We start from the raw sequence: 53,945 nt of genomic DNA, 5'->3' as shown, positions 1-53,945 counted from the left end.
ACTCTGAAAATTTAGAATAGAAGCAAACAAAACAATATTTTAACCAATCATGTTTATTGTGCGATAAAGATATAATAAAAATATAACTTATTAAATGCCTTAACAAAATTAAATAAAATTCATGCCAAAAACTAACAATTCTTGGATTATACTTATGCATGGCTTGTGGTGTTGGTTCTATAGTAACTTCTTGACGTCGAATGGTATTGCTGTTGGTTCTGCAACTGGCTCTGGCGACGTGGATGTTCTGGGCTACCAGGCCTACAGGTGTTGGTTAGTTGCAGCCTAGATGAAATTCATTGCAGTCTGGATGATTTTGTCCTCGTTGTTGTATCGCCGGCGATTGAGGATTGTTGAAGCTCCCGGAGGGAGGACGGTGATCTTTATCCCAAAAACCCAAGAGATCGTCTGTTCGGAATAAAATAAAATATTTCCAAGCTCCCTTGGCTTTTATGAGTTTACCACCACCATTTTGAGAATTGAAATGACAGCGTGAACTGTGGAAAGGTAGGCATGTTCCGTATTAAGACAGATACTTACAGAGTAAGAATATATGGAGTACGTTCAGTATGACGATTTAGATGTTAGATGAAAAGAGATTTTCGTATAGAACGGGCGCCAAACAGGTTTTTAACGGAAAAACAAGTTAAAACGAATACAGAAGATAATTATTAATGAAATATTAATGAAAATAAAGTAAAATAATTATTTAAAAATAACATACCAAAGATGTGACCTTTATACCGTTACATTGTTACACATTTTGCGTTGTTTTTAGGTAAATTTCAAAAGGCAATCATGAACAGTGGTAATTCTGAGTGCTTATGGGCATACAATAGAAATGCAAGGCGAATAGCGTATGCAACTGGTGCAAATCTTTTAGTTGCTGCGTCCAACTCTGAAGAGCTTGTAGCTGGTTTAAAGAATGTTGACTATCGAGATCTATAATTAAAGTCGTCTATTGTATCAGCTGCGGTAAGTAATATTAAAAATATTGTTTTTGTATACTTCACTTTGTCTTTGTCACTATGTCCGGGAAACCTTGTAATCCATTATAAACATAGCGAATATAGCTCAGTGGTAGAGCATTCGACTACAGATCGAAGGTAAAATGAATAACAAGAAGAAAAGTTTCAAAGCGCAGGTATTGTTTTGTGCCAAAAAAAAACAGATCCCAAATTACGTTGCCACATTTTTCTAAAAAATTTAAGCTTCAGCACAGTATAAAGAGGGACAGTAGAACTACTCTCCGAAAAATTGGAAGTAAAATCTTTCAACGCGCATGGCGACCGCGCAAGGTTCCCAGTCGCTAGACCACCACTCTTGCATTGCTAGTCGTGTAGAAAAGTACGGATTTTAACAGGGAAAACTCGCATTCACCACTGGTGAATTACCAATTGCGTACTGCCGGTATTACTTCTTGAGATCAAAGTGCCGACATAGAAGAGGTTTTACTGTCCCTCTTTATACTGTGGCTTGAGTTTAACCTTCCGATGACCAACTTTTTTTTGTTACACGGATGACCCAGGGGGTGAAAAATGACCCCAGGTCAAAAATGTCAAAAATGACAATTAACAAAAAAATGAAGTTTTTTTTATGGCATGGACTTTATGTCATTTAGCCAGTCACAACATGAGTATTAGTGTCATGTGTAGTGTGTATGTTGAGTAAGTGTCTTGTTACTTTACAAAGTCGACGTCATTAACGTAAAACTACTTGGAGTTACACATAATAGACGGTATTTTACTAAACATCAACTTGAGAATATATTTTTTATTCGTAAAATATAGGGATTTTTTTTTTATTTCAAAATATGAGGATATCTAGAATGATATTAAAGTCAAATAGAAAAATAATGAGTTAAAAATTGAAAATACTTTTGAATTTATTAAAGAAAAACCTACGCTGGGGTCACAATTTCCCCCGCTTGTTCATCCGAAGGTTAATGAAAGTAAATCTTTCAGAAAGATGAGCTAAAATGTCACATCTTCCTCATGATATTGAAGATTTTCAAATGCAATATACTCACGAACCTACTGTACGATAAAGTTTGTACATATGTGAAATTATCAATAGAATTTCGAGGGGTTTGCGGACTGTATGAGGATATTTTTAGGTGAAGTTTACTGGTCCAAGTGGGAATATATAAGGTTTATCAACAGGCAATATTAACAATCAAGTATATAAAAAGTCTTACCAAAATCCTTAATTTGCGTTTGACACACATATGCACCAGTTCGCAGTGTTCGCACGCGCTTTGACGAACCACGTGTCTCGCGTTTTGATTACCGGGATCTCCTAGACGCCGTAACACTTGCAGATTAAAGTGTTCTTGCAATAGTTTTAATTGTTCTTGACGTTTAACGGTTATTTTATATCGAGTATACTGTCTTATTTTGTGGAGATGTGCTCGCGACTTGGCGGTCGTAGGAGAAGAAGTTCATGTACCTAAAACGCTTGGTGGATGGCACGAGATTAAACAAGCTGACTCTTTGACGGGCTGTAGTGGAAGAGAATATGTACCCTCAATGCTAAGTTGAGTGGTACAGATATAGAAGAAGACCCTTCAGCGGGCAGGAGTAAAAGAGAGTTTTTTCCTTTCACTCCACTGTCCAAGCGTAGTTGTCTGTATGGATAGGAGTGAGGGTAAGAAATAGGAGGGATGAAATGGTACTATTAAATAGGGTTGGCTTTGTACTTAGTTAAAATTAAGGGTTTACTCTGGGCTAATTAGCAAAATTCATGGAAAAGTTATTTACCAGCAATTTTATTGCTGGAATCGAACTATAAGATCCTATATATTAATAATATAGGTATGCAAAGTCCGCAGATAGTGTGCTACTTTTTTATAAACAAAATGGCGCCGACAAATCGTATTTTTTTCAATTATTGCTCTATAACTCCGAAGATTTTAACTTTACGATAAAAACACTCAAATAAAAATTCACCGCAATTAAATTCTGCATAGAGATATGTTTCTCACGATTTGCTCCGACGAAAATTTTCCACGGAAAATGCGGGTTTTCCTAACAAAAACTCTAATTTTCAAATAAAGTTTTAGGTAAGTAATTATTAATCAATAATTAAATAACTTGGTGACATCAAAGCTTTCTTGGTATAGATTATAATTCCAGAAGCCGGTGAAAATTAAGCGAATATTTTAGCAACAATTCAATTGTTAATTAACAATTTACGATCGCAATAATAACCAAAATAATCATGATACATTGATCAAACTTATAAAGATTATAAAGATGAGATGCTTATTTAATATTTTATCGACAAATATAAATTTTTCTTTTTTTTGCATAATCTTTAAATTTTGAAAAAAAAAAATAGTTATAATACGCTGGTCTAATTAGTAAAGTACAAAGAAAGGTTATTTATTAGCAATTTTATTGCTGAAATCGAATTATAAGATCCTATATATTATTAATATAGGTATGCAAAGTCCGCAGATAGTGTACTACTTTTTTTATAAACAAAATGGCGCCGAAAAATTGTATTTTTTTCAATTATTGCTCTATAACTCCGAAGATTTTAACTTAACACCAAAAACACTCAAATAAAAATTCACCCCAATTTAATTCAACATAGAAGCATGTCTTTTCCGATTGGCTCCGACGAAAATTTTCCTCGGAAAATGTGGGTTTTCCCAACAAAATCTCGAATTTTCAAATAAATTTTTTGGTCCAGTAATTATTTATTAATAATTATATAGCTTGGTGAAATAAAAGCTTTCTTGGTATAGATTATAAATTCAGAAGCCGGTGAAAATGAAACGAATAGTTTAGCAACAATTCAATTGTTAATTAACAATTAACATTCGCAATAACAACCAAAATCATCATGAGACATTGATCAAACTTAAAAAGATTATAAAGGTGTGATGCTTATTTAATATTTTGTCGACAGAATATAAATTTTTAATTTTTTTGCATAATCTTTAAATGTTTAAAAAAAATTGTTATAAAAAAATTAACATTTCTCAGAAATTGTTTATTATATTCTAATTTTATAAAATACTTAAAATGCGTATTTCATAGGTCTTGAAAATGAATGCATTAAAAAATTTTTCTAACCATTTGCAAACAAGTTATGAAACAGCAAAATAAATATACGAAATCTCCGTTGTTTATAATTTGTTTTAATTGTTTCAAAGCTTAAAAGTGAGTCTATGGTACAATCTAATTACTCATAAAGTATGTCAAAAATTAGTGCAATGGTTATATTTTAATCAAAGATTAAAAATACTTTTTTTGTAATTTTTAGCGCAAAAGTAGGCCTGATACAGAGTCGTAGCTAAAATGTTCACTCGAAGCGACTGACACGCAGCATACATTATTTATAAAAGTGTACGTCTCGCGCGGCCGGTCGTCGCTCCGAGTGAAAATTTTAGCTACAGTACTGTATTATTCTACTTTCGCGCGTGTAAATTACAAAAAAATATATTTATAATCTTTAATTAAGATATAACCATTAAACTGATAATCGATATTTTTTTGTAAATAATTAGCTTGTACTTTAAACTCACTTCTACGCTTTGAAAGAATTAAAAAAATTATAAACACCATAGTAATTGTATGTTTATTTTGCTGTTTCATAACATTTTTGCAAATGGTTGCAAAAAGTTTTAAAGCATAAATTTTCAAGATATTTGAAATGCGCATTTTAGCTGTTTTTTAAAATTACAATATAATAAAAACTTTCTGAGAAACGTTAATTTGTTTATAACTATTTTTTTAACATTTAAAGATTATGCAAAAAAATAAAAAAAATTATATTTTGTCGACAACATGTTAACTAGGCATCTCATCTTTATAAGATTTCAAAGTTTGATCAGTGTATCATAATTATTTTGGTTATTATTGCGACCGTAAATTATTAATTAACAAATAAATTGTTGCTAAAATATTCGTTTAATTTCCTTCAGCTTCTGGAATTACAATATATACCAAGAAAGCTTTGATGTCACCAAGTTAATAATTGATTAATAATTACTTACCTAAAACTTTATTTGAAAATTAGAGTTTTTGTTAGGAAAACCCGCATTTTCCGTGGAAAATTTTCGTCGGAGCAAATTGTGAAAAACATATCTCTATGCAGAATTTAATTGTGGTGAATTTTTATTTGGGTGTTTTTGTTGTAAAATTAAAATCTTCGGAGTTATAGAGCAATAATTGAAAAAAACACGATTTTCGGGCGCCATTTTGTTTATAAAAAAAAGTAGCACACTATCTGAGGATCTTTGCATACCTATATTATTAATATATAGGATCTTATAATTCGATTCCAGCAATTTTATTGCTGGTAAATAACTGTTCCCAAAAATGGCCTATTCTTCGATAATCAGCCCAGACTAGTTGTAATTGAAGATTAAACACAGTAAAAAATATATTATTTTCTACATGTGAAAAATTGAACACCTACTAGAACAGAGCTGCAAAGCTCTAGAAAACGTGGATGTTGTGCAATATGTCCAGGCTTAAAGAATTCCAGCACATCAGTTATATATGGGCTATGTAGAATATTTGTATGCAAAATGTATTCAGAAATCGCAATTACCTGCGTAAGATGTCAGGACAACGATCGGCAGCAATCAGAAGAAATCGAGTGAAGTTATCCGTAGATATGGTTATATTAGCACGACTTATGCATTTTTATGTTTATTATTTTATGCAGCTATAAATTATTGTTGTAAATCGGCGTTGTAATTTTGTAAAAACGCACTAAATCTGGTAAAATCAACTAAAATGTGTTTTGTGTACAAAATATGTCTTTTGTATACAATTTATAAGTACGTTTATTTTGTAGATTGTTGCAGAAAACATATTGATTGGTGTTCAATTTGGACCAGTCCCAGAAGTTCCCAATGAAAATGCTTTTTTCACAGGAGAAGCGGATAGACAATTTAGTACCGGAAATTTCAATCAAGTTCCAATATTAATCGGGACGACAGACAATGAATTAGGAGCATTCCAAAACCCTGAGAATTATGGTAACTATATATTTGGTTAAATACTTTTTCTTCTTCTTCTTCTTAGCCTTCTATATTGAATGTTTAGAAATAGGTATCTCACAACTCCTTTCATCATCCTGAGTAACATATTTCCCATTTGTTCTGGCTATTCTTTTAACATCATCAACCCATCTCATGTGTGGTCTTTCTCTTGGTCGTTTACTTTCGTAAGGTTTCCAATGTTGTAATGTTACGTTCCAACGTTGGTCTTTTTGTCTAGCAGTTTGACCTGCGAAGCTCCATTTACGTTTGGCAATTTTTGGTTGTTATGTCCCCGACTTTTGTTATTGATCTTACCCAGTCGTATACATAGCATTTCTCTTTCCATTGCTCTTTCTGTTGTGGCTAGTTTATTCATATTTGCCTTGATTAGGGTCCAGGTTTGACCCATGTGTCATAATAGCAAGGATACACTGGTTCAACACTTTGCTTTAATGGTGTGTTTTACTTCACTTTCTGTTATTTCTGGTTCAGTATCTTCGACGAAATATTCGTTATCTATTATGTCCCGTTTGTCGCTTAACTATAGAAACGTAAACAGTGACATTCGGTACGTAATACCGCAAGAAAACTTTACGTCAATGTAGATCAAAGACCAAACTATACTAATAGTCTGGGCTGATTATCGGAGAATAGGCCATTTTTGGGAAAAGTTATTTACCAGCAATTTTATTTCTGGAATCGAATCTTATTATTGTATGTATTAATAATATAGGTATACAAAGTCCGCAGATAGTGTGCTACTTTTTTTATAAACAAAATGGCGCCCGAAAATCGTGTTTTTTTCAATTTTTTCTCTATAACTCCAAAGATTTTAACTTTACACCAAAAACATTCAAATAAAAATTCACCGCAATTAAATTTTGCATAGAGACGGGTTTTTTTCGATTTACTTTGACGAAAACTTTCCCCGGAAAAAGCGGGTTTTTCCAACAAAATCTTTAATTTTCAACTAAACTTTTAGATAAGTAATTGTTAATCAATAATTAAATAACTTGGCAATGTAAAAGCCCTTTTCGTATAGATTTTAATTCCAGAAGCCGATGGAAATTGAATGAACGGCTTAGCAACAATTGAATTGTCAATTGAAAATTTACGGTCGCTATAATAACGATAATAATCACGATGCGTAAGAATAACTATGATTTTTTCATAAAAAGACATCATACCTATCTAATGTATCTTACAGAATTGAAATTGGACTATTTAAGCGGCCTAGGGAATATTTTAAAATTATAGAGAATTTTTTTACTTAAAAACAAATAGAATATCTCGGGAAATTTTAAACTACATTAAATTGTAAAAACGGTATTCGAAAACCAGTGGCAGGACGCTCCTTCTAAAAGAAAAAACATTTAATTATGATGAGTAGTTCCTGAGATACAACTGGTCAAATTTGACCGGAGTTTGCGGCAAAGATATAAACAATAGGATCATAATTTTTAAACCATCACCTTTTTATTTTTGTCCTCTTTCTCCACACCAATTTTCATATCCTTAAAGTACTTATAACAAATATTATTATAATAAAAACTATCGATAATACGTGTGAAAATTGCCAAAAATAGCAAAATTCCAATCAAAAATTAGGTTGGAGAAAATGTAACCCTAAAAGTTCAAAATCGGTATACGTTAAAAAAATGCATTTTCTCGGCTTTCCATGGAGCAATTTCCTTCATTCTTTTTTTGTTCCCAAGGAGCTCGAGTAGAGCCATCGAACTAACGCATTATTAAATGTCAAACTTGTTTTTGTTTTGTTATAATAAATTAATTTATTTATTATAACACAAAATTTTAATTTGTTTAAATAAAAATTGTTTAAATAATTATACAGCTTTCAAATGAAAACATTTATGTTTTTAACTTTAAAAGGTACACTTGTAGTAAGTCTATCTAAAAAAAGCCTACAAATGGAAAGAATATGTAGTATTCTGTTCTTATAAATAAATTAATCTATTATAACAAAACAAAAGCAAGTTTGACATTTAATAATGCGTTAGTTCGATGGCTCTGCTCGAGTTATTAGGGAATAAAAAAAGAATGAAGAAAATTGCTCCATGGGAAGCCGAGAAAATCCATTTTTTTTAACGTATACCGATTTTGAATATTGAGGGTTACATTTTCTCCAACCTAATTTTTGATTGGAATTTTGCTATTTTTGGCAATTTTCACACGTATTATCGATAGTTTTTATTATAATAATATATGTTATGAGCATTTTAAAGATATGAAAATTGGTGAGGAGAAAGAGGACAAAAATAAAAAGGTGACGGTTTGAAAATTATGATCCTTTTGTTTATATCTTTGCCGTAAATTCCGGTCAACTTTGACCGGCTGTATCTCAGGAACCACTCAACATAATTAAACGTTTTTTCTTTTACAAGAAGCGTCCTGCCACTCTTTTTCGAATACCGTTTTCATGATTTAATTTAGTTTAATATTTCCCGAGATATTCTATTTGTTTTTAAGCCAAAAAATTGTTTATAATTTTAAAATATTCCTGAGGCCGCTTAAATACTCCAATTTCAATTCTGTAAAGTAGATTAGATAGGTATAATGTCGTTTTATGAAAAAATCATAGTTATTATTATGCACCATAATTATTGTCGTTATTATAGCGACCGTAAATTTTTAATTAACAATTCAATTGTTGCTAAAGTGTTCATTCAATTTACATCGGCTTCTGGAATTGTAATCTATACGAAAAGGGCTTTTACATTACCAAGTTATTTAATTATTTATTAAAAATTACTTATCTAAAATTTTAGTTGAAAATTAAAAGATTAAAATTGAACCACCGTACCAGAAAAGAGAGATACCACAATGTTCTAGATGTCAACGATACGGACATACCAAATCATACTGCCACCTTAGACCACGATGTGTAAAGTGCACAGGGGATCATGCAACAGAGCAATGCACTAATAAAGAAAGAAGTGCCAACGTCAAGTGTGTACTCTGCGAGGGAGACCACCCAGCAAACTACAAAGGTTGCAGGGTATACAAGGAGCTACAAACGAAAAAATTCCCAACGATTAGACCCAGGCCTAGCATGCCAATTAATCATGCACAACATGTCCAAGCAGGAGTTACCTACGCCCAAATCGTTAATAACTCACAACAAATTACGAATAGTAATACAAACCAAACAGAAGTAATTACTACCAATACTCCCGCCTCAAATGACATGGCTGAACTAAAGAATATGTTAAAAGTCCTGATGGAACAAATGGGTACACTGTTAAACCTTCTCACCACCGTCGTCACTAAATTAACAAAATGATCAAATTCTTGAAAATAGCTATTTGGAATGCCAACGGGCTAACAAATCATGCTCAAGAAGTTAAAGCTTTTATACTAATACACAACATCGACATAATGTTAATATCTGAAACACACTTTACAAATAGAAGCTATCTGAGAATTCCCAACTATGCAATATATAACACCAAACATCCAGATGGCACTGCACATGGAGGAACTGCAATCATAATTAAGTCATCTATAAAACACCACGAGTTAAATAAGTTTAAAAGAGACTATATACAAGCAACAAGTATTAGCATAGAAGACTGGAACGGTCCTTTAACAGTAACTGCAATATATAGTCCACCACGACATACTATAGCCAAAAATCAATACCAAGAATTCTTCAACACACTTGGAAACAGGTTTCTAGCAGGCGGCGATTATAACGCAAAACACACTCACTGGGGATCCAGGCTAATAACTCCGAAAGGTAGGCAATTATACATGGCAATGGAAACCAACAACCTTAAATACATATCTACTGGCGAACCCACATACTGGCCCACAGACACAAACAAAATTCCAGATTTGGTTGATTTCTGTGTGACTAAAGGAATACCACTTGAATCCCAGACAGCACAATCTTGTTTCGATCTTTCATCCGACCACTCTCCTGTCTTGGTCATGATATCTACGAATATCCTCGAAACACAACCTCCACCATATCTAAGTAGTAAATATACCAATTGGATTAAATTCCGGGCTATCCTTGATGAGAGACTGGACCTAAACATCCCACTAAAATCGGATGGCGAAATTGACGAAGCAGTAAATCAATTAAGTAGGATAATTCAGGAAGCTGGCTGGCAGTCAACACCTAAACAACCAAGAACAATCATACACAAAGATTTACCCAACGAAATAAAAGAAAAAATCGCAGAAAAAAGAAGACTAAGGAAAGTATGGCAAAGAACCCGTGCACCCCAGGATAAAAATAGATTAAACCAAGCTACAGCGCGACTAAAAACTTTGTTAAACAACAATAAAAACAACGACATAAAACGATATCTACAAAATCTATCTGCTACGGAAACCTCCGAATACTCGCTATGGAAGGCAACACGAAAGATTAACAGACCACAACTCTCTAATCCGCCTATCCGGGCCAGTAACGGACGATGGGCTAAAAGTAACAACGAAAAAGCTACAGTCTTTGCCAAATACCTGGAGGAAGTGTTCCAACCACATGCCCAAAACAACAACTCTGATGCAGAAGATAATATTCAATTGTATTTAGAATATCCATACCAACTAGAAGCACCGTTGGAGAAATTCACAGCCAAACAAGTTTTCAACAAAATCCAAACAGATATGAATCCGAAAAAGTCCCCAGGGTTCGACTTAATCACTGCAAGAATTTTAAAAGAACTTCCCAAGAAAGGCGTGCAATATTTGACACAGATTTTTAACGCAATCTTAAGAACTGGTTACTATCCCCTTTTGTGGAAAGTGGCACAAATCATCTTAATACCCAAACCAGGCAAGCCTGTAGAAGAAGTTAAGTCCTATAGACCTATCAGTCTACTTTCAGTGATGTCAAAGGTTTTTGAAAAACTCTTACTAGACAGATTACAGCCAATCCTCGTGGAAAAGCAGCTAATACCCAACCACCAGTTTGGATTTAGACAACAACATGCTACCACCGAGCAAATTCATCGAGTCTGCAATTCCATAAACAAAGCCTTAGAAGAGAAGCAATACTGCTCTGCAGCCTTTTTGGATGTCTCGCAGGCTTTTGATAAAGTCTGGCACACTGGCTTGCTATACAAAATAAGAAAAGTCCTTCCTCTCAACTACTTTCTAATCCTCAAGTCCTATCTCTCCGACCGCCATTTCCTTGTAAAAGTTAAAGATCAGTGCACTAACTTATATCCAATCAACGCTGGAGTACCTCAGGGTAGTGTCCTTGGACCAGTTCTCTACCTACTCTACACAGCAGATCTTCCTACAAGCCAAAACATCATCACAGCCACATATGCAGATGACACAGCAATCATTGCAGCTCACTCAAACCCGTACATCGCCTCGCAACTGCTCCAGACAAATCTCGACAGTATAAATATCTGGTTACAAACATGGCGAATTAAAGTAAACGAAAGCAAGTCAGTACATATAACGTTCACTAATCGAAAAGATACGTGCCCAACCGTCTCAATAAATAATCAAGTACTACAACAAAAGGATGACGTAAAATACCTAGGTATGCACTTGGACCGCAGATTAACGTGGAAGAAACACATATTCACGAAAAAAAAACAGTTGGGTCTGAAACTCAATAAAATGTACTGGCTGATAGGAAAAAGGTCACAACTGAGTTTGTACAATAAAATTTTAGTATACAAGGCAGTGATTAAGCCAATATGAAGCTATGGTATCCAACTGTGGGGATCTGCGTCGAGATCCAATATCGACATCCTGGAGAGATTCCAATCGAAAACCTTGCGCATTATCACAAATGCACCGTGGTACATGCCCAATGAACACATCAATCGTGATCTCCAAATGAAGACTGTCAAAGAAGAAATTGCCAGTTACGCCCAAAAATACGACATCCGACTACAAAACCACCCCAACAGGCTAGCGAAGAACCTAATGAGACCCCAGGCAAACAGAAGGCTAAAGCGCCACACTCCAAGCGATCTACGAACAAGATTTTAAATTTTAAATTTTCAAAAATATTTTATTTATTATAGAGTTTTATTTATAGGGTTTTATTTATTAGTCACAAATAATTTTGTTAAGTACTAAAATTATGATTTTATAGGATATTGTCACTGGACAGTCTCCTGCAAGTCTCTTTTAATTGTTAAACAATTTACTTATTGTAATCATTATTACAGATTGTAAATAAATGGGATGTTAAAAAAAAAAAAAAAAATTTATTATAACACAAAATTTTAATTTGTTTAAATAAAAATTGTTTAAATAATTATATAGCTTTCAAATGAAAACATTTATGTTTTTAACTTTAAAAGGTACACTTGTAGTAAGTCTATCTAAAAAAAAGCCTACAAATGGAAAGAATATGTAGTATTCTGTTCTTATAAATAAATTAATCTATTATAACAAAACAAAAGCAAGTTTGACATTTAATAATGCGTTAGTTCGATGGCTCTGCTCGAGTTATTAGGGAATAAAAAAAGAATGAAGAAAATTGCTCCATGGGAAGCCGAGAAAATCCATTTTTTTTAACGTATACCGATTTTGAATATTGAGGGTTACATTTTCTCCAACCTAATTTTTGATTGGAATTTTGCTATTTTTGGCAATTTTCACACGTATTATCGATAGTTTTTATTATAATAATATATGTTATGAGCATTTTAAAGATATGAAAATTGGTGAGGAGAAAGAGGACAAAAATAAAAAGGTGACGGTTTGAAAATTATGATCCTATTGTTTATATCTTTGCCGTAAATTCCGGTCAACTTTGACCGGCTGTATCTCAGGAACCACTCAACATAATTAAACGTTTTTTCTTTTACAAGAAGAGTCCTGCCACTCTTTTTCGAATACCGTTTTCATGATTTAATTTAGTTTAATATTTCCCGAGATATTCTATTTGTTTTTAAGCCAAAAAATTGTTTATAATTTTAAAATATTCCTGAGGCCGCTTAAATACTCCAATTTCAATTCTGTAAAGTAGATTAGATAGGTATAATGTCGTTTTATGAAAAAATCATAGTTATTATTATGCACCATAATTATTGTCGTTATTATAGCGACCGTAAATTTTTAATTAACAATTCAATTGTTGCTAAAGTGTTCATTCAATTTACATCGGCTTCTGGAATTGTAATCTATACGAAAAGGGCTTTTACATTACCAAGTTATTTAATTATTTATTAAAAATTACTTATCTAAAATTTTAGTTGAAAATTAAAAATTTTTTTGTTGGAAAAACCCGCTTTTTCCGGGGAAAGTTTTCTTCGAAGTGAATCGGAAACAACACGTCTCTATGCAGAATTTAATTGCGGTGAATTTTTATTTGGGTGTTTTTGGTGTAGTGTTAAAATCTTTGGAGTTATATAGCAAAAATTGAAAAAAACACGATTTTCGGGCGCCATTTTGTTTATAAAAAAAGTAGCACACTATCTGCGGACTTTGCATACCTATATTATTAATAGATACAATATTAAGATTCGATTCCAGCAATAAAATTGCTGGTAAATAACTTTTCCTTGTATTTTGCTAATTAGCCCAGAGTATAAAACTGCAGCAGTTGGGAGCAGATACAATTACACACCACTTAACGGTACACAGATGATGTTCTAGAAATCTTTTATTAAACAGGTTTTACAAGAAAATATACACTGCGCGCCGAAATTAACGCATAATTTTAAAATTAAAATAAAAAATGGTATACATTTTTATTTTATATTAGAATTACTCCTTTGAGTAACATAGGTCCATTTTCCGTTGGAATTTACCAGCTGAACAGTAGTGATGTTGATTATAGTTACTTTCGAGTATTCGTTACAAATCGTTACTTTTGTATAAAGTAATCATTTACAGTATTCGTTACTTTGATTACTTTTGTTACTTCTGTATTTGAGTCCCAGTAATCATATCGAGAATCGTATTTCTCAGTACATATTTTGTATTAGTATTAGTAGGATACTTTGATTACTATGATTACTTTTGTATTTGAGTACCGGTAATCATATCGAGAATCGCATTTCTCAGTATTTCGTATAAGTATAAAATCCGATAATATAACAACGACCTTCACCGATCTATTTAATAGATAGAAATTCTGGATAATAGATCTATTATGTTAAAAATTATTAAAAACAAGGGGTGCCCGACATAATTTTGTCCAGATTAATTAATAATTTTTTTTTATAAATTCTACTAATTTTTTTGTAACCGCTTGTAGATACAATACTCAAAATAGGTACTCGCTCTGGTACGATTGGTACGAAGTAATCAGAGTAATCAAAGTAACGATTTACCTCTCTGTATAGTAATCGTTACTTTCGGTATTCTTAAGTAACGAGTACTTTGTAACGAATAGTTACTTTTTCAACATCACTACTGAACAGACGGGGTCGTGAATTGCAAGTTTTAGAATTCTCTCTTATCTTCTTCGCTTCAGCATCCATCTGGCTTGCAATTTTTATAAGCCATGGAGATGTTACCAGGAAAATGATCCAATAAATATTCAATTAAATATTTTTTAAGAATATTTTGGATATTTTTAAATATTTTAAATATTTTTATTAGGTTGAAAACTTTGGCTCTCATTTAGCAGATGTCGCTAGGCATCTACTCCATAACGTCAGTTGCAATGTGGGGATAAACTCTCGAGTTTCGTCACTTAAGGCAGAGAGCAGCAAACCAACGCCTCTCTGATGATGACTCCAATTAGAGTCGAAAATCGTCGATTTAGAGTGCTGGTTTGCGCTCTCTGTTCTAAGTGAAAAATAAGATTGTTTTACCTTCGCATTGCAACTGAATAAAAATGGTATACATTTTTATTTTATTTTAAAATTTTAATTTAAGGTGTAATGAAAAAATTTGTGTTTGTTCTTCTGTGCTTTAAGATTGCTTTTAGAACATCTGTAATAAAAAATATTTTCAAAAAATGTGCTGAAATAAACAAACATCTAATCAAACATGATCTAAACATCTAAACAAACATCGGATCTACACAAAATAACATTATAAACAAATGACGGAATTGAAATTTTTATAGTTCAAGAAAGTACTAGTACCAAGTACTAGTACTGAGTATTGCCTCCTCGGGCATTTATTACAACGCTCTCTCATACTGAGAATTACCGTTTTTATTTCTTCTTTATCAATTTGATACCAAATTTCAACTAACTGCCAAAACAGATCATATAATGCAGCGGTTCTCAACCTTTTTGAGTTCTGTACCACCTACAGTTAATTTTATTATTTTTAGTACCACCTATATTTTTAGACTATATTGTCAAGACTTACTAGGTACTACTATTTTAATTTTTTTTGTGTTTTGTGTACCACCGCAAATAATGGTATGTGCCACCAGTGGTACATGTACCACAGATTGAGAACCGATGATCTAATGTGTTTGGCGCATTAGGTAGTTGTCGTAGTCGTCTGCTTATGATGTCGTAAACATGTTCTATAGGGTTGAGGTCAGGACTTATCGCAGGCCAATCCATGGCAGGTATTTCAACCTCCTGACTATGTTGCTGCACAATTCTTACTATGTGTGGCCTGGCATTATCTTGCATAAGCATGAAATTATCCCCAATAATTAAATGGTTCAACTGGCATGGCATGTTTTTCTAAAATGTCTGTAATATACTGCGTCCTCAAATAAAACGCGGTATCTGCAAAAAAAATTGAAAATCGAGTTTTTGCTCTATGTGGTTTCCTTGTGACCTTTTTATGCTTCTGCAATGTCTGAAAGCCGTATCATTTTATTTACTACCACAATAAACAAATTGCAACATGCCGTATGTGCTAAATTTCAATATCTGCTTAATTAAAATGCGGTATCTACAGAGTACTCGACTAAAAAGCGGTTTGTGCTAGCGGAGTATCATGTACTTGCCGAGTTTTAATTGAGCACAGCGCATTTACCGCGATTTATTGAGACTCGTGTTGCGACCTGGTATTTTAAACATTTTTGACATGTAGGTATTTTGCGTAGGTAGGTATATAATAAACAATTATAAGCTATATATTTTTCTTTTTTGGTAACTATTCTTCCTTGTATAGGATTAGCCTGGGCAGCGTTTGGTAAACTGAGCTATGTATTTAAATCGGACTTACCTCTATGCCTGAAAACGAACATCTTTGACCAGTGTATATTGCCTGTACTCACTTATGGAGCGGAAACATTAACACTCACAAAAAAGGTAGTGAACAAGATTCGCATAACTCAGAGGGCTATGGAGCGCCAGATGCTTTGTGTCTCCCTGAAAGACTGAATCCCAAACGAAGAAATACGTCGTAGAACAAAAACAACGGACGCCGTCGAAAGAATCGCGTCGCTCAAGTGGAATTGAGTAGGACACGTCGCAAGATTGTCAGATAACCGATGGACAAAACGTATTGTCGAGTGGAGGCCACGAAAAGAAGCACTACGGAGCAGAGGACGACCACCAACCAGATGGGCTGACGATCTGAAGCGTATAGAATAGAATTTTATTTAATCAAATATACAAAATTTCTTTTGTTTTTGACAAGTCAAAAGAATACGTACATTACAAAATTTTGACACAACTTGATGCAAGCCGCACAAAACAGAGAAAGATGGAAAGAGCTGACGGAGCCCTATATCCAGCAGTGGACGAGTACGGGTTGATGATGATGATTCTTCCTTGTGAAAAATCCTATTTGTAAATTAAATGCAGATACGGCGCTATTTCTGATCCAGTAATATATCCGCTGCTCAATTCAAACGCGGAATATGACTTTTTTTACAGCTTTTACAAAAACATGATTTTGTTTAAGAATATATTTTTAAATCATGTTTAACTATCATTAAAACATGTTTTGCGTTAAAAAGTTGTCAAAACATATAGAGTCATGAGAAAAAACTTTGAGAGCCGATTTCTCGGTTTTAAGTTGGCTGCACATACCGCGTTTTATTTGAGGACGGCAGTATACCTGTCTGATGTAAGGCGCCCACGATCTATTCTAACTCCGTACGACCCTCTAAATTAATCCTACCACACATTATTAGCGAGTCGCCACGATACTGTATAGTTCCTAAGGTGTTACACTGTGCGTAGCATTTCCCAGCCCCAGGCCTTCTGTACGCTTTGTTCCGCCTGTCATTAGAAAAAAGACTACCTAGATTCATCGGTGAACAGTATTGTTCCCCAATGGTCATTATTCCAAACATATTCACGAGAAAAATGCAATCTTTGCCTTCTATAGTCTCTGGCCAATAATGGGCCAGTGGGTGCCTTTCCAGGGAGTAGGTCGTTTTCGGCAAGTATTCTTTTTATCGTATTTTGTAGAGAAGTACTGATAACAAACCTTTATCTCAGTGTACGAAGTGTCAAAACCGGTCTTGATTAGGAGTTACACTTCTACGGCCTTGACAGGGTCTTCTCGAGCTACTTCCAGTAACAGAAAAACGTTTTACCACTCTTGAAATGGTTGACTGAGTGACGTTAAAAAAACGATTCCGAACAAGACCACAAACCGCCAACTGCAAACCGCAGACCGCAGACCGCAGCGACAGACCTACTGGTTCATATGGTTTCTTATGAGCTGTATGTCGAGTACTGTCGCCGCCGCACGCAGAACGTCGCCACCGCAGACCGCAGTACTGCACGCACCAGAACCAGTAGCGTCGCGTATTTCAAATGAAGAAGAACAGCAATTAATTAATTTTGTAGCAAAATATTCAGTTATTTATGACGCAAGCTTCCTTCAAATTGTCTATTTTAAATAGAGACCTAGTTGACTTCCTCTTTCTTTTATAATGCAAAAGTAAAAGATCGTCTTCATCTTCTACTTCCATCAAAAGATATAACATTATTTCATCGTTGTTCATTGCGTCTGACATCCTACTTATACGACTTTTAATATTATACTATTATAAATTCCCATCGTGCAATGCTGTTGTCGCTATTATGTAGATGCAGTGCAGTTCTGCTCGGAATTGGTCTGACCGGAGACGACACTGCCGCTGCAGTCTGCGGTTTGCGGTCTGCAATCTGCAGCCACTTTCGGAATCGTACCTTAAAACGTTCAGCGAGTTCTACTTGACTTTATCCTTCTTTCGCGAAGAGTAACAATTCTAATACAGTCACTTTTTGAAAAATGTCGATTTTCTTGCTGTCGGTGGTTCACTTCAAAGAAAAAAAACGCCTTTAAACGTTCAGCACAACGTATTACAAGCCAACAAGATTCGAATTAAAAAGAAAGAATGATAAAAATATCAGCGATTTTACCGTTCTTTCGATACATTTTACAGTATACCGGAGATGACAATAATATACATATTATCACAAAAATCGAAACATTAAAATTATTTGATTTACCTAGGTTTTTAAAATAATTATGCATTAATTTTGGCGCGCAGTGTATTTTCGGCGCGGTATGGCATACCGCACGTCAGTGGTTATGGGTTAAACTAAAACCAACTTAAAATAATTTTGTCTGTTTTATTTATCTCTATTTTGTCTGTTTTAGATATTACTTTGGCTGCATTAAGCAATCTTGATGCAAGGCCTTGGAATTTGGTCCCTGCAAGTATAGCTCTTAGTTATTTTCAAAGAGATTTTGCCTGGCGTAAAATTAAAGCTACATTTTTTAATCCATGGTTACCTATGTCGACACAAATAGCAAAAGCAGTACAGGTAATAGATAAAATGTGACGTTTTAATAGTAATCTATGCCACAAATGCATAAAGTGGTACTTTTTTCACGAACGGACATATTGACCGGTAATTTCATGAGTGAAAAAATACAATTTATGTACATGTTGAATACAATATTTTTTCTACAACCCTATATAAATAATAAAATAATTAAAATAGGTATTTAGTCCATTCGTCAGAGACGAAAATGCCACAAAAGCTGTAAAAATCATACGAATAATAATAATATTAATATATAATCAACCCAACAGTGTCTGGATACATTAAAACAAAAACTCTCCGTCTATTCAGGACGATTAAGAAGGTATAAACTTAGTAACAACGGAAAATGTGACAATGCACTTTTTGAGAACTCTAAAAAGGCGTTCTACCGAAAACTCAACTCCACTGTGAAAAGTGTCGACAAGTCTTACCCAAGCCAAGAAGAGATTCATGAGTTTTGGGGAAATCAACTTTCCACACCAGCTGCTCTTAACAACAATGCTGGCTGGATAGAAGATACGACGCACAACTGTCGCCACTACGTCACAGCTAACTACGAACTATTCACTAGTGAAGAGGTCTCAAATATCATCAAAGAGCTTCATAACTGGAAATCTCCTAGACTAGCCGGAGTTCAGAACTTCTGGCTTAATAAGTTTTGGAGTATTCATGAGTGCTCATCAACATTAATTAATCATGTTATTTCTAACCCGCAGGAAATACCATCATTTCTAACTCAGGGAACCACTTATTTAATACCGAAGGATCAAAATAACACCCAAGATCCAGCTAAGTACCGCCCGATTACTTGTCTTCCAACTTTGTATAAATTGGTCACATCCTGTATAACCCGGCGTATCTACCAACACTGTGCTCTAAACAATATCATAGAGCCTCAACAGAAAGGATGCGCTAAGGGTTCTATGGGTTGTAAAGAACAACTTATCATCGACTCAGTCATTCCTAACCAGGCATTCACCAAAAAAAGTAACCTCTTTACTGCCTTTATTGACTACAAAAAGGCCTTTGATTCAGTGCCGCATGAATGGCTTATAGATATATTAAGAATATACAAAGTCGATGATAACCTAGTGACTTTTTTAAGGCATATAATGACAAGTTAGAAGACTAAAATTCACCTCCAAATACCTGGTGGAAAACAATATCGAAACGGAAAATATCGCAATCAACCGGGGCCTGTTTCAAGGAGACTCGCTGAGTCCATTGTGGTTCTGCTTGGCTATGAACCCCCTATCACAGCTATTAAACTCCACTGACTCAGGTTTTAGCATTAAAAACAACAATACTGTAGTAGCGAAGCTTAATTATCTGTTGTATAGGGATGATTTGAAATGAATGGCTTCTACTCGAGACAATCTAGAACAGTTGCTAAAACAGTAGAAACATTCTTTAATGATATTAATATGCACTTTGGACTAGACAAGTGCTGCGTTTTAAATATAGTCAGAGGAAAGATACAGCCCGGTGGATTCGATATGCAAAATGGCCAGAACATCGAGGCCGTGGGTGAAAACGATATAATTTACAAATATCTTGGAGTAAAGCAGGCGCGGAAAATTGACCATAAGCAAGTGAAAACTGAGATAACTACTGAGTTTATACGAAGGATAAAACAGCTGCTTCGTTCACTGCTTAACAGTAAAAATTTGTTTAAGGCACTAAACACCTACGCTTGTTCCGCGCTTAGCTATTCATTTGGTATTGTTAAGTGGACAAAAACAAATATAGAAAATCTTCAGCAAAAAGTACGAATACACCTCACAAAGGCACAAAAACACCATCCTAAAAGTGCAGTAGAAAGAAAGACATTACCACGGAATCTAGGAGGAAGAGGACTTATGGATATAGGTGAGCAATTAGATAAACACATTGCTAATTTAAGAACTTATTTTCAGATGCAAGCTGAGACATCTACTCTACATCGCGCTATTTGCGCAGTAGATAACACAACACCGATCAAACTGAGGGAACCAGAAATACGCATAAACCACCTAACTAAAGACGAAAAAATGAGCACCTGGATGGGTAAACCTCTGCACAGGCGACATCCCAATGAGGTCAGCCAAGATTATGTCGACAATACAGCGTTGAACTATTGGTTGACATCAGGAAAGATGTTCACTGAAGCGGAGGGTTCATTACTGGCCATTCGGGATCAGGTTATACCAACCAGAAATTACCTAAAATATATCATCAAAGACCCTCAGGTTCAAAACGACAGATGCCGATATGGATGTCAAGCCCAAGAAACCATCCAACATCTTACAGGGGGCTGCCAGGCATTTGCTGCAACTGAATACAAGGAACGGCATGACGCAGTGGGAAAAATCCTTCATCAAGAGATAGCTATCAAGCTGGGACTTCTCCAAGCGGACCATCGCCCGTATTATCAATACGTCTCTGAGAGTATGCTTGAGGATGGCAACTACAAGCTATACTGGGGCCGCACTGTGCTCACAGACCAAACAGCGGCACATAATAGACCAGATCTCGTACTAGTTAATAAATTAACAAGACAGACAACACTAATTGATGTGGCGATACCTAACAACAATAATCTACGTAGTAAATTTACTGAAAGGATCGCCAAGTACAGAGATCTGGAAATTCAAATACCAAGATGGAGAATGCAAAGTACCCAGACGATACCGATTATTATGTCTACTACTGGAGTCATTCCAAAGACCCTTCTCGAAAGCATAAAAAAGCTGGGTCTAAATGAACACCTTTATAAGACCATGCAGAACGCTGTACTACTCGCGACGGCCAGATGCGTACGAAAATTTCTGGGAGTAACTCCAGCATAACAAGTCACCTAGGGCTCGATAACACATCGATAAAAGATTTAATATTAACAGGCTTATAGATCTTATAAAAACCTACAAAATTCTTTTTTACCAAGCTTTCTAAGATAAAAAATAAAAACTTTCATTTAAAAAATAAATATATTTTTTTGAAAAAAAAGGAGAAATCCAATTGGAAGCATAATAATGTAAGTTCGCGGTGTTTTTAATCATGGACCTTAATCATTCTTCTTTATCTATATGTATTATTAATAGATTCTAGAAGTTTGACTGGCTTAGAATGATTAGTTTTTAAAAAACGAGTTAAAAGCGAATAACGAATTTTTGTAGTTTGGTAAAAAATGCCATTTTCTTCAGAATAGAAAGATTGGCATCAGAGATACAAAAAAATGTTTAAATATGAAATTGTAGGTTATTTAATTCCCAAGAACTTGGTTTGAAAAATCTTTTCTGCGGCAAAAATTGAGTGAATCGTAAATGAGTATTACCGAAAAACATTGATTTTTTCGATATAAAACTAACACTTTTGATAGCGAATAACTCGAAAACTAATAATTTTATCAAACAAATGTATAGAACATTTTTTGCTTAGAATGAATATTTTATCAACTTTTGCGGTCAAAATATAATAAAAAATGTCCACCCCCCAAGATGGGGTGGCAGCCACCCACATGGTAAAAGCGCCTGTCGGCATCATATAGATTTTGATCCCTGGACTATCCACTACTTATTCTTAAATTTGCAAGCATATCGATCCATTCTGTAAAAATTGCGAGGTGAAAAGCTTCGGTTCCTGGACTATGAGAGTTTAATAAAAATGTAACAAATCAATTGGAAGTTCTTTCCTACAAAATACAAAGAACGTTTTTGTAGTCTGACTTTCGAAACCTATGTAAGCTGTTCCACAATAATTAAAACTTTCCGTGTTCCAGTGTTCCCGTGTAATATCACAGTTTGTCCGACTAGACTCCGTTAAACTATTAACAAATTTTCTTGCTATTAATAAACTTTTTTTGGTACGAGGGATCCAGGCCAAATACAAGTTGATTTTTTCAGTTTAAAAAACAGAGCTGCACATTTTTTTATACTAAAACTAACTATATATTCCGAATTTTCAATTATTCTTTTCGGCGGGGTGGTCTTAACCCTGTACGGCAGTGGTTTCCAACCTGTGGGGCGCGCCCCCCTAGGAGGGCGCGAAAGTGTTACAAGGGGGGCATGCAGCTGTTTCCAAAATATCATTTTCGAATACAAACCAAAGAAGTCGAATAGGTGTCAAAAAAATGAATCTACCTGTTATCTAAAACTATCTGCATCTATTGGCATAATAGCTCAGTGCTATTATATGCTGATCAACTTAAAATCATTCCACTTGCAGGTAATACGATGGGAAGACCAATATCTGAAGATCTCTTCGATCAATTAATAGAAAAAGTAAAAATATCTTCTTTCGCGTTGCAAGTAGATGAGGCTACCGATTTTAAGGATGCACACTTGATAACATATGTAAGATATGTTGTGGAAACTGAGGTTAGAGAAGACATGTTATTCTGTAAACTTATTGAAGATAATACTACAGCAAGTGAAGTTTTTAATATCATTGATAATTTTTTTCATTGAAAATGACATTCTGTGGGAGAACTGTGTGGGACTATGCACAGATGGAGCTCCATCTGTGGCAGGAAAAAATGCCAGTATACAGGCACGTATTCGAAAGGCTCTTCGTGCAGTTTACGCATAGCATGATTCAGAGACAATCGCTTGTTTTAAGAGATATGGATGAAGATCTACTAACAGTATTTGAAGTTATTATAAGAGCTGTAAATTTTGCAAAAATAGCCCAATATGTGAAAGGCTTTTCGCAATATTGTGTGCTGCCATGGGTTCACAATATAGATGACTTCTATATTATTGTGAGGCACGTTGGCAAGTCTGTCTTGCTGATGAAACAGAAGAAAGTAAAGTTCGTATTAATAATAATTAGACCAATATATGGAAGCAATTCTCGTTTTACCACTTTACTTTAAAGATCTTGACATGTCCAAATATGAATGGATTAGAAACCCGTTTGTGATTGAAAAATATGATGATTTTGGCCTTACGGCAGCAGAACAGGAAATGATAATAGACTTATCTAGTGATAGCAAATTTTCAAGATTGAGTTGAGAATTTGTAAAATTAGAGTGTTAAAAAATTAAGGGGGCGCAAGAATTTTATTTTTTTGAAGGGGGGCGCAGGTACAAAAAGGTTGGAAACCACTGCTGTACGGGTTGCTTTGTTCAGTTTTCTATGGTAAAATTAGATATAAATTCATAATTTCCTATCATTGACTGGGTTTGGGGTGGTTTCAACCCTAAAGGTGTTTATTAAATAAAATTAAATGCAATTTAATAAATTTAAATACATTTAAATATAATTAAATAAAATTTCATAAAATTAAATAAAACTACATAAAATTAAATAAAATTAGATAAAATTGAATAAAACAATATAAAATAAAATTCAATAAAATTTAACAAAATTAAATAAAATCAAATAAAATTAGACAAAAACCAAATTCAACAAAATTATAGATATAAAAAAAAATTAAATAAAATGATACAAAATAAAATTAAATAAAACTATGTATTGTTATTTGTTATTTTATGTTATTTGTTATTTTTTATATGTTTATGTTTATATAGGATATTACTTGTTTTCATATTTTTCTTGTTTCCATATTTTTAGTTTTTCAACGTCGATCAATTTGGTAGAGCCACATATCGTATGGTAGGAAACGTAGGTAAATTTGTACCTTGTTATTATTATACATTTAATTATCAGGGAACTTTGGCAGGAGTAACAATGAGATGTAGTCCTGGTACGTATATTTTATAGATAAAAAATAAAAGTAGTTTAAGCTGAATCTTTTTTGCTCGCTTTGTCGTTTCAACAAAATCATTTTGTGAATGTGACTTAATACATGTATACAGGTGAGGCTTCTATAGCCAGAAACATAATTAAATACCGACTATTCATCAATATAATGTAGAATATCCGATTATTTCGCAGCTTTTTAATAATGCCATAATAGGAAAAAGGTAGATTTAATCCCCCTTTTTTTACTTCCAGTGCCGACCCACTAATGATGGTTGGCTATATCTTATGCTTTTTCTTAAAAGCGTCTGTGTTTAACCCGGTCCAGTAGCGAATGTTTTTCAGCCAGAATATTTGGGGTCTACCAGGACCCCTTTTTCTTCGATTTTACCCTGCATAATTAATTGCAACAACTCGTACTTATTATTTCTAAATACGCCAAATATGTCGTCTTTCTCCTTTTAATGGTGGTCAAAAGTTTTCTGTCTCTTCCGATTCTGTTCAACACTCCTAAAAAAATTCTCCTAAAATCAAGTGGATACAATATACACTGACTTCTCCAAGGTATTCGACAGGGTGGCACACAATATTTTGTTGCATAATAAGTTAAAACTGATTGGGATTGATGAGCCTTTATTGTCATGATTCCAAAATTATCCAAGTTCCATCAGGAGTTCCTCAAGGCTCTCACCTTGGGCCACTCTTGTTTAATATTTTCATAAACGGCATAAATGAATGCTTCGCGATCAGTTTATTTTTGCTCTTTGCTGATGATCTTATATTAAGCTGCGTGATTAAATCCCCAGAGGACTGTGAAAAACTACAGTACGATTTAAATAACTTGCTAGAATACAACAACGTAAAAGAAATGGCATAGAACTTAATCCAACTAAATGTAACTATGACTTTTTCCCGTTCCAGAAATGCAATTGTTTTTGACTACAATATTGGTCACTATATTCTCGAAAGAACCTCCTTTTTAAAAGACTTGGGGGTGACCCTTGATACAAACTTACAGCTTTCTCATCATCTGGAGAATGTTGTTAATAAGGCTTTCCAGATGCTTGGCTTTATTAAAAGATGCACCCAGGACTTCACAAATATTACAGCTTTAAAAACCCTCTACTGTGCCGTGGTCCGTCCCCATCTTGAGTATACCTCCTGTGTATGGTCTCCTTTTTATGGAGTACATACTAATGCTCTTCAGTTAGCTGAATATAAATTTTTAAAGCATATTGCATATAGACTTAATATCTTGGACAACTACAAACAATGATGCAGATATTCTTAATATCCTACGTATGGCACCAATCACTGCTCGTCATAAGAGAAGCGATCTTATCACTTTCTACAATATCCTACATGGAAAAAGTGGAACTCCAGAGCTTCTTCAAAAAATTAATATTCATGTCCCACTAAGAACAACCAGGGCTACAGTGAGTTTCCATTACCCAATCCACCGCACTAACTATGGTCTTAACAACTTCCTCACTAGAACTGCCAGACTAGCAAACCAGCACTTTAACATTGACCTTTTCCAAACATATAGCAAGTTCCTGAGTCAGGTCTTAGTAAACAATAACTAAGTAAGACTTATTATTCTGTAATCTAAAAGTTCAAAGTTAACATAAATTGTAATTGGGCTTTGCCCGTTTATAAATAAAATAAGTAAAATAATAATAAATAATAATAATAAAATGCGACATCTCAAAAGCTTCCAGATTTCTCATTAGGTCAACATTAATAGTGTAAGGAACTAGAAGAAGAATAGATTGATTAATTAGTAAGAAGAATATACTTGTTATAACATTTTACCCTCCGATATCGGATTTGCAGATTGAGTCTTTGGTTACTCAGAAATTTCATCATCTTCAAAAAAGGCTGCTCTTGATTGCTCTATTTTTGTTCAATATCTTCATTTTTTATCTAGATCCTTGTTATGACTTTACCGCTCTTACCCTTAATCCTCATGGTTTAATCGCCTTTAAAAAGCTGTAACACTTGTAAAAAACTTGGTTTGAACTTTATCAACCAATGCTTTGATGCAGATGACATTGATCTCGTTGGAGACTCAGTCCTATCCAGAAAAGCCATTTTCAACAAGGTGGAAGGAGCAATAAGCGAAGTAGGGCTGAGATATAATGAAGAGAAGACGAAATATGTGTGTATAAATAGAACGAGACGAAGAGACAGGATAGGACAAAATGTGACGGTCAACACCTTCAATTTCGAAAGAGTACAACGTTTTAAGTATCTGATGGCCGTAATCACAGCTGACAACGATTTACTGAAGAAATAAAAGACAGAATCCAATCAGCAAATCGCTGACTATTCGCACTAGATAAGCTTATAAAATCAAAAAATCTTACAAGAAGTTTCAAGATAAAAATCTATAAATCCATCGTCTGACCTGTACTAACATATGGTTGCAAAACGTGGACCATGGCCAAATCAAACGAAGAAAAGCTCAGACGTTTTGAACGAAAGATACTTAGAAAAATTTTCGGACCTCACCACGACATTAACACAAACCAGTATAAGATCAGAACCAACTTCGAATTAAAAGAACTCGACAATGACACCAATATTTTCCAAGAAATTAAATCACAGCGACTAAGATGGGCAGACCACGTGCACAGACTTCATAACGAGAGACTTGTAAGACTGGTATAGGAGGAGATTCCTACAAGCAAAAGACCACTCGGACGTCCCAGAATGCGATGGAGAGATAACATCCAAGCAGATCTCCGAAAAATGAATATTCCATTTGACCCTAGGTTGATGGAAGACGGAACAAATTGGAAGAAAGTTGTACAGTCGGCCAGGACCCACCAGGGTTGTAGCGCTACGTGACGATGATGATGAACCAATGCTTGTTCAACCACCAATGGTGGTCAAGCAACCAATGGTGGCCAAGCAACAGATGCTTGAGCCACTCTGCATCTGAAAATACTTAAATTATGGGATAACTTTCAAAGCGTTTTGGAAAAATTATGGGTTGTGGGTTAGTACACTTCATCTCATAGCGTCATATCATGTTCTTCACGGTTGTTTTGGATTAGGCTTAACAACAGCCACTAAGGTGGCGTCAGTTCTTTTGAATGTAGAAGTATAAATTGGTGATAGGGGTCTACCCCAAAATCCCGACAGCCAAAATCCCGACAGCCACAATCCCGACGGCCAAAATCCCGACGGCCAAAATACCGACACGCCAGAATCCCGACAGGCCAGAATCCCGACAGGTTTGATAAGATTCTTTTTAACATATAATTACATTTATTTCTTGTTTTTTGTTTATGGCCACTGTTTTTTTTATTTTTTGTTACTAAACAAAAGTATTTTGTATTAAAAGTATTAAAAAAAAGTCGGAATTTTTACCTATGCGAGGATTGTTGCATGTCGGGATTTTGGGCGGTCGGGATTCTGGCGTGTCGGTGTTTTGGCCGTCGGGATTTTGGCTGTCGGGATTTTGGCTGTCGGGATTTTGGGCGGCACCGGGTGATAAGGCAGCATTTCGCAAATTTACAAACAACCAGAATTGATTTGTGAATATTCATTTCTTAGGATATTATACAACATAATAGATGGTACTACATATTTATATTTAGTATGGTATAATTAGATCCAAACCCAGACATCCAAAGTGAAAGTTATCATCCAACACCAAATTGTTCTATATGGTCCACATAATGTTCAGAAAAAAGTCACACCTTTTTGAGCGTCGGGTTTGGGGTGGAGAGGGGGGAGAAATCGGTAAATTCGTAGTTTTTTAAGTTTTTCGTCAATATTTCTACAACTATGCATTTTAGCATAAACAACCATCTATACAAAAATGTTCTGCATTAAATTTGAAACAAAAAATGTTGTATGCATAATCCTTCTAAAATGAACGGTTCCAAAGTTACGGAGATAGTATAGTATAATTGGTCCAAAAAAGGGTTAACCCAGACATTAAAAGTAAAAGTTTTCCTCCAACACCAAATTGTTCTATATGGTCCAGATATTGTTCAGTAAAAATTTACACCATTTTGAGCGTCCGGTTTGGGGGGCAGATGGGGGAGAAATCGGTAAATTAGTAGTTTTTTTTATGTTTTTCGTGAATATTTCTAAAAATATGCTTTAGCGTAAATAATATTCTATACAGAAATGTTCTACATCAAATTGAAAACAAAAAAGGTCATATACATAATTGTTATAAAATCAACGATTCCAGAGATATGGAGGGTGAAAAGTGGAGGTTTTCGATACTTTTTATATTACTTGGGCAATTTATAATATTTTTACTGATTGAAAGAAATTTTCTTCAACAGGATTTGCTATTTCAGTAGCCGATGGTATGTTAGTGATAAGCCCTTGAAGAAACGTCAACGTCACCACCCAAAATCATCATCAATTTCCCAAAGAATATAAAAAGTATCGAAAACCTCCACATTTCACTCTCCGTAACTCTGAAACCGTTGATTTTATAACAATTATGGATAGGACCATTTTTGTTTTAAATTTTATGTAGTATGTTTTTGTATAGAACATTGTTTCGCTTAAACATAGTTTTTAGAAATTTTGACGAAAAACGTAAAGAAATTACTAATTTACCGATTTCTCCCCAAACTCCCCCCCCCCCAAACCGGACGCTCAAAATGGTGTAACTTTTTACTGAACAATATGTGAACCATATAGAACAATTTGGTGTTGGAGGAAAACTTTTACTTTGGATGTCTGGGTTAGGCCTTTTTTTTGGACCAAATATACTATACTACCTCCGTAACTTTGGAACCGTTCATTTTAGAAGGATTTTGTATTGGAACTTTTTTATTTCAAATTTAATCTAGAACATTTTTGTATAGAAGGTTGTTCATGCTAAACCTCATAGTTTTAGAACTATTGACGAAAAACTTAAAAAACTACTAGTCCAGGGCGCATCTGTTTTGAGATGGACGTTGAGAGGTGACTCAAATTTTTTTGCAGAAATTGCTTGAAAATAAATCAAATAATAACATTTGAGTTATCCTCCCTCTCAAAAAGGCCCGGAACATTGTCTAAATAATCAAAATGTCAAAAATTGAAGGAAGAATTCGATTTTTTTCTTCGTTTTTTGATTATAACTTTAAAAGTATTCATTTTCGAGAAAAGATGTACTGACATAAAAGTGGCGTAATTAAATTTCCTACAATATAGAATTGGTTAAAAATTTAAAAAATAGTCACCCTAGTTGAAAAATAGCAATAATTGCGAAAAAACATACAAAAACAAGTATTCGCATTTTACGTTTTTCAACCATTAATGCTATACTTAGGACCTTCATATTTCATCCAGAAAAACCTTATGATAAAATAAAATAATGCTGTAAATTTCATTAAGATCGGTTCAATAGATTTTGCAAAATAAATTTTTCAATTCAGCTTTCGCAACAAAAACTCATTTTTTCAAAATGTTACAGGATTGAAAATAAAGCAGATAGCAAGTTGAATTTTTTTTTGCTTATAGAGATGTACTGTACCTTTCATTTGCAATTCTCAAAATTAAAATCGATTAATTACCACGGCGTCAGAAAATTTTTGAAATAAACAATAATTTTTGGTGCTACGCGCAGGACAGCGGTGTTCGATTCACACAAGTTGATTTCCACCATAATTTCTTTCAATCTTTATCTAATATATTATTTTCTTACTCTTTATTTTGTTGTATTTTAATATTTTAATTCCACAAAAATCAAACTAATTTTATTATTGTTTATGAAATATTGTTTAAACAATTGCATATGTTTAAAAATAATAAACTTTTATTATTTAAGAGGATCGGTACGTATTTTCGACTGCAATGCTATTCAAATGGGGATTCATTTTTTTCGAATCCTGAGAAAACTAATAAGTATTTTTGAAAAATTTAAACGCAGAATGAAAGATTACGTTATTAGCGAGGGCCGAAAGTCCCTGAGAACTTCTATAATGTTTATTTTAATAAGTTACAGGGGTGAAAAACTAAGAGATAATTTAGTGTGATTTTTAATTTCAAATATCTCATTCAAAATAAACTTTTTATTTATTCTAAGGGACTTTCGGCCCTCGGTAATAATTTAGTCTTTCATTCTGCGTTTAAATTTTTCAAAAATATTTATTGGTTTTTTCAGGATTCGAAAAAAATGAACACAATGCCGTGGTAATATTTTCCAAATCTATCTTTGTCTTACAACGCACTCAGCGGAATATAATATTGTCAGCATATATATTGTCAGTCAGACACTGACAATCAGTGACAATTTTAAATATTTGACATTGCATCGGGAATATTTTGAGTTATTGATTAAATATTATTGATATATATATAGTGTATTTGATAAATAATTGATTTAAGACGTGAACTTAATAAAAAGTTATTTATTGTGTATTATTTGTGGAAGATCCAAGCAGAGAATACATCAGGATAATATATTCTGTGATCCAAGTATTTTGTTGTTAAAGATGTTCAAAATTGTAAGCGTTCCATAACAATATATTATTAAAAAATCACTTTAACACTTTTCTCGATTGAGTATTAGTTTTGTTGTACAAATAAATTATTACAATCACTGAATACATAGTTAGTGAAAAAATTATCACATTTATTAACTGAATTAATAATTTGCAATTATAAAAATAACAGTTATCCAAGAACATTCAAAACCCATCTCTTTAAATTAATGATGACATTTTCAAGTAGAATGACATTCTAGTAATGTTTACATATCCATACCAGTGTGACTTTTACTACACGTAATTTGCCGTGTAAAGACAGAAAAAGTAGGGATACGCGTAAAATATTTGCGAATTATGTACCCATAGCCTTAAGTTAAAATATATTAACAAAGAAAGTTTTTACTAATAAAAGTGTTATTTGAAAGGATAGAGTATGTGTTTTTATTTTGCAATAAACAAATTTATTTATTTATATCGAAATGTAATAAAAATTAAAATGAATCAATCATTATCAAAGGTCATTGGAATGTCCAATCAGAGCAAACTATCCGCTGTCCTGCGCGTAGCACCAATAATTAATGTTTATTTAAAAAAAATCCTGACGCCGGGGTATTGATCGATTTTAATTTTGAAAAATAGAAAATGAAGGGTACAGTACACTTCTATACATAAAAAAATTTTCAACATGCTATCTGCTTTATTTTCAGTCCTGTAACATTTTGAAAAAATGAATTTTTTTTACGAAAGCTGGATTGCAAAATTTATTTGGCAAAATCTATTAAACTGATCTTAATGAAATTTACAGTATTGTTTTACTGTATCATAAAGTTTTTTAGGGTGAAACATGAAGGTCCTAAGTATAGAATAAATGGTTGAAAAACGTAAAATGCGAATACGTGTTTTTGTATGTTTTTTTCACAATTATTGATATTTTGCAACAAGGGTAACTATTTTTTAAATTTTTAACCAATTCTATATTGTAGAAAATTTAATTACGCAACTTTTATGTTAGTACAACTTTTCTCGTAAATGAACACTTTTAAAGTTATAATCAAAAAACCAAGAAAAAATCGAATTTTTCCATAATTTTTTGACATTTTGATTACTTAAACAATGTTCCGGACCTTTTTGAGAGGGAGGATAACTCAAATATTATTATTTGATTTATTTTCAAGCAACTTCTGCAAAAAAATTTGAGTCACCTCTCAACGTCCAAATGTACTAATATTTTTACAGACGCGCCCTGGTCTATACGAATTTGCCGACTTTTCCCCCCTCTCCCCCCATACCCGACGCTCAAAAAGGTGTGACTTTTTTCTAAACATTATATGGATCATATACAACAATTTGGTGTTGGAGGATAACTTTCACTTTGGATGTCTGGGTTATGTCATTTTTTGAATCAATTCTATCATACTAATTATGGTACTGTTCTTACGATGTCAGTTGGACCAGAAGCATTTTTGGGGTCCGGTCAATAATTCTACGAAGAGCATAGAAATAAAGATAAACCATATAAACATTTGCTTGCTTCAAAATTGATCACTCCTTGTATTAGTCCACATGGACGCGGGTGTGGCTTACTACTTTCTAACGTATCTTATTGGGCAATACTGAAGAGTAATTGGTCAAATTGTTCGGAAGTGCGTAGGCTCAAATCATATCGTTATCTGGTCAAAATACCTTCTCATGTTTCAAAGGCGGCAAGCAATATAAACACTAAATAAACAGTGTCGTCGTCATAACTTACAATTATTTTATTTTTATAATACATTTTTTGTCTCATTTCTTTAGTACTTAAAAAATGAATAAGCACATGAAATTGCATTTGTAAGTATTATATACTTTTAATGATCAATTTTAAATTTTATTGTATTGTATTATACTGAAACTGTATTGTTTATACAGGATGTCCCATATATTATGCGAGATTTAATGACGTCAATTTGCTCAGTCCGCTGATTGGATAATGTAATTAATGGAATTTTTCATGTTTCATATTTTTATTTTTTCCATATTTTCCTTTGTATGTGTCCATGTCTAAGAGCCATATATGAGGAGAGGGAGTGTACATTGATTGAAGACTCTTGATTTTAGGTACTGGGGGTATTTTTTTTTCTTTAGAATAAAAGACAGTTTTCCGAGTGATGCCCAGGCCAATCTTATTATTTTTTTTTATTTCTTCGGTCTGATTTTTTTTATTTAATTTAGTGATTTGTCCTAGAATATCTCTTTTACTTGCTTTATTCTTGTTTGTGCCACTGTAATTATTGGTTCTCCTTGTTGATTGGTCATGGCTTTTGTTTTACTGTAAGCGACGTTCAGTCCCATCTTTGTCGATTCACTATCTAGTGCTTCCATCATTCTTGGTAATTCTTCACTATTTTCTGTTTTAATACAATATATATACTTACAAGTCAAAAGTGACATTTGGAAAAATTGTGTAGCTCAAGTTCAAGTAAAATAAAAATATTATCTTGCTTTGTCACCAATATTAATGTCTTCTTCTTCTTTTCCTTCTTCTTCTTCTTGTGTAGACATGACTGTCTGTTTTTCAATGTGGCTCCAGTAAGTTGTCATTCCATCGTTTTCGTGGTCTTCCCACTTAGTTTTGGATCCCGCGTATGAAAAAAAAGTTGATTAATAGCAAGCTGAAAATTTTTTAATAGCTTAAGGGTGTGTAGTTGGAGAAACTTTGATATATGGGAACACTGGAATAGGGGAAGTTTTAATTGTGGAACAGGTTAAAAATTTGGAACGGCCAGACCACGAAAACGGCACATGTATTTTGTCCGACAGAACAGACTTAAACTCTCCGAACAGAGATTAAACTCTCATGCAAAAATCAGCCTACTATTTATCACCAAATGGGCGTTTTAATGAGTGGAACATGTAGAATATGTCAAATGACAGGAATTATGACAGCTGATAAATAGCAGTCTGATTTTTGCATGAGAGTTTAATCTCTGTTCGGAGAGTTTAAGTCTGACCGTTCCAAATTTTTAACCACAATTAAAACTGCCCCTGTTACAGTGTTCTCATATATCACAGTTTATCCGACTAGACACCGTTTAAGCTATTAACAAATTTTCAGCTTACTATTTTCTTTTCCAATATTGGTGTGGTAGTTATAAACACGACAAGTGTCGAATCAAGTTCTGAACACACGGATAGTGATATATTTCAACTTGTCAAAAATATGTCCTATGTATAGTATTTTTACTACAAAAGCGATATTACGTAGGTCAAAATTTTTGACGTAAGAGAACTGTCAAAACATTAGAATGTGAATTTTCATTATTGCCATGTTTATTATAAACATGGATATAATGAAGAGTCACATTCTAATGTTTTGACAGTTCTCTTACGTCAAAAATTTTGACCTACGTAATATCGCTTTTGTAGTAAAAATACTATACAGTAGTAAAAGTGATCTCTTCATTAGTCATGAATTAGACAATTCGACTGGAAGAGGAATTATTCGTTTTCATGTATTTTATGTGTATATTCAAAGTGTAGTCTTATTTCTTTAGTTCTCAAATTAATAAGCACGTTAAATTTAATTTGTATTATGTATTTTTAATTATCTTTGGTGTCAATTTCATAAAGAAATGTGAACAGTTAACAACATTATTACTGTTTAACAAATATTGAACCATAATTTAAAAATAAAAGTTTACTCATTAATTTCTATTGCGCCGCCTATGTTTTACAAACGGTGCCGACGATCGGTGTCGAATTTTGTTTTTATACTGGTCCAACTGACATCGTAAGAACAGTACATCATTATTTTTCTTTTAGGAGCCCAGCATGGAGAAGATTTGTCATATTTGTTTATCACAAGTGAAAGAGTTCCCACTGTGTATGATTATTTTATAGTTCGACGTATAACTACACTGTGGTGCAATTTTATTACAACAGGGTAAGTTGCTATTTAAAAAAAAATTGTCTTATTCTCTAGCTTTCCGCTAAATATGAACGCATTAAGAAAATCCGATTAATTAGATCAATGTAATACACTTCTCTAAGAAATTAACGTACCACCTTAAAAATTGGTCATTTTTAATGTCTCGAACTTCCTAAACGTGTTGTCCGATTAAGTGATTTTTTTAACATGTTATAGCATTATTCTTTTACAATATCGCTGTAATAATATTGTTGCTAGGCAACAATTTTTGGTGAATTGTTGTATACCGGGTGTACCAATGATACTGTGATTTTTTTTTCAAAGTTCCCTTCACCTTGTGGAATATTTTAGCATTTATAAAATACTGAAGTTTAAACACAATTATAGCCTCATATTTTCTTAACATTCTGTTTTTTCCTCAGAAGGGTCATATTACTCGTATGCGCGCCAATGATGAATATTAAATTCCTAATTATATATCAAACATGCGCAATAACTGCCTCTTAGAACTCACCAAATTTCATTTGCATATCTTAACCGTTTTTAAAGCAATAAATAAATCGTCAGTTTGTAAGAACAATTTCAACATCCCTATCTCGGAGACGAAGCAATTGCGGACATAGATACGTTTATTAAGCAAACTGTCATTTTTTTATGCATAATTAACCTTTGAAGTTTGCCAAAATTTTTTAAAAACACCGCGTATTGATGAAAAACCAGGCTAGTTATTAAAGTACCTAACTTTTTTTTATCCAATATAAGCGAATGAATAGAAAACAGAATGTTAAGAAAACATGAAGCTATAGTTGGATTTTAATTTCAGTATTTTATAAATGCTAGAAATTTCCACAGGGTGACATGAAGCGAACTTTGAGAAAAAATCACAGTTTGATTGGTAGGCCCGGTATACAATGACAATTTACCTGTCTAGCAACAATATTATTACAGCAATATTGTTAAAGAATAAGCCTATAATATATTAAAAAAATCACTTAAATCGGACATGTTTAGGAAATTCGAGACATTAAAAATTACCAATTATTAAGGTGGTGCGTTAATTTCGTGTAGTTGTTAATTTATAAATATACATTTTTTTCAGACGACCTACACCTGGTCCAATTTCTGATCTTTTGCCAGTCGAATGGTCTCCTGTATCCATTATTAATCCTCCTGTAATGCAAATCGATCTAAACATGGGATTCATTTCACCGCCATACAGCAACTTTTATTCGTTTTATGGAGCCGAAATATTTTCACTTGGGCCATCTAGTACTACCTATTGAATCAACCATTTTGTAAAAGTTGTAAGACATTTTAAAATTTGTACCAAATTTTTAATAAGAAAATTATTTAACGTTGCTTATGTATATTTTAATTTATTCATTCCGCTTCCCAAACAAGAAAATGTAAAGAACAAATAATAATAATTAGGGGGAAAGGCAGTTCTGTCTTAATTTGATTCAGAGTTGGACCACCATATACAGATAGCTATTTCTGCATCTAATGCTTCATCAGTGTAGCTATGCAGTCCCAACTCTGAATCAAAAATCAAACAAGCCTGCCTTTGAAGGGAAATCACCGCGATGCAGTAATTCCACATTTGAGACGCAAAACAGCGACATCTCTAGTAAAACTAGGAAGAAGACGAAAAGACCTAGATGCAAAGTTTACTGTAATAAAACAATTAAAATAATTGAAATAAAACAATAGACAATATTTTAAATCCAAGAATTTTCGTCGACAGAAACTGCTTTCTGGTTACATGGACAAATTAGAAAGGACAATGGTCACGTATCTACTCCCTTTTCGTCTAGGAAAAAGTGACGAAAGACAGTTTCGAATGCATAAAAATCTGAGTAAAAAAGAACAGGGGGGAAAGGCAGTTTTGTTTTAATTTGATTCAGAGTTGGACCACCATTTACAGATAGCTATTTCTGCATCTTATGCTTCATCAGTGTAGCTATGCAGTCCCAACTCTGAATCAAAAATCAAACAAGCCTGCCTTTGAATGGAAATCACCGCGATGCAGTAATTCCACATTTGAGACGCAAAACAGCGACATCTCTAGTAAAACTAGGAAGAAGACGAAAAGACCTAGATGCAAAGTTTACTGTAATAAAACAATTAAAATAATTAAAATAAAACAATAAACAATATTTCAAATCCAAGACTTTTCGTCGAAAGAAACTGCTTTCTGGTTACATCCTGAATATCCGGCTTTATAAACACGGAGACGACGAATATAGAAGAAAGTAGAAAGAACAATGGTTACGTATCTACTCCCTTTTCGTCTAGGAAAAAGTGCCGAAAGACAGTTTCGAATACTCAAAAATCTGAGTAAAGGAGAACAAGGGAGAAAGGCAGTTTTGTTTTAATTTGATTCAGAGTTGAACCACCATCTTCTTCTTCTTCAGGTGCCATCTCCGCTACGGAGGTTGGCAATCATCATAGCTATTTTAATTTTTGAGGCAGTAGCTCTAAATAGTTGTTTCGAGCTGCATCCAAACCACTCTCTCAGGTTCTTCAACCATGAAATTCGTCTTCTTCCGATGCTTCTTCTGCCATCTATCTTTCCCTGCATTATGAGTCGTAGGATGCCATACTTCTCGCCCCGCATCACATGTCCGACATACTGTAGCTTCTTTTCTTTAATTGTAAGTTCAACTTCCTTTTCTTTACCTATTCTTCTCAGTACTTCATTGTTTGTAACTCTATCTACCCAGGAAACCCTCATAATTTTTCTATAGGTCCACATTTCAAAGGCGTTAAGTCGTCTCATTGTCTCTACATTTAACGTCCATGATTCCACTCCATAGTATAGAACACTGTAGACGTAACATTTTGTTAGGCGTACTTTAAGAGCTAATGTTAAATCTTTGCTACATAGGACCTTTTTCATTTTTATAAAATTAGAACGTGCTTTTTCGATTCTGACTTTTATTTCTGCAGTGTAGTCGTTATTTTCTGTTATAAGTGTTCCTAGGTAAGTGTACTTTTTTACTCTTTCGATCTGCTGGCCCTCTACTATCAAGATTTCGTTAGTATTATGGTTGTTTTTACTAATTTTCATAAACTTCGTCTTTTTGATATTGAGAGAGAGTCCGTACTCCCTACTACACCTTACTATTTTACTCATGAGTCTTTGCAGGTGTTGTAAACTATCGGCTATTATTACTGTATCATCTGCATATCTGATGTTGTTAACTAAGACTCCATTTACTCTTATGCCGACTGTTTCATCTTCCAGAGTTTCTCGCATTACCTCTTCAGAATAAGCGTTAAATAATAGAGGTGATAGTATGCAGCCTTGCCTGACTCCTCTCTTTATTTCCATTTCTTCAGATGTTTCTTTTTCAATTCTTACTATTGCTCGCTGATTGTAATAGAGGTGTGTTATTAGTCTTAAATCTCTTTCATCTAGATTTTTATTTTTTAGGATTTCCATGAGTCGATCATGTTTTACTTTATCAAACGCCTTATTGTAGTCTATAAAACAGACGTAAAGAGGATGGTTAACATCCAAACATCTCTGTGTCAGCACGTTGAAGGAGAATAATGCCTCTCTGGTACCCATGCCATTGCGGAACCCATATTGAGTGTCACTAATATCCAGCTCCAGTTTAGAGTGTATTCTGGCGTGGATAATTTTCAATAGAATTTTCAAGGTATGTGACATTAAGCTTATGGTTCGGTAGTCACTGCATTCTTTTGCATTCACCTTCTTTGGCAAACACACAAAGGCTGATGTCAACATTTCTCTAGGGATGATTCCTGTAGTATAGATAGCGTTGAACAGTTCTACTATTATGTCCAGGTTTTTCTCGTTGACCAACTTTATCAGCTCGCTAGGCAATTCATCTGGACCAGCAGATTTATTGGTTTTCATAGAGTTTATTGCCTGACTAAGTGACTAACCTCTGCTTTGGTTATCTCTGGGCCTACATCTCCCGTTTGGCTATCTACGGATGTACTAGCTTCTCTCTGGTCATGAAATAGTTCCTCGATATACTCTTTCCATCGTCGTAGTTTTCGTTTTGTCTCCATTATAATATTTCCATTTTTGTCGAGCAATATATTTGAGGTTCTTCTATTTCCTATTCCGGCTAGTTCTTTGACTTTTTTATGTAGGTTGAAGTTGTCATGTGTGTTTTGCAGTTCTTCTATTTCTTTACATTTTTCAGAGAAGTAGGTTCCTTTAGCCTCCCTAATTTTTCTTCTTATTTGGTTTTGAAGCTGTTTATAGCGGGTCTTATTAATGGTTTTGTTTTTTCTTCTTTCATTCATCAACTCTAGAATTTCCTCCGTCATCCATTCTTCTTTCTTACATTTGGTTGTAGTAAGTACTTTCTTACTTGGTTCTAATATAGAGGTTTTGAAGAATTGCCACTGCTGTTCTACGTTGCAATTATTTCCTGGGTTTCTGTCTAGATTTGTGTTGATTTCGTGTTTCAGATTTTCTTTTGTTTCTTCTGACTTTAGTTTCTGTATGTTAAGTTTATTGTTGTTGCGGCTTTTTTGCGTCTTTTTTAGTTGAAGTTGAAACCTAGCAATAAGAAGACTGTGATCAGAGGATACGTCTGCTCCTGGATATGCCTTTACTGCCTGAATTGAGTTTCGAACCACCATCTACAGATAGCTATTTCTGCATCTTATGCTTCATTAGTGTAGCTATGCAGTCCCAACTCTGAATCAAAAATCAAACAAGCCTGCCTTTTAAGGGAAATCACCGCGATGCAGTAATTCCACCTTTGAGTCGCAAAACAGCGACATCTCTAGTAAAACTAGGAAGACGACGAAAATACCTAGATGCAAAGTTTACAGTAATAAAACAATTAAAATAATTGAAATAAAACAATAAACAATATTTTAAATCCAAGACTTTTCGTCGAAAGAAACTGCTTTCTGGTTACATCCTGAATCTCCGGCTTTATAAGCACGGAGACGACCAATATGTATATAAGAAAGTAGAAAGGACAATGGTCACGTATCTACTCCCTTTTCGTCTAGAAAAAAGTGCCGAAAGACAGTTTCGAATACTCAAAAATCTGAGTAAAGAAGAACAAGGGAGAAAGGTAGTTTTGTTTTAATTTGATTCAGAGTTGAACCACCATCTACAGATAGCTATTTCTGCATCTTATGCTTCATTAGTGTAGTTATGCAGTCCCAACTCTGAATCAAAAATCAAACAAGCCTGCCTTTTAAGGGAAATCACCGCGATGCAGTAATTCCACCTTTGAGTCGCAAAACAGCGACATCTCTAGTAAAACTAGGAAGACGACGAAAATACCGAGATGGAAATTTTACTGTAATAAAACAATTAAAATAATTGAAATAAAATAATAAACAATATTTTAAATCCAAAACTTTTCGTAGAAAGAAACTGCTTTCTAGTTACATCCTGAATCTCCGGCTTTATAAACACGGAGACGACGAATATAGAAGAAAGTAGAAAGAACAATGGTTACGTATCTACTCCATTTTCATCTAGGAAAATGTGCCGAAAGACAGTTTCGAATACTCAAAAATCTGAGTAAAGGAGAACAAGGGAGAAAGGCAGTTTTGTTTTAATTTGATTCAGAGTTGAACCACCATCTACAGATAGCTATTTCTGCATCTTATGCTTCATTAGTGTAGCTATGCAGTCCCAACTCTGAATCAAAAATCAAACAAGCCTGCCTTTTAAGGGAAATCACCGCGATGCAGTAATTCCACCTTTGAGTCGCAAAACAGCGACATCTCTAGTAAAACTAGGAAGACGATGTAAATACCTAGATGCATAGTTTACAGTAATAAAACAATTAAAATAATTGAAACAAAACAATAAACAATATTTTAAATCCAAGACTTTTCGTAGAAAGAAACTGCTTTCTGGTTACATCCTGAATCTCCGGCATAATATTTTTAGAGGTGCCGCAAAAAGGTTGAAAATTAGAATTTTTAGTTAAATTTTGCGAATTTTGTTGATTTTATTTTGGTCAGTAGCTATTGTAATGTCGTAATTCCTATTTTAAATGATAAATACACACTCTAAAACTACTATTTAAAGATAATTTTAGTTTTAACTTGCAACAATCCAATAATTATTTTTAATAAAACTGACAAAGTTTGAACTAGAATTCCACATTTAAAGAAATATTTAGTAGTAAATATTTATTTCATTCCTTAATATAATTTAACATTCTTAGTAGCAGATGAAAGCCAATACGTGAGGAAAATGTGTATTAGCAGAGTTGACAAGATAGTTTCAAAGGTTCTGGCAACGAGGGAGGAAAGGAGGCAAAAACTAGTACAGCAGCATTTGAATTACAGACAATATAATCAGTAGCTGATGGTAACACAGCTGTGAATATTACATGTGCTACATGCTGATGATCATGATCAAAGTTACGAGCAAGAATTTATTTATGATTCCAAAAAGCCCTCAAGTTCTTTGTGTATAACTAAACAAATGCGAGTAGAACTGCCAACAGTAGCTTCTATCTGTGACAGGACTGGTGTCTCAGACAGAATAGCAGCAGCAATCACCAGTGCTGTACAAGGTGTTGGCATTATTATGGAAGTTAATAAAAGTAAGGTAATTGACAGGATGAAAATACGTCGAACACTGTTGAAAAATCATACAAAAGCCACAGAAGCACTCAAATTTAAAAAACGCGGGGTTATTCTTTGATGGAAGAAAAGACAAAACAATTAATCAAGAAAAACAAGGGCACAAATTTTACAAAAAGACTATACTAGAAGAGCACATTTCAGTAGTATAGGAACTTGGATCAACCTTCCTAGGGCATATAACTCCTGCTTCCCAAACAGGTGAAGGTATAAAAGATAGCATAGTGGAGCATTTTTAAGGTGACAATCCATTGAACATTTCCAATATAACAGCTGTCGGATGTGATGGAACTACCACTATCACCGGTGTTAACAATGGTGTAATTTCTTTAATAGAAACAAGCCTAAATAAGCCGCTGCAGTGGCTGATTTGTTTGTTCCATACCAATGAATTGCCTTTGCGTCATTTGTTTTGTACATTCGATGGAAAAACTAAAAACCCTAATGAATTTGAAGAGGTTTTAAGCAAAGAACTTGAAACCTGTAACCAGCTTCCTGTGGTTAATTTCGCTCACATACAAAACAACCTCCCTATTCTAGAGATTAAACACAGATCGAAAAAATTTACTTGAAATGTGCAAAGAAATCTCCAGTGGTGTATGTCCTTCTGATCTTTCTTTGAAAATCCCTAGGAAATTAGCTCATTCACGATGGCTTACGTTGGCCAATCACATTCTTCGGATATATGTTGCAACAGAGAATCCTTCAGATAATCTGAAAACTTTAACTATGTATGTGATGAAGGTGTATGCCCCTGTGTTGTCTCATATCAAACTAAAACCATCTTGTGTAAATGGATCAAAACATCTATGGGGACTCATCAAATGTTCACGTTATACTTGTAAGGGACATCTCCAAATAACTAATCCAGTAATTCAAAGTAATGATTACTTCTCTCACCCAGAAAATATGCTTCTCTTCATGTTATGTGACAAGAGAAAACATATAAGAGAGCTAGATCTACGGCGACTTTTAAAGGCAAGATCGGAACTCATAAATGGTGTAAGGAACTTTGTTGTCCCGAAGCTTAATTTTAATGCCAATGACTACATTGATATAATTAACTGGACGGAAGAAGGAATTACTGAACCTCCTATGACAAAACATATAACTGACAACTTAAAGTACAGTGGAACCCCGATAAGTCGGCCCCCGATAACCCGGAAGTCCGGCTAACCCAGACCGATTTTCATCAGATAAACATTTTGATTTTCAATATTTTGTATTTTGACAACGACCCGATTTGGGCGTCGAAACGTTAATAAAATTATTTTTCAATTTAATTGTGGCTTATTTCCCATCAAAATAGTTAATTATCAGACAAACCTTTCAACAAAAAAAATGTATGTAATATAATATTTGAGAGAGGTGTATGTGTGTAATTTGAGCTATACGATAGTCGATAGTAAAAATGACTCATAGCACACGCCGCAGAAACAACAGGCACCTGTCTGTAGTACCTATTCCTTTTTATTTCAAACTGTCTTAGCATTATTTAGGAAAGACTATTTAAAAAATTCTTTTATAAACAATGGTCTTTAGTTTTCACTGTTCTTAAATAACATTACATCGTTGTGACTGTATTGTGTGTCTTGTATTGTTCGCTTCCGTTTGCTTACGTTTGTGTTTGATGTTTTTTTTTCCAGTAATTTTGATGTGTAGGTACTGTGCATATTTATAAATATATTTCATGTTATTTCAATTCTAACGGAGTTTATGTGTAAGTATTTTATTAATTTTTACCATATTCTCCGGCTATCTCGGATTTTCGATAACCCGGATCGGCCGCGGTCCCGATTAATCCGAGTTATCGAGGTTCCACTGTATATAAGTCAAGCAAGAGACCCTAGTTGTCAGGTGCAGTGTGTGGATTTTCAGTGTTTTCCCTGTCATACACAAGCAGTGGAAAGAGTCATAAAGCTCGTGACTGAGTCATATCTTAGCGTCTGTGCTATAAAAGCTAGAAATGGCTTTGCTAGAGCAAATATTGCTTCTCAAAAGTTTATGCCCAAGTTTGAGACAAAAAAACAATGTTTTGAGTCTCAAGAGGAATATTGTAACTAAAGAAATCTTATAGCAATGTGTATATATAGCAATGATAGCAATGTTAACTATTATTATAAACAATATTTGAATAAGAAATGTTAGCTATGGCACCAGGATAAATATATAAAATATTTGAAAATTTCTGTATTTCTTTGTTAAAAACCTATCTTTTCAATGCTCTTGCGCTTGCGGCACCTCAAGATGTAAACCTAGAACAGAAATATTTTCTAGTTTTATTGTAGACATGAAAAGGCAACTTTCGAGTGCTATTAGAAAGGTCTTTGAAAAAAAAAATTTCCTATCCTTTCGTTCCACCCTACTGGACGTAGACGTATATCCTGGCTGGCCAATTTTAGGAAATGGACAGCTCTAACGTCAACTGATATATTTCGAGCTGTATTTTTGTTTGTTTTTTCCTAGGTATTGAAATATAATTTATTATATTACATCTTATAAGTCTTGCAAGAGATTCAATAGTACAAGTAGGTACCACTCCGTATTTGTTATTAATACCCGTTGTCTGGGTTATGCTTTAACTTTTGAAGCAATTCATATGAATCTGTATGATGTTAATATCTAATTCGCCCCTTTTGCTCTCTTTTATCCGTAACAAATTTTCAATATTTTTAATGTATTTTGTACCCCATATCTCTTTAAACAAAACCCAACCCTTGGAACAAAGCAATAACGCTGTTACTGTTTAAGAAACGAAATAAAAATGAACTAAAGATTTACAGACCCATTAACAACTAAATTAGATGGATACCAGGCAAGAGAACAAGCTGGATTCAGAAAGAGCTTCAGTACAAGTAACCATTTTTTTAAGGATGAAGATATTAATCGATAAAGCTAACTAATATCATATCCCGCTATACATGGCATTTATTGGCTTCCAAAAAGCATTTGATATTGTGGAACCCTAGGTAGTAAAGAATTCCCTACAAAACAGCAAAATAGACTACAGATATACCTACTTAATTAAAAATATATATAATAAGGCAACAACAACTATTAAGCTAATAAACAAACGGATCTTATTAAAATAAACCGAGGAGTATGACAAGGAGATACCATCTCGCCCATGCTATTCAACCGAGCGCTAGAAGATGTGTTCAGACAACTACATAGACTGGGGTGGCTTGGATATAAACATAAACGGGCAATATTTGAATCACTTACGATATGCTGATGATATTTTATTAATAACAGAAAAAAGTGAAGAATTACAAAGAATGATAGAAGAACTAGATAGAAAATCGACAAAGATAGGACTGAAGATGAATTACAGTAAAACAAAAACCATGAGCAATCAACAAGAAAAGCTAATAATTACAGTGGCACAAACAAGAATATAACAAGCAAAACAGTACATATATCTAGGACAAATCACTAGAATAAATAAAGACAATCAAACCGAAGAAATAAAGAGAAGAATAAGATTGGCCTGGGCATTATTCGGAAAACTGTCTTGTATTCTAAAGAACAGAAAATACCCGCAATACCTAAGACAAGGGTTTACAATCAATGTATACTCCAGGTCCTCATATATGGCTCTTAGACATGGACGTTTAGAAAGGAAAATATGGAAAAAATAGCAATGATAGAAAAATCGATATAAATACAAATGCTAAGCATTAAACTGTCAGACAGGAAAAGAAACGAATGGCTTCGTAACAAAACAAAGGTGAAAGATGTCTCAACCCAACTAGCAAAGTTTAAAAGTTCGCCGAACACACCCTACGGCAGAAGGATGACAGATGGACTAAGACGATTATACATTGGAGACCGTGGAACCACAAACAAAAAAGAGGAATGCCACAGATGAGCTGGTCAGATGACCTGAAGAAATACACTGGGTCAAAATGGATGCAAATTGCCCAAGATAGAGAGGCATGGAAGAAGGAAGAAGAGACCTATATCCAAGGATGGATGTTTAAAGCTGATTAGATAGATAGGTAGATTATGCTTTTTTGTCAGTTAAGAATTAAAATTATATTTAGAATTTAAAATGTTTTTTAGTATTTTATTTCGGTATATAGAAAATAAATGTAGATTAAAACTTTTATCTGATAAAATCGTAAGAAAGGTAATACAAAGCAGCACAGAAGCAAATTACCCCATATTCGCCATTGTTCAGAGTCGTCAAAATACGACAAAAGCTTTTCACGGAGCTTTATAAACTAGTCTGATTAAGACAAGCGAAACGCACCCTTATTTGAGTAGAGCCTAAATAGCGTTATGTAAAATTTCTTGTTGTCTCATTCATCCGCGCTGGTCAGAGGCTTACGAAATTAAACTAACGGGAAATTTAGGTGGTTAATATATTACAGTAAACAAAAAATATAAATAAATATCTAAAACAATGCAAAAAGATTCAAACGGATTCAGCTCTAGTGACCATTTATTAAGTATAAAAATCCTTAAAAAACCAGCAAATGCATACCACATTCCTTTATACATAGCGTTCATAGATTTCGAAAAGGTTTTCGACAGTGTCGAACATTGGGTAGTGAAAAGTTCTTTGACATGTATATCAATGAAAAACTAGAAACATTCGAGTTGTGGGTGTATAGAATAGAAGAATTCTGAAAACATCGTGAACAAAACAAGCCACAAACAAAGAGGTTTTAAGAAGAATGAAGAGACGGAAATTTGAAATACAATGAAAACAAGAAAATTTGAATACCTCAGATCAGTGCCGGATTTAGGGTACTTGCGGCCCTAGGCCAAATTACCCCGAGCGGCCCCCGATAACTTTACGATTATGTAATTAAAGCATAAAGACTTAATAATAATAGAAATATTTAAAAATTTTATTTTAATTTTACTTTTTAAATTTCGTAATACAAAGTATAACATAAATTAATAGAAATGCCTCTAATGTTCTATTTGACACGGACATAAATAGGTTCAAATTTATTCACTAATTAAATAATCTTGGTTTGCAAATTTGGCTAAAACCCCAAAACAGCTCTAACAACAATTTCTATATTTATAGAAATTTCGAAAAAGAAAATTTATAGAAAGAATTCTATATTTATAAAAGCCTTTGAGATGTTGGTTTTTCGAAGGATGCTGGAGATCTCTTGGACAGATCACGTGACCAACAACGAGGTGCTGAGAATAATGGAGACTGAGAGAGAACTCCTAAATATTGTAAAAAATCGAAAAACGAGTTATCTAGACATAATTCACAGAGGAGAAAGATACAACTTTTTACTACTCATAATGGAAGGGAAATTGGAAGGAAGAAGAGGTTCAGGAAGAAGAAAATGCTCCTGGCTGAAGAACGTGAGAGACTGGACAGCTATGGACACACATTCGGTATTAAGAACCTCTCAAGATAGAGAGCAATTTGCTGTAGTTATAGCCAACCTTCAGTAATGGAGAAGGCACCTTAAGAAGAAGATAGAAAATATAAATATATAATTCAAAATGTTAGCAAATAGCAGTTATGTGTAAAACTTTTAATATCGCTAAAATTATTATATTAAAAATTAGTATTGTAGTTAATTGTTAAAATTAAATACCATTTGTTTCATTCCGAGGGAAATGTACAGATGACAAAAAAAGACTAAAAAAGCCGAGTTGAAAAGACATTATAAGTAAAAGAACAAGCAAAATAATATGAACTGTACTAGTAATAGAATCGGTACTGAAAAATAAAAATATTAATGCCTGGTTGCACTAACAAATTTTAAGATCCAGCTTAACTTAGCTCAGCTTATAGATAGGGCTGATTTAAATGTCACATACGTTGCACCACAATTTTCAATTCTTATCAATGCAATCCACATGACAATCCATTGCTGAAAATTGATCTAAGACTCAATGGTGCAACGCATAGGTTTCTTTAATGCATGCCTTAAGCTTAAGATCTGTTGATGCAACCAGGCATAAGACTACAACAAATAAACCTCTCGATCGTTCAATTCATTATTCATTATTCTCTTATACTGAAAAACGTCAATGTCATATTCTTAAATTCTTAATTTGTATAAAGTTAAATTAGTGATTAACATTGACACTCACTCCACTCCACACTCATAAAAAATATCATATCTAAACACTCACTTTTCTAGCTTTTTGGCTGCAAAATCTATAATCAAATTTTTAAAGTCTTAAGGCTTGAAAAAGCTCAGCATTTGAAACAAAGCTAGCCAAACTAGACAATCTGGAATCTTAGTCAGAAGTCGAGTTCCTCAAGTAAATGTTTTTCATCAATGAGTTTCAGATACTCCAAAAGTGTACACCGAGAGAAAAAAATTTTTGACATAAAGAAACTTTATTAATATTTAAGAAAGATCGACTTGGCATATTGCCTAAGAAATATATCTTTGTATGTAAGATATAATTTTCTAAAATATTTCAAATAAATTCTACTATAGCCAAAGAAATATATCTTAAACATGATTGAACTATCACTTTCTGGCAAATTTCAAACCTATTTATCAGAAAGAAATTACACTTGATGTTAATTAATTTTATTAGTCATAAAAATATATTTTTACACATTAGAAAACTATTCTTTCTGAGCAATAATATTTCTTAGTAAGGAATATTATTATTTTACTATTAATAATTAATTTATTTAATGTTAAGAAATATATTTCGCAGAGATAAACGTATATTTAGAGTTAAGTTAATATTTCTTGAAAATTAAGTGATATTATATGCGGCGAAATAAATCATTGTGTTAAGGTAAAATCATTATTTATTAATAAAACAAGATATAAAACGTTATCATTACATACAAATATTTTCTCCACTCTTAAACCACTGGCTTCTACCATCTTCTACACAACAATAAAAGGATGGAGAGGCAAATCCAACTTCCTCAAATGTTCCTTCTTTTGTTAATAGCACTTTGTATATCAGCAATTCACTAAAACAAAATCGTTATGTAGAAAGAGTAAACTTACTTTAATAAATTTTTTTTATAAAGATATAGATATTTATTTTGACAAATTTAGGAAATACAAAAAAAAAAACAAACACTCGGCCACACATAAGAACTATTAATACTAATAATAATTAATCACATTTAGTTTAATCATGGCATTATTTAACCTACACATCTTTGTTTATTTTTTTCTTTTTGTTAATGAAATATTAATTATTTATCTGTATAATATAAGTCACACAATAAACATTGTTTAGCTAAAAGAAGAGGGAAAATACAACCAATGTAAAACATTGACGCAGACATAATAATATGTAATTTTCTTAATTTTTATAATCAGAAAGAGACAGCATACCTAATCATTAAGAAATTTTATTACGGGAAAGTATTATTAGGTTACATCTAAGTCATTTAATACATATTAACTAATTCACGGTTTTCGGCAATAACATTTCTTAACCATAAACATATATTTCTTTTAGACTAACTGATTTCTTTATCTCAAATAAATTAACAGAACAAATCCTCAGCGTTGCACTCGCCATGTTTGATATAGCGTTGTATTGTATTGTGAGGGACACGATCTATGAGAAATGTTAAAACCCGGCTTAATGGTAATCCGGTAATAAGTATCTATTGATAACTGTTGTAATACAGACCCCCCGAGAGACATTTACAGAGTTGTATCCAACATTCTAATAAAATTATCGGAAAAAGTGTTGAATTTCGAGTTATTATATAATTTGTGTACTTAAATGTTTTTTCCAATTGATCGATATACTACTGATTATTTTTTAAGTAAACTACCTCGTATTATATATAGTATTTAGAAAAATTTACCTTCACCCTTTTTCCAAAATTAAGATTGTCAAAATAAAATATTTTTTCAGTTACGATAATAAAAATTTTGCTTTGGTGGATTTACAAGTTTTTTTATTAACCGTACTTCGGTTTTTAACAAGTTCGTCAATGAACACTTAATATTAATATATTATACAGCCAGGTCCTAAAGTAACGGATAAATATAATTTCTACATAATTATAAAGTAGATGAAAACTCCTGAACCAGGTCAATTTTTACACACAAAAATATACGTTCTCAATAAAATCGTTCAAATACCCCCTTAACCCCATAAGGATAATAGCTACTTTTTGAGACATTTACCTAAATGTTTAAAAAGATTCGATGTTACTTTTTTGTCAACCAGATAACTAATATACTAGTCAATCGTGACAACTATTTTAGTCGAGGACTTTTTTATGTAAGAAATAAAAATATTACATTTCTGAATAGAGAATTGAAAACCATCTTAAACCCCGTATCACACGCCTTCATTTAAACTCTTTAAAGGGGTAGCTAACCATTGGGGGGGTTAAGAAGGTAGTTAAATGATTTTATTGAGAAAGTGTATTCTTGTGTATATTTGAGGATTTTTCGTATGCGCTTATAATTTAGGTAGAAAATGAATTTATCCGTTATTTTAGGACATCACTATATAAAAGAAGTAAAATTTGTTCACAATAAAAGTACAAAATTTTTTGTAAAAGGTATATATTTTGTAAAAAAGTAAAAAACTGTGCAACGAAAGTCGTCGTTGTTACATGGAAAAAGCTTTTGGGGGACATGACACCATCATAAGTTAAAGTAAAACAGGTTAAAATTAGACTTACAGGTATGAAAAAAATGGTTCTTATTTACTTACATGTCACATGTGATGCCACAAAAAGTTACCCATTGGTCTTTTTACTATCATAAATTAAATGATATACTAGCCACTTCGAAAATTCACATTCATTTGGGATCTTCCAGTTGGATTTAAAAGTTATTCCAACTCATCGTCATTATCGTTCTCGTCATCACTCTCATCCAAATTAATAATAATTTTCTTCAAGGCTGGGACATTTTTCATGTAATCCTTTTCAATCTTCTTTACATGTTCTATAGCATTTTGCCAGTTTTGAGCACTGATATTTTTGAACTCCGTTTTTATTAGTTCGACAACACTTTGGGCATCTTTTGGAGATGTGTTGTTCCTCCGGATATGGTTTTTTAACTGAGCCCATAGCAATTCTATGGGATTCAACACACAGTAATATGGAGGTAATCTTAAAACCGTATGTCCATTGTTAGTGGCTAATTTATCTACAATATGTTCTTTAGTTACGACTTTTGTATGAAGAACCTGAATTAGTTGATCTTTGGTGTAATGATCCTCAAAATATAGGTCTTCGGCTATTAAAAATTCTTGAATTTCATCCTTTCTACTCTGTTTGGTTGGAATTTTTTTAATGCATCTGGAGTGATATGATGCATTGTCCATAACAATCACGCTATTTGCTTTTAAATTTGGGAGTAATGTATTCTCAAACCACGATTCAAAAAGCGTCCCTTCGATGTCTTGGTGGTAGTCTAGAGAACTGTCTTTAATACTTTTGGAACTCAACAATAACGCATCGTTCACCCATCCATGTTGTCCTCCGCAATGTAATATGCAAATTCGCTTGCCTTTAGAATGGGGTACATCTATTTGGCATTTGCTTAAACCGTTTGTCCAGGCTTTATCTATCGTTTCGTGGGAATCAAACCAAGTCTCGTCCAGATAATAAATTTCTCGACACTCACTGCGGTATTGTAAAATTTTTTCGATATATTCATTCCTCCATTTTATTAGGCGGCTACTTTCCATTATGGTTTGTCTCTTATTGACAGTTTTATATTTAAAACCATTTTTGGTCAAAAATCGTCCCAGAGTCTTTGTGGAACAATCATGAACCATATGTTTTTCTTTTAATTTTGCCATGATATTGTTTAGGTTAGGCATAATTTTAGCTGCATACATATTATATATTGTCTCACTAATAGGTTCCAAGAGGTGAGGTTGAATTTTTTTAGAGCTTCCCAAATCCTTTCTTGTTTTTCTACTTTTCGAACCTGTCTTTATTAAACGGTACACTGTTGCACAAGAAATTTTGGTTAATATCGCTGTTTGCTTAACAGCTTCATATCTGTTCATTTTTTTAGAAAGTCCGTCAAATACATCTAACACCATATTTTGCTCAGCTACACACAAATTCTTCCTTTGCTGAGTACTTGACCCCGCACTTTCATCTTCATCTTCTAAATTATCCGTAGGTTCATTTTCGTCAGGTAAATGCATATCACTTTCCCATGGCCGCCACATATTGTTCTTTGATAAATACTAAATTGTATATCACAACGCGCTTTTTTCAACAAACTCTGGCTCAAAGAATCACAAAATATACTGCTTAAGAATGACTAATTCCGTTATTTAAATATTTAATTGTGACAATGATCCCGCCGCATTTATTTATTCTACGAAAATATACCTATTAAGTATTAAATATATCACAACACTTTTTTCGACAAACTCTGGCTGAAAGAACCACAAAATATACTGCTTAAGAATGACTAATTCCGTTATTTAAATATTGTGACAATGATCCCGCCCCATTTAATGATTCTACGAAAATGCACTTACTAAGTACTTAGCAATTACCGGAAATATAAACTTGTTTGTAAATTTGTATTCAGGTCAACCGCAGGAATTTCTCTTAATTGTTTTTAAATGTTATAAACAAAGACATCATATTTTTGATAAAATTTTACAAAAATATTTAATGACGATGATTTGGAATAAGTTTTACTTTATTTTGTGTATATCGATAAATAGTGTTCATTGACGAACCCACAAAACAAAATGTCTACTTATTTTCGTAACTGAAAAATATTTTTCCACCTAGATACCTCTACCGAAAGTATTAATTTCCTGACCTGATTGTAGGGAGCAAAGTTGTACTTTTCCTCCCTTGAATGATTCTTGAATGAAGTAAACTTCATTCTCGGGAGGAAAAGTAGCACTTTGCTTCCTTGTTATACAAATAGCTGTTATTTTGCCAGTCCTAAATTAAAAAAAAGGATGAACTCAAGTATTTTTTTAATACTATATTGCGAGATTGTTTACTGCTAAAAACCATTGTTAAGATCAATTTGTAAAATCATTTAAACAAACTAATTATTTAAAATTTAACATTTCTTCGGTAATTTTATTTGAATGTTGGATACAGGTTAGTACAACTCTGTAATGTCTCTCTGGGGGTTTGTGTTACAATAGGTATCAATACCGGATTATCACAGGTTGGGTTTTAACATTTCGCATAGACCTTGTCGCTCACTATATATGTTTATAGAAGACGATACATTGAAGAAACCTATTATAGTTTTGATACATAAGTATACACATTTTTAAAAAGGCACTTACCTAGGTATTCCTTGGAGGCTTGGTAATCTTGTTGTCACGAGATTCTCTTTTTTCATCAAATATACCTTCAACAAAGCCTTTGAACTGTACACACTCTTCTCCAAAGTCACCATCTCTGTCGATTCGATACTTTTTAGTCAAAATAGACACTTTTACCCTGATTTCTTCATTGGAAATTGACGATAAGTTGTTTAAAAATCCAAATTTTCATTAAGACTGAAATAAACTTCGGACCTTTCATTCAATTCTGAATAAAGCGTGTCAATTACAACATTGAATGTATTAATCTTTAAGTTTTCTATGCCATTAAAGTGGGGTTCAGTGGATTCATCTTCTTGGTCTTAGCCAAGGAGAGCTGTTCTTTTCGGGCGTCTTTTTATTTTAAGAATATAGGTTTCATTTTTAGACAACTCTTTTCCTCTTTTTTTGTAGGAATCAAAGATTTGTATGTTGCAAGTCACATTAAAGTATGTAGCAGTTTTTGCAATGTTTTGCTACTCTTGTCAAAACATTGTAAAATATCGTACCACGTATTTTGTAGAATAGCCATTCTCTTATTTGAAAAATTGTTTACAGATTTCAATTCAATTAGTAAAAATTTTTGTACCCAAAAAATTTTTTTTAACAAAACGCTGCGGCCCCCTTTTGCTTGCGGCCCCCTTTTGCTTGCGGCCCTAGGCCGCGGCCTAGTCGGCCTAGTGGTAAATCCGGCACTGCCTCAGATACATTACACGTGGAGGGAGTTGGACACCTTGCTCCAACTGATTATGCAGGGTAAAATCCAAGAAAAGAGAAGCGCAGGAATGTTTAGAATATCATGGCTGCGCAACCTGAAGGAGGGGTATGAATATATAACAAATAAACTTTTCAAAGCAGCCGTCTCTTTAGTCCGAATATATATGGTGATTGCCAACCTTACGGAAGTGGCACTTGAACAAGAAAATTATTTAAAGTAGGAATGTTTGGAACTATCTAATTAAGAGATCCAACCCACAATGAATATAAAAGCAAATATTATGGCCTAACCTTTATACATTCTAATAGAAAAAAATTAACAACTTCTAAAATTAACTTAAAATAAAATTATAAAAAATACGAGATTTTTGTGAAGGGTATATTTAAAATTCCCTAAATAAGGGTTACATTAAATCATAGAACGTTTTCGGATTAAAAAATCCATCATCGGTGTTACTAAAAGCCAAAAAATAACATGCCTGAACCACCAAAATGTTTTGGGTAAAAACCCTTTAAATGTTTAACATCGTTATGTTATACTACATGTTTTTGATAATACTTAGTGATATTGCAAAAATATTAGTATATAATAACAGTTGACCTGTGTTGCCCTGGCTAATATCCAAGAATATTTGCAACATCACTATCAAAATATGTAGTACCTATAACATAACAATTTTAAACATT

The 53,945-nt window shown here is 33.4% G+C and overlaps 2 protein-coding genes across 2 annotated transcripts; one reads left to right on the top strand and one right to left on the bottom strand.

Annotated features, from left to right (window-relative positions):
• The first annotated feature begins 863 nt into the window (after nt 1-863).
• LOC126889343 (uncharacterized) lies at nt 864-36,043 on the top strand. The gene is made up of 6 exons (XM_050657578.1): nt 864-975; nt 5,815-5,998; nt 18,476-18,642; nt 24,198-24,330; nt 34,580-34,700; nt 35,785-36,043. Exons 3-6 carry the CDS (start codon nt 18,613-18,615, stop codon nt 35,966-35,968), a joined length of 468 nt encoding a protein of 155 aa, XP_050513535.1. The 5' UTR covers nt 864-975; nt 5,815-5,998; nt 18,476-18,612; the 3' UTR covers nt 35,969-36,043.
• Nucleotides 36,044-50,066: 14,023 nt separating this feature from the next.
• Nucleotides 50,067-51,425, bottom strand: LOC126890168 (uncharacterized). The gene has a single exon (XM_050659021.1). The coding sequence runs from the start codon at nt 51,423-51,425 to the stop codon at nt 50,067-50,069; it is 1,359 nt and encodes a 452-aa protein (XP_050514978.1).
• Nucleotides 51,426-53,945: the final 2,520 nt, after the last annotated feature.

Source organism: Diabrotica virgifera, chromosome 8 (genome assembly GCF_917563875.1).
Source record: "Diabrotica virgifera virgifera chromosome 8, PGI_DIABVI_V3a".
NCBI lineage: Eukaryota > Metazoa > Arthropoda > Insecta > Coleoptera > Chrysomelidae > Diabrotica > Diabrotica virgifera.
The sequence above is the reverse complement of the archived record's forward strand: the minus strand, read 5'-3'. Positions and strand labels throughout refer to the sequence as shown.

Coding starts and splice junctions, on each gene's coding strand:
- LOC126889343 (XM_050657578.1), top strand. CDS start 18,613: ATGTCGACACAAATAGCAAAAGCAGTACAG. Junction 18,643..24,197: donor AAATAGCAAAAGCAGTACAG/GTAATAGATAAA, acceptor CCATATTTTTAG/TTTTTCAACGTCGATCAATT. Junction 24,331..34,579: donor AACAATGAGATGTAGTCCTG/GTACGTATATTT, acceptor TTTTTCTTTTAG/GAGCCCAGCATGGAGAAGAT.
- LOC126890168 (XM_050659021.1), bottom strand. CDS start 51,425: ATGTGGCGGCCATGGGAAAGTGATATGCATTTACCTGACGAAAATGAA.